Raw genomic sequence first — 70,724 nt, 5'->3', positions numbered from 1 at the left:
TGTGGTGCGGGCTCGGGTTTGGCTTTTTCGTTTGGTTTCTTGAGGGTTAGGGTACCCGCTTTCACATGATTCTCCGATAGCGCACCGGCTAGAGTAATGGCATCCTCAAGATTCACGGGTTTGCTACTCATGACTGAGTCCCGGATTTGCATAGGTAAACCCCCAATGTATTTGTCAAGCTCACGCTCAGCGGGGTAACCAAATGAGGGACGAGAATGCTCAACTCGTGGAAACGGAGTGAGTAAGCGGCGTTATCACCACTATCTTGCTTGAGGTTCCAAAACTCCTCCTCAAGCTTTTGAAGTTCGTGTTTGGGACAAAACTTCTTCATCATGAGTGCCTTGAGGTCGGACCATGGAAGAGCCATAGCCGTTTCCGACCCTTGGAGATGCATGACACTACCCCACCATGTTAGAGCGGTCTTTCTAAACATGCTTGAAGCGAAATTTGTCTTTTTCGCTTCAGGGCACTCGCTATATCTAAACACATTCTCCATAGACTCGAACCATTGCAACAAGGTAGTCGCACAGTTCGTACCCCAGAATTCGGTTGGGTTGGCACTAGTAAATTGCTTATATGGGTAGGATACGGGTTTGAGTTCAACGGGTGCAACAACGGGTGGAGGAGGTTGGGTAGCTTGGATTTGAGTTACAAGTTCGGGAATCACAACGGCCATTTGCTTGACGATAAAAGCAGCCATACGTCGGTTGGTGTTCTTGCGCGGTCTTAGTGGAGACATGCTAAAAGATTATAAAGAAATGGAAAAAGTTTTAGGTAAAAAGAAATAAATATGAGAGTGTATAAAATAAGAATAATGTGAAGTTAAATTTTCTTTTTGATTGTGAATCCTAGAGTTTGTGAGGAGTAGATGTTAGTGTTAGATAAAATATAAATCTTTGTATATAAACAAAAAACCGGAAACAATCGTAAATGATTTTGAGATTTTGAGGGGTTAAAGCTTAAAAATTTGAGATTTTGAGGTTTATAGAGTCGGAAAATCGTACATGAACCACCATGATTTGATATTCCAACTCAAAATTTTTTTTTATAAAACCCTTATGTGCTCATTTCACAAATTTCATGGAATTGTATGATTTTTATGTATTATATCCAACTGTGGGATTCTCACCAGCTATGTTCATAGCTGACTTTATTTTATACATATGTTACAGGTGTAAAGATACGAGGATGAAAGTTAGAAGACACATAGCATGCCTATAGGATATTCAAAGAACAACTTGTCATTTGTTTATTTATTTGTTACAACTTGTATTATTTGATGAACTTGTGTTACATGAAAATTTAAATGAAATAATGTTATTATGGTCACCTAATAGTGTCACGTGTGTTTGAGCAATCTGTACGTCACACTCGGGCGTTTCCGCTTTAGCCGGGGTGTTACACCTCTCATTGATTTAACCCAAATTCATGGGTATGGGTCTTGCCAAAACCATATAGCTCTTAAACGGGTTATAACATCTCATTAAATTAAAAATTAATCTTACCAATTATTTGATATGAAAATCCTATAAAATAGGAATATACTAAAATTTAATATTTAATTTAAAAAGAAAAAAATATTATTTATAATTAATAAACAATTTTATGGTAAAAAACATAAGCGGGTCATGGGTCACAAAATCTAGATAGCTTTTAAACGAATTCACGAGTAAATGTCTCACCAAACCCAGATAGCTCTTAAACGGGTTATAACATCTCATTATATTAAAAAAATAATCTCATCAAATATCGGATTATAACATATCATTTACTTGTGAAACCATTTTATCATCAAACCTCATGTATATTAATTATTAACTATTCTTACAATAACTAAAATTAAAATCCAAATATACATATATAAATATTAAAAACGAATAATGTAAAACAACTTTCGTAATACAGGGGATAAAATCTAGTAACCTATATTTATAAACCTAATAATGTTTAACAACCTATACAAATCGTTAATAGAGTCAAACTAGAAAAAAATAAATAATAAATAACTCCTGTTCTTACACAAGATTTACACTAACAAATTAATATTATGCGTATGCCACGTATAAAAAAGAAAAGATAATTATATTTGTAAAGCGGCCTACATTAATTAATATTAAACTTCTATATGTTTCAGGGCTAAAAGTTGTGAGAGATGTATGCATGCAGTTTTTGCGTCATAAAAAGTAGTCCGAAGAACAAAATTTAAAGAATCAAGATACAGTTGCGTTATGTCTCTTCACATTCATTCCTATGTACATGTGTTGTTCAAGTTTTAATACGTAAGGTACAAGTTTCTAAAGCGTGTTTGGGAGTTCGAGATTTGGTGGAACATGATAGAGAGTAGTATGTACTATACAACAAACAGTATCTGCCACCACTGTGTTGTTGTACTGCTGGTTGCATAAAAGCTCCAGAACAACAAGTGGCTTTAGATTTTAGATTTTCTTAATAAATTTTAAATTTATTTATCCTATTTTATTCTTCTTCCTTGTTAAAAAGAAAATAGATTCTCAATAAAGTTAAAGAGTTGCAAATGTCATTTTATAGGAGTTATATATCAACTTAGAATTCGATCCCAAGGTACAACTTCGAATCCGTTCCAATCGGGTTTTATCACTTTGCTTGGGGTACCTAACACTATCTGCGACCGCAGACATGTGAGAACACATTTTTGCCATTAGGTTACCTATAGTAGCTGGATTTTATTCGTTGATCATTCGAAGTTTAGAACTATTGATCATAAAAAGCAATGATAGGATGTATTACCAAAAACCCACTAATCCCATCACATTTTCTTGTATTTTGATTGACAGATTATCAATGAGAAAGCTCGATAAACAAATAGCCAACGAAAATAGGATTTTATGAAATTATGATATTAAACAACTCGTTTACAGGTATTGCATTTATATCTAGTAGTTTTTAACTTACAAAAATTAAAAGCAAATTATAGGGTATGTTATTGAAAATTTATTTATATGATTCTACACTATTTTGTTTTTAAGTTTTTAACTCTTTGAATAAATATATATATATATATATATATATATATATATATATATATATATATATATATGTGTGTGTGTGTATTAAATTAACACTTAAGAAACTCTAATGTACTATACACCAATATTTATGCGGTTTTTATGGGTTTTTTTATATGAAACTGATTACAGAACTTGTTAGTATACTTATATTAAGTAGCATAAATGATTTTTACATGAATGCTCTCTCCAGTGGCGGATCTAGGATTTTTTTCCGGGTGGTGCACTACTTTTAGACGTTTCTATTTCATGGAGTCGGGTATAAAAAAATCCGGGTCGGTTTAAGGTTCGGGTCGGTTCGATGGTTCGAGAAAGTTCATTACATAATAAAAATACGATAAAATAATAAAAGAGACACCGTCATTAGAAATTAAAAACTAACAAATTAAAACCAACAATCTAACAAACTAAAACTAAATTTAACAAATAACTTAACAATCAAGAGCAATTAACATTTTACAAGAAGTCAAGAACAATTAACATTTAACAATGGATTGTGAATGTAAACTTACCTTCAAAGTGGGAGGATTAGAGGATTCGAGTAAGAGTAGGCAGTGGCAAGAGGACGGGGACGGCTGAGTGGCTGACAGAGTGAGGTTGCCGACGTTCCACGATGGTCGGAGTGACGAGGACGAGTGGCTGACGGAGTGAGGCTGCCGGCAGTCAGGGGCTGAAGAGGGTCAGGGGCTGGGGACAAATAAACAACTTAAAGATCAATTAATTTTCAAATGACTTAGTTTTGGTATTCAAAAAGCTTTAAATTTCAATATATATATATATATATTATTATTATTACGAATACGCAATTCATAACAAGAAAGAACAGACTAGTTTCTATGTCATCAATCTAGTTTGATAAGTCAGATCTAGAAGCTTCAAGTTCACGACTTGTAATTTACCTATAACAAATTCCTTAAACTATTAATGAAAAAAAAGTGAATTACCAGTGAGTTATTGTTGGCTGAGAAAACAAAAGGCTTAGGCTTATTGTTATCCTGAATTCGGTCTTTGAATCCCTGGAAGTCAGCTTCGAGGTCATCTGATGGTGGTGGCTTTGAGAAGTAATAGTTTGATAAATTGGAATCACGGAGAAGATCTGCGGCGGTTAAACGACGAGACTGGGGAGGCGCTGTGTGGTGTTTTGTGGACTGGTCACTGGTTGTGTTTATTATAAAACCCTAACTAAGTAAAAAAAATGTTTCAAAAACCAGAATTGAACCTGTGACCTCCGGGTTACAAAACCAATAGGTTTCCAGCTAGACAAAGGCTTCAAATGTTTGTAAGGTGGTTCCTTTCTAATTTATAAGGTGGTTCCTTTATTATTTTCTATATATAAATACACTATTATTTCAAAACTCGGGTGGTTCCGAGGAACCACCCGTTTTCACTATAGATCCGCCCCTGGCTCTCTCTTCCATTGAGGGTAAAACCATTAAACCAAACAATAATGGACTTCTTACAAAAATCATCTCCATTTGATTTGATGTAACTTGTACTTTACACATTAAAAGTTATACTTGAAGATCAACCCGACAAGACCCAAGAAAACAAAGAATTTATCAAAAGACTTGCTCAATAACAATTAGACTGAAAGATTTACACCATTATTATTCTTAAATTTATCAAAAAGAAGTAATAGATACCATAGAGATCCAATGCAATTAATTAACAGAAACCCGAAGAACACGACACAAGATTCGTTCATCTAACCCGGCCTAGTCCTCTTTTGCACACCTTTGCCATCTGATCTCGAATCCCCTTCGGATGAATTCACATCGATTGATCTCGAAAAATTCAACGAAAGATCCGAGTAAAGATCCGCAACTTTCTTTATATTGTTGTTGAGTTCTCTTATCAAACCCACATTTTTACTCAGATTATCTGGGATCTTTGATTCATGATTTTGATTAATCTCATGGATCAACATCCTATTTTTATCCAAAATAGTTTGTACTTGAACAAAACTCTTGTGAAATGTTTGTAACACCTTCCCATCTAATTGAGCCCCTCCATTATTAGGCTGAGGGGTGTGGAGCGTGAGAAAGGGCGCAAGAGGACAGCCGCTCGCGCCCCGGGGCGCGAGCACCACACCACCGAGGCGCGAGAGGGGCGCGAGAGGGGCGCGAGCGCGGAAAAAGAGGCAGGCGCCAGGGGTGTAGCGCTCGTGAACGGCATGGGAATGCGTAAATAGAGCCGTTGGGCTCTTTGTTTATTAAAAAAAAAAAATTCCGGCAGCCTGTAAAAAATTCCGGCAGCCGAATTTTTTTGTTTATTAAAAAAAAAAAAAGAAATTGGATTCATTGGGTAATGGGTTTTGACCGGATTCGTTTTTGAAGACCCAGTTGTCGCGTTGGTAGCGTTCGATTGAGTGTTTCTCGGTGAAGGGAGAGTGTGAAGATGATGTGAAATTGATGGAATTTGGGGTTTTTGAAATGGGTAACTGGATATGGAGATGGGTGGAGTTTAGATGTGAGAGCCATTGGGTTGAATTGATTTGAGAAGAAAGAAGACACATTGATGATTTACGAGTTTTTATAATAATTCGTTTTTTTAATACATTTATAAAAAAATAAAAAAAAAAACCGCTCGCGCCCCCTCTCGCGCCCCTCCACACCATGTCCCGGGGCGCGAGCACCACTACCAACACCCATCTTATCAAGTTTCTCTCTCTGCCACACGTCACAATATTATTGGCTGGCGCCCCCACTTGCGCCCCCTCTCGCGCCCCCCACACCCCTCAGCCTTAGCCTCCATTATTAAAACTTGTAAATCAACTTCAATCTGCCAAAAAAAAATGTATATATAAATTTATTGAATTTAATATGTAGTTCGGTTATATTAAGAATAAGACCAAACAACAGACATGATAAGATTTTAGTGAAAATTAATATAAAAAAAGGTAAGAGCAAGAGAGACAAGTTCTGATTCTGAAACAAGAAAATCATGACACCCATTTGAAGTTCTTTATATTTTGTTTGTTTCAAGCAATTAATAACATTATTATAGAGAAATTGGGTTTAAAAATTAAATTAATTATTGAACTTTTGATTAAATAAATAACTTTGAAGTTATTATTTGTGATATGATGAGATGTAAAAAGGAGATCTCATTTCCATAAAGGGGAAAAGCTTTTTACTCATAAATGAACACTACCCACCAAATAAAGATCTTTGATTATTCAAAAAAGAATTAAGAATATCTTTCAAGATTATTAATTAATCAAAGATATATGTATAACATAAACATAAAAATGGAGGCACATCAATCAAATCTTACATATAGTAAGTGAAACTTTGTGAAAAAAGATAATCCATTTTCAGAAATTTATAAAGGTGGATTTGCTTTAAATTCTGGTGAAGTTGAAAAGATTCATAAAGAACTAAATTTATGATTTATTCACAATTGTGGATCTTGAAAAGAATTTGGTGTGTACAAAAATCTTTATAAATTTTGATAAAAAATAAAATAAAATAAAATAAAATTACATTAAATCCAAATCTACAAGAACACTGTGTACTCATGACATAATACTTAAAAAGAAAAGAATTATGAATAAACAAATTGATAAGACATAGGATCAAGAAGATGAAGAAAGATTGAAAACAATCAAAGAAGCATATGCATATATATTTTTAAATTTTGTTCATAATTGTGATAATAATTATTTATTAATAAATAAAATACGTACCTTGAAAGTCTGGGAGCATTATTTTCGGGGAGATTGAAGAGAACACACACATATATCATATGTACATGTGTGTCTATATATATATAGAGAGAGAGAGAGAGAGAAAGTGTGTGAGTTATGAAATTTAGAGAGAGAAAATGGAGATTTGAAAGCACCCGTTCTTCCCTCCAACCTACCCTCTGTCTAGAATCTGAATCTCTCTCCAATGAGAGCTTATGTATACGAGAAAGTATTTGTTGTGCTAAATGCTATGCTGGATAATGTATTTTAATTCACTAAAATGTTATAGATATCATTATTTTTCCAATAATACTAAATTGTTTCTTATTAAAATAAGATCACACTTGTCAATATCAAAACACGACTAAAAAAATGCTTACATTTACTCAATATATCATTTTATTATTAAAGAAAAAATAAGCATGCGTGAGTTTTATAATTAAACACCTGTGAACCCATACTGCTAAATTGCTACGTCAGATTCCAAACATTCTTAAAAAATATTCGTTTCTCCAACAAAATAACCATATAGTGTTTTAAGGCGCATTTTTGTTATCTTCCAATTGAAATAATATACCATTTGAAATTATTCATACAAGATAAACCAAGTCAAGTCTTTTATTATATACAAGTGTTTGATTGATGATGTGGCATGTACCACTAGATGTTATTAAGGTACATTACATGCTCCACTAGGTCGTAGATTCTGTGTCATTTGTAAAATTTCTGTTTATTTTTCACCAAGGTTATTTGTATAAATAAATAATGCATATATTTGATGTATTTGGTGTAATTAACGAAACACGTAGGGCTAAAAATGTCAAGTTGCACACTTAATTTTTGTAAACAGACCAAAACAGATAAAAAGGTTGTTGAGGACCACCGGTTTATAAACAAGGAAAAAGGTTGTAAGTTTGTAACAACCTCAGTTATAAAATACTATGTTACAATATTTTAAAACAAATAATAGTAGTTAATATACAAAGGGGGTTAAACATATAAGCATTTTATACACAAACTAATAATAGTAGAGTAACACATTAAAAACGGGTAACCCCTGGCAGTGTGTCTTACTTCGATTCGAAGATTCCGTAGTTGTTAAATGTGAATCGGTATGCCTTAAGATAAAATATATTTGTAACATCCTAAAATTTTTAATGTTGAATAAAGAAAGTTACGTTTAGTGATTTCGCGTTATTAATTAATTAATATCGAGTAAGGAGCGGATCATGGACTTAGATTAATTGAGATGAGTTAAATGAGAATGGGCCTTAGGTCCATGGGCTTTAAGGGATATAAATATCCCCTAAACCCTAAACCATCATTCATTTCCATCTTATTCTCTAACACACTCCAAAACACACACACCACACACCGCCATACGGCCGGCGGCCGAGGGAGAGGAACGAACAAGATCCGAGAGAGAGTGAACGATTAGTTGTGATTAAACAAGTTAAACGAGATCCAAACGAGCACAAAAAGGTATGTTCTTGACCTTTAAAGTTTAAAGATCCAAGCTTTATAGTATATACGGGGTATATATACGACCGAAAACGGTTAGGGAACGTAGTGGGTGATGTCGAACCATAACAAGGGTGTTAAAATCGCCAAAATGCTTGATGAAAACCAAACCCGTGGCTGAACTGGGCAACTTCGCCTTCAAAACGATAACTTCGCCTTCAAAGCTTAACTTCGCCTTCAAGGCTTAACTTCGCTTACGGCCAAGTTCGCCTAACTGGTAACTTCGCCTAAAGCTAAGTTCGCTTAAGGTTTAACTTCGCCTAAAGCTAAGTTCGCCTAAGGTTTAACTTCGCCTAAAGCTAAGTTCGCCTAAGGTTTAACTTCGCCTAAAGCTAAGTTCGCCTAAGGTTTAACTTCGCCTAAAGCTAAGTTCGCCTAAGGTTTAACTTCGCCTAAAGCTAAGTTCGCCTAAGGTTTAACTTCGCCTAAAGCTAAGTTCGCCTAAGGTTTAACTTCGCCTAAAGTTAAGTTCGCTTAGAAAATAAATTAAAAACCAAATGGAAAATGTGTTAAGACAGTTAATGTAAATAAAATTTTTCCAAGCTGACCTGGCAGCTCGACCCCAGCCAGGGGCTCTGCCCCTTGGACCCTGCTAGGGGCTGCCGCCCCTAGACCCCGCTGCCAGGGGCGCTGCCCCCGGACCCCCGTTCGTTGTGGGTACTAGTTAAAACTAGAAAGATGATATGAGTAGTGATAGTTAATTGATACGTATACTTGTTATACAGTCAGCCGTGCACAACTGAAGAAATGGATTACGATTAACGGTGAACGTAACCGCATTCAGGTGAGTTTCTAGCCCCACTTCTGTGTTATGTTTTCGGGGCTGTGTGCATACTCGATATGTTTGTTAATACACTTATCCTAAGTGATAAGTGTATGCCTTATATGAATGATGTGAAATGTATGAATGATTGCTTGTCAGTACGTGAACGATCTTCGGATATTGCACGTACTGTCAGGTTGTAGTGTTACGTATAAGGTAAGTATAATGTATTTGCTCATATGTATGAATGCGATAAAGTTAATAAACAAAGGAAAGGCATGGTTAACGAAGAGGGACCAGACCCTAATAACATCTATGATGTTAGGGACCAGACCCTTATAATATCTGTGATGTTAGGGACCAGACCCTTATAATATCTGTGAGGTTATAGAGCGAAAGGCTCTTTAAAACGTATGATTATGTATGTAAAGAAAGTATGAAGGTAATAATGAAAGTATATGCACTTATGTGTGTATGAAAGAAAGTTAAGAGGTTAAGTATGAAATGTAAGAAGGTATTGTATGATTATGTGATTAACTAGAACTCACTCAGCGTAGCTGACTTTTAGTATGCACGCAGGTGAGTAGGATGAGGCAGCTCGCTTGAGAAGACACGTGGCACCGAATAAGAGGCTGGCATCGGAAGACTCAAGACGTTTAAGTTTAATGTTTCGTTTATTTTGAAAGACAAAATGATGTTTTAAGACAATACGTGTTTTGTTATGAAATGTTTTATGAAAGCTTTTATATTCCGCGAATGTTTTAATTAACTCTGATATTTAGAACTGCGTTTATGAGTAAATCCAACACGAAAGTAGGGCTACCGGTAACGGGGCCTTACAATATTCATCTTAAAGCATATTACCACAAGGTAAGTTCATAGGCTAGGACTTACTTCGATTCGAAGATTCCGTAGTTGTTAAATGTGAATCAGTATGCCTTAAGATAAAATATATTCATCTTAAAGCATATTAATATACGGTAAGTTCATAGGCTAGGCTAGTCACGGTAGAATTTATCGGGGCTTGGCGTTATTCAATGCCCTATATAGGTCTTTATTGCTCAAGTTCATTTTGAATATAATCCATCTTCTGTTTCAAGTCCCAATCCATACAAGGACTTACCAATAAATAATTTGAGTTATGAGCAGTGGCGGACCCAGGATTTTTTGCCAATGGGGTCCCATATTTTCGGTGTTCAAATTTTTCGGGTCGGTCGTTGTTCAGGTCGGGTCGAGGCGAAGAACATAATAAAAAACAATATCATAATAAAACTTTCTTTTCAATCATCACTACCTGAACGGGTCAAAATGGGTCGGGTTGACACATAAACACTTTGTTTTCCATTTCTTAAACATTTTTGAGATAGAACCTAGATCCACCCTTTCATAAGCATGTGTTGAAAACCATTAACTTAAACTAGTGAAAAATAAAACTGATATTTTAAAGTGTGTGAATGTTTCTAAAGAAAACCATGCATAAAGTTGAAAACAATGATATGTATTTTAGAGGTGTTTGAATGTTTCCAAAGTTATCATTGCAACATTAGCAATCAAATGATTGATTAACACTAAAAATTAACACAAAAAACCAAAAACTAGGCCTTGTAAGACTTGAACCCATGACCTTTCAAAGATAAAACAAGGGACTTTCCACCAGACCACATCAACATTAATAATATGGGTTCCAAGTATTAAATCTTATGGGGTCCTCAAAAAATTTAATATACCGCTTCTAATAAATTTTTAAAAAACATTGGTGTCCCGGGACCCCGATCCACACTATGTGGGTCCGCCCCTGGTTATGAGGGTGTTTGGCTGGGTTATGAGTAAGAAGAAAATGATTATGAGGGTGTTTGACTGGGTTAAATGAAAAGGGTTGGGTGGGGTCTGTTTATAAAACATGACTGGAGGTGAGTGGTGATCAAGAATATAATAATAATAATAATGGAAGATCAAAATGATTATGAGGGTGTTTGACTGGGTTAAATGAAAAGGGGTGGGTGGGGTCTGTTTATAAAACATGACTGGAGGTGAGTGGTGATCAAGAATATAATAATAATAATAATGGAAGATCATAATAAATAATAATGATATTCTAGCTATATAACTATAAAAATAATAATAATGAAAGAGTTGTATGGATGTGAGAACATAAACGAAAACTGAACCCGAGACCCGACTTGTCTAACAATCCGTGATCCGCCTCAAATAAAGGAATATGAGACGAAGATGAGCCAAACGCGCGAACCCAAACTCGCTTAAGGAAACGTTAACTTGTAAAGACGTTAAGAATGTGAAGTAATACAAATCAGGTGAATATAATATAAATATACACTAATAATAAATAAGGTTAAGTAAATCAAATAAAATACGATCGGTATGAGAAGGTTACATGTCGGTTCGGTTAACTTAAATGTTAACCCCGTTAACTCAAGAAAATAAACAATAAACAAATATAGAAAATTAATACGTGTGCATTGTTAAACAGTTAGCCGCGCACAACTCTGGAAGGGAATTACTATTAACGGTGAACGTAACATGATCCAGGTGAGTTCTGACCCCTTTTTGTGTTATGTTTTCGGGGCTATGTGCATACTACGATGTGTTTAGATTTATACACTTAACTTAAATGGTAAGTGTATATTAGATATATGTTTGTGTATGAATGTGAATATTATAGATTGTTTAACTAGTATGCACGTAATGTTATATTAGTTATGATTGAAGGAATTAGAAAGGAAAATGTAACGAAGTTAGAATGGTATGGTATGATAGAGGGCACCGGGCCCTAATAATAACCGAGGTATGTAGGGCACTGGACCCTTATAATATCCAAGGTAAGTAGGGATTGGACTCTAAGGAGATCCAAGGTATGAAGAACACCGGATCCTTATAAATTCCGAGGTATGTAGGGAACTGGACCCTTATAATATCCAAGGTATGTAGGATACCGGATCCTTATTAACTCCGAGGTATGTAGGGTCTGGACCCTTATAATATCCAAGGTAAGTGAGAACCGGATCTTTATAGTATTCGAGGTATGTGTTCTGTAAGAAATATGAATGTATGAAAGTATGTATGTATGAATGTATGTTTTGAATGATAGATGAACAGGTAAGTATTAATACGTATCTTCGGACGCGTATTGGTAGGTAAGTGAATGTAATGGATGTTAATTAACTAAAACTCACTTAACTTAGCTGACTTTTAGTACGCACGCATGCAAGTAGAATGAAGCAAGTTGCTTGATGAGGACACGTGGCAATAAGAGGAAGACTGGCATCGTTATGAAGAAGACACCCGTGTCGTTTACGTTTTATGTTTAAGACTTATATTATGTTATTTTAAGACAAGATGTTTATGATATGTATGGATGAATGACTTTTAATTCCGCGAAATGTTTTAATTAACTCTGATTTTACGAATTATGTGAATGAGTAAATTCAACCAGCGAGAAAGTAGGGCACCTAGGTCGGGGGCCTTACAATTTTGAGGCCTTTTTCTCTTCTTTTCTTTATGCGTATAAGGCTAGAGAGTATACAAGAATTATAGAATTTTGATGATATGCAAATAATGGATATGAAGCAATCCTCTTTAGCTTGTGACCCATCAATGAGTTACTATTCTAAAAGAACTATACTTCAAAATCTTATAATACATAGCTTATATTTAAAATGAAGGCCCTATAAAAATGAAGGCCTAAAGCTATAGTCTCGCCCTGTCCATCACACATCACATTGAGTACTATCCAAAGTTGAGTATAACATGTTTACATTACTATAGGACCTAGTCACACAACACTAAACACTACTTTGATTAACATTAAGTTATAACCATATATATCTTTGTTTCAAACAACCCAAATGAAGACTGTGAACTTTCAATTCCTATAACATTTGGCTTTATGCATTAACATAACCAGCCTTTTGTGATAATTTTAGTTTTTTGAACGGTTCAGGTTTTACATCTAACTTTTTGTTTCAAAGATCCGTAAGTTCAAACCATGAAATTAAATGGAACACGATTGTATAAAACAAGAATATAATCCCAAATTAATTGTTATAGATAAAATAAAAAAGCACTTTCGTAAAACAATCACATGTTTAAATTAAATTCAAAATCCCCGTTTATCACCAATTGCACAAATAATATTTAAATAGTAGAATCAAGTTTGCTATTTAAAAGAGGGCTGCAACATAATTTATTCTCCATTTAGCTGCTACTTTATTATAATATGTTAATTTGATTAATGAGATTACGCAATAAGTTGGAATTAACGTGTCAGCAACACTTACCTGCATGACATACAAGTTTTGGTACTTTAAAAGAACAACCATCACTTCACAACAAAGCTTTCCAGTTGTGACTTTATATTAAAGTTTATTTTTTCTAGAATATTAATCCAACATAGCAAATCTTTAGTGGTGGGCTGAATTGGGCTTACAGTAAATAGAACCAATGGGCTTTTCATTACTTCAGCAGCCCAATGTGACATGATCCATGAAATCCTAACCGTTGAATGATTTTAGGGTTTCATCTCAAGCACTTACAAAAGGCGGACAGAACCACAGAAGTCATCAAACAAATGTATTCAACAAACCTTAAAGACGGTAAGCTAGTTTATTTTTATTTTATGTTTTGAACATGTCATCAACACAGCAAATTGGTGTTTTCTCACCAAATTTGTGTCTGAAGGTGACTACATTAAAATATATCTTGCTATGCCATTTCTTCTACTAAAGGAATTAGTGGTAAGTAGGTATGGTTTGGATTGACATATTGAATCACTAAATGGTTTATTAATGCAAATAGTGGCAAGACATGTTTTGTGTTTGTTTTATAATTTTCAAGTTTGTCATCTATAAAGCAAATAGGCTCATACCTGTGCTAACTTTGTGTCGGAAGATGACTAAATTAATAAAGGTTTCAAGTCAATTTACAAATGAAATGCAAGTGTTCATTTGCATGCTTGGAACCTAGACATTTGCATAAAAAACTTTTATTTTCGTAACACCAGTTTTTAGCTTGTTTGCTACACTTGAAACTGGCCATCTATTTGAGGTTTATGCTCAAAGATTTAAACTGCCTTCTAAAGGATTTTGCTTCTGGTGAAAAAGTTAATTTTTTTTTAATATTAATGCCAAAAAGGCAAAAACTAAATGTTGTGACTTATGAACACAATCACTTTATTGCAATCGTTTTGATTTTAATTAAAAATAGCAAAGATGTTTTACAAAAAAAAATTGGAACTGTACCTATAAACTGGAAATTTAGTTACTCATGGACCTTAAAACTGTAACATGATGTTACATTATGGACACTATAATAATTAATAACCTTTGAATGTGATTTTATAGAAATCTTTGAATGTGATTTTATAAAAACAGTATCGGAATAGCTCAGTCTCCAAGAAAATCAGTATCATGTTTTAACAAAACATTTAAAATTAATATGACTTAAATATCGGTCGTTGTATCAATTTGTCAAACCCCAATGTAGTTATCACATTGTGTTCATAAATATATATGATTCGTTCAACAAGCTTAGAACTAACTCTCAAGGGAATGAACATCAAAAAAATTTCCAAGCTCGTAAAGCGCACGCATCGTCGAATTGTGCCATAGGTGCATGATACGCAGCCTCTTTTTTAACATTTCATAATCATAACTTCATAACTAATAATGTAAGTCACATATTCAACATAAAATGTATAAGTGGAAAATCATGTCAACAATTATAAGCTTTTCTTGAAATAGCAGATGTGATATATACTTTAATTACATCCTTCTTAGATTATCCAATCTGGCCTGTAAGTCACTGTCGATTCCGCCATCATCAGTGGCAGCTGCTTCAGCTTGTGGCACCTTGGTCTTTCCAGCTGGGGCTGCTACTGCCCCGGAAGGTGCATTCATCAACTGCAATTTCATAATGTTCCATAAAGACCAACATATTTGTTTACTTAGCTTCTAAACAGCAAACTGTACGAATTCACCCACTGTACGAATTCGCCGTTTTTTTGTTTTTCAAATTCTACCTTAACTTCATTTAGACGCAAAATAACCAATCCAATTTGTAAACGATTTTAGGAACTAAGACATTATAAAATTGTAACAAAAAATAACTTGTTCAACTGCTAGCAGATTCTACGGGTGACATTGTTTGCTGATTTATTTAAAATGCTGGTGAACCATTAAAATACTTTAAATATATTTTTTAGTAGAAAGATCATATAAAATAAGTACATAAATTTAAAATTTCATTTAAGTACCCTTTTTTTGTCAATCAAATAAAAAAACGTAGATTGCTTAATTGGGTAATTAGGGGGTGTTTGGGATTCCTTATTTTACCTCCTTATAACTTTTCATTAAAGCAATCCCAAACACCTTATTACTTTTCAAAAAGTATAAGTTGGTGAAAATAAGCAATCCCAAACACCCCCTTAATTGTAAGTGAAGCTTTATGCACCGAATTTGAAGTTGATTGTCGAAATCGGAAAAAGAGTTCAACTTCATTTTATTAATTTTAATATAAACCTTAAAAATAACTATTCAAAGTTGTAACTAAATATTTTTTTAAAAATCATTTTTCTCTACATGTAGGATCAACAATTTTACAAGTAAAATCAGTTAAAAGAAGGCCAGTCGTTAAACTTGGTTGTCAACATCCGGAAACTCTGTAAAATTCGTCTATGTTTTTGAAAAAGATTTTTAAACTTGTAAATAAGCTTATTTCCTTTAGCTGTCAACATCCGGAAACAATGTATAATTCGTTTGTTTTTTATTTTTTATTTTGAGAAAGATATTTAAACTTGTAAATAAATTTACTTCCTATATTACACATAGGAATTATTCCATATGTTAAAGCCGGTTTGTGAGATCAGTAAAACGTGTAATGTCTATTTCTATTTAGTGTACGCGTTGCCATTTAAATAAATCAAAAGTTTAAGAACTACCTCTTGATTGATGTCAATGCCAATCTCATCTAACACCTGGCTCACCAGCTCTTCAGTTTCATCCTCTTCCTCATCTCCTTCCAAAGCATCATCAATGGCATCACCCATCACCTCACTCACCATTTCCATTTTCTCATTTTGCATCTCAAATTCTTGCATTATTTTCTGCAACGACAGCAGGTTCATCTGTTTGTTCATCTGGCCCATAGCCTTTGTCACACCTTTCATTGCTTCACCCATTGCTTGCGTTGACTTCAGCGTCTGTCAACATTCGGTTCAAACAGAGTCACATATCAACCATAATAACTGTCTTCTACTTGTTTGTTCAAATATCTTTTCTATATAACCGAAAGTGTACCTGAATTCGAAGTGATACACCCTGCAGTTGAGATTTAAGCTTGTAAAATTTCTCAATCTGGTGTCGTGTTCTGATAAGGTCCTTTGCCATCACCTTAACAGCTCCCTGGAAAATATGATGCGAATATAGATGAATAAACTGAAAATAAAAGTGAATATTGCAAATTTATGTGCAAGTAATGGAATAAATCAGCTTACCATTTGACCTTGTTTGGCACTTTTCTTGATTTCTACGATTAATTTCTTTTCTTGTGTCTGCAAACCTTGTCTCTCTCTTTCTATTTCTCTAATGGATTTATCTATCATTCTCTTGTTCTCCCGCAAGAGTTCTGCAAACGCCAAGCGTATATCAAGTCAGAAACTAAACACTAACATTCATTAAATGCATATGTGCAGACCAAAAGCTTCTACTGGTTAACAAAAAGTTGATTAATGAGCATTGAGAGTAAAAATAAACAATACATGTCTAAATAAGTAAATAGGATGAAAATTTCATGATTTGCAAGTTTGATCCTAATTCCTGAAATCCTAAGCAGCTGGGCCAACCTTCAATTTTTCCATTGGAAATAACTCAATAAGAGTGCAAAGAGTCACGAGCACGCTTTCTAAAGCTCGAGCTTGGCTCGTGATTCGTTTTTCAAGCTCGAATTGTTTATTACTTATTAAATAACAATTAAATTATACACACTGTAAAATTACTTTAATATATTTTAAGAAAACCATGAACGAGCCTAAGCTCGAATCGAGCTCGTATGCAATATCTTAAACGAGCCAAAGTTAAGCTCGAGTTCGGCTGTGTAGTGTGAAACTAATACATAAAACTCCAAAAGAGTTTTAAAACTTTACAAAAAAAAAAAAACACAAGGCTCTTTAAAGCTCGACGAGCCTAAACAATCTTCCCATATGATACAAGGCTCAAAAAGCAAAGCAAAGCAAAGCTCGGCTCAAGCTCGCTAATACTTAAAAGTCCCTATAAGTTCAAACTTACATATACACGAGGTTTGAGCCGGAGGTGATAATGTTTCAGGCTTGGGGTGGATCGATCCGATCTCGAGTCTAATTGGAAACAATTCCAGGTTCTAATGCTTAAGCTAATACACATGTTTGCTTTTAAATTCAAACAATTAACCAAAATTCTTCTAGAAAAAGCCCTACAAAACTGCTACGAACATGTTAAATAAAGCGATAATCCGTATACGATTAGCAAAATTTCAACAGCAGATCAATTCAATAATAATAATAATATGCATTGATGATTGAGAGTACGAACCTGCGGGAGTTTTCTTCTTGCCGAATATAAAACTCATTGTGATATTATTGAATCATAGCAATTATTATTAACAAACACTCTTACTGATCTCAAAATCCTCCTGTATGATTGTAGATATTAGTTTGAAGCTTTTTGATCGATGATTATTATTATCATTATTATTATTATTATTATTATTATTATTATTATTATTATTATTATTATTATTATTATTATTATTCTGTATGCAAGTGGTACGCGTTATCGTGACGAATAACACGTACAAGCAAGCAAGAAAGAATACTAGTCTGTTTTCTTTTAAGATCTACGGCTGACAATTGTTTACCAAAATCTTCTTGTATGGGATTATTATGACGACTTTTTGATAAACCAGGCTACACGGTTTTATTGGGCCGGGCCGCTTAATTAATGAATGGACCATTTTTCTTTAACCAAATCCATTACCATTTAAACAAGTATAATATTTAGGGTCGTCCAAACCGCTTGTCATTCGTTTAGAAATTGCTCGGTCGTCTTTATATCTCACTAGAAGTTTGTTTTCATGATACTAGAAGTTTGTGACGATTGTTTTTATAATTGAAACTTGGTTACTATTCTATAGTGTTTTCCATTTTTATAATACTAGAAGTTTGTTTACATGTTCATTATATCTCATTTCAAGCTTCTTTTTTCTAAAAATTTACAACCTATTACACGTTTATCTAAAAGGGACATTTACATATTTCCCCTTCCTAAACTTTGAAATTACATATTTCCCCAAACCATGCTTAAATAGCATTGTACATTTTGCATTAAACACTTGTATTTTGGAAAAATATGTAATTTCAAAGGGGTAGGAAGGGAAAATATGTAAAAATCCCTATCTAAAACTACTAATTTGTATACAATATATATTATTTATAGCATTCAAACTTGTTTCTTATTAAAACTTTTAGAGTGAAAAGAAATAAATAATGTTCGAAATCATTCGATGTTCGATCAAAAAATGTTCGATTCAATTTTGGCTAGTTTCGATTTTCACTCGGTTCAATTTCCAGCTGTTCGGTTCGGTTGTAAACAAGCCAAGCAACGAGCAAGTCTTTGCTCGATTTGGCTCGGCTCGTGAACAACCCTAATAATAATGTAATAACACTTTAACATATAGGATCACAAAACCTGGTAGAAACTGGTTTCGGGTATGCTCATCAAAAGTCAAAACCGGATTTGGTAGGAACCGGTTCTAGGTATTTGACCGGGTTGTGACTGGGTTTTGGGTAGGGTTGGGTCAGGTCTTGACCGGGTAAAGCGTAAATATGGAACCTTTTGCGACGGGTCTGAGTCGGTTCCAGTTCCCGATACAGGTCCGAGGAGAAACCCAATACCAGGTCGTATCCACAAGTCGAATCCGAAGTCGGATATTTTGTGCACCTCTAGTTTAACAGGTATATAAGTTCCATCAATTACTTATTAACAACTAAATAAGATTAATCACAGCTTGTAATACACAAAGGCATGTGATTTTCAAGAGATTATGATAAAAAAAAACAATGAAAACGGTATTCGAATTTAAGACCTTAGCTAGAGAGGAATCAAAAGGTTACCACTACACCACTCTATTAATACTTGAAACTATATATATAAATAAAAGTTTATTTACCAGGACAAATGAAGAAACACAAATGGTACAAAAGTTTATTCTATTACTACTTAAAACTATATATATACATAAAAGTTTTATTTACCAAGACAAATAAAGAAACACAAATGGCGAGTTTTTACGAACTACCTACTAATTAAATTGAAGTAAATTCTCATTTTGACTTGCATTTGGAGAGATGATGAATAGTCCTATCTAGCTACTAGCTATTGCAATTACATTTCGTGTCATTTTATCCAACAGCTTATATCGCTTATAGGTCACGTGTCAAAATCAATAGATACACCAAAAATTACCATTTAAGGTAGAATTTTCTACATGAACTAATAGCATACATCATAGGTAACATATGTCACTTTGTACGACATTTTATAAGCCATTTGATCTATTATTTCAGAATCATTTCCAACATATAATTAAATTGCAATTATTAGTTGTTGATTAAAAAATCAATATAGTTATAATTATGTTTTTGCAATTGCAAGTTAAAAATATAGAGCTAAAACATGCATAGCTGGTTTTTTTGTGGTGACATGAGGGTACAATACAAGTATTAATTATCCTGGACAATGGGCTTTGGGCAGGTACCATGCATGAATTTATATTGTAGGGTCAACTTTCATTTATTTTGTTATTTTCTCTAGGCATGGTATCATCTCATTCAAACTAGTTCTAGTAAAGTTGATTAACACACAATGTGCAAAAGATACTAAGCCACCAATATGAACAAATGTAAATAATTACGCAACTTATACAATGATTACACACAATACATCTAAAAAAGAGTCGTTTTTTCCAATTCTAGTAGCACCATACTTACATGAAAGGAAATGCCTAATTTTATGATGTATTTTTTTGTTAAAAGTACTTTATCAAAAGACTTGTCAACGTTTAAAAAATGACAGGGAAAAAAGGTCAACAATTGTAAAATATCAAACCCCTCAAAAACCTCATTAACACAACAAACATACCAAGTAAGAAAAATACTACAAAGACACTATGTTAAATGTTTAGTGTTGATTTAAAACTAGATGCCTAAATGAATTATTTCAATTTTCAACACAAAGCAACTTTACTTCATATTTACCGTATGAATATATAGACATAGTAAATCAACACAAACCTACCCATAAAAATATGAATTCAATCAAAAGGCGCGTATGATTTGCCATATAAAACACAAAAGTAACTTTGTACTTTATAGGATGGTGGATTCGATTTGACAAGTAAAAGAAACATGATTTTAAAATGGAAAAAGAAACAAGATAAAAAGAAAAGCAAGAAGTGGTTGATTAGTGATACACAATGAGTGCAAAACTTGTAAAATCTACTTTAGAATTTCGATTAGGTGCCAAAGTAGTGTTTTGCATGTGCGCCATCATGCTTTATTTTGACTTGTGCCAGATTCTTCATTCGACCCTTGTCCTTAATTCCAAAGAAAATGGACATTTTGTTCCATATAATCACAAAAGTTACTTTTAAATAAAGTTTGATACTTTTTCCATTTCTTAATATCCTTCCCACCCACCGATGCCTACCAAAACCACTTTTCACAAAATTGAGATGGTTTACAACATAACTAGTAAAATATAGACACACAAGAAACACACGACTTATGAGCTATGTTTTGCTAAAACTATAGGACTATGATTTCCAACATAACTAGTAAAATTGTATCAAATCAACTAATGCTAAATCAAATATAACGTATTTTTGTTTAAACTTAAGTGCACAAACAACTCATGTGTATTGATTGTAATAACAAATTTGCTTCTAAGTTTGCGTGTTCGTATTATGTGGTTTTCATTTTGTAACATGTTCGGATTCTAGTCTAGCAAAAACAAAACAAAATGAACATAATTTTTAAAATTAGTAGCTTACCTCCATATTCATTTAGCACGTTACCTTTTATTAGGGGAATCATGTTCTTGATGAAATTAGCAACAAACTCTTAACACCTAAACAGATGTTATTATGTTAATCAATCACACAACAATGATTATTAATTAGTTTTGAAATAGAAGGATGAACAAACTACAAAGTGACTAATTAGATCCTAATTTTTCTTAAATCTGTGGTTTCAAACACAGGCAATTCTTGTCCACCAATAATCTCCAATTCAAACAGATCATCTTCATCTTCATCATTGTCTTCAATATTAACCATAAAGTTTCTGTAATCCTTAGTTGAGTTCTTCTTGGGTAATGGCATGGAGTTCGAATCACGTTCATCGATGGATTTTCGATCGAGAAAAACAGTATCGATTACTGGATAAAACCTAGCCGACCTTTTTACACAACCACTATGCTGTTTTTTGCTCATACAAGACGTAGGAAACGAAGTGCAGGACATCGTCGTGTCCTGTTGATTGGGTCGTGGTTTAGTCAACGATTTGAAACTCTGCATGGACTCTTCTATTTTCGCTTTCTTCGAAGAAGCGAAGAGCGAGTAGATGAATGTAGAAAGCCGATTACCTGGTGAGATCGGCTGCTTCACCCTTTTCAAATCGCGATACATCTTCATAGCTCTTAGCTTTGTCAAGTTCAAAAACTTTCCCTCCAGTTTTGTCGAACTCGCCTTTTGAGTATTATTGAGAAATGTCGTCTCTTCTGTTTTTGGAATTATCTTGAAGGAGTTCTGGCAGTTCGGTAAGGATCTGCTAGTGGACGGCGTCTCTTTTCCAGAAGACGCCGTCCCACTACTAGAATCCGAACTGAACTTACTAGAACTCCTTTGGTTACTCTTGTCCCTGTCCCGAGTCTCCAGCCATTGGAGCCTCGGAACATGCTCTTCTTCGCTTATCAAATGCGTTTGTGAAATATAAGGTTTGTTTTTCCACTTCCATTCATGATGATGAACTTGTTGGTGTGAATTATCTTCGTGTGATAGTGCTGGTCCATTGTCGACTTCGTCAATGGAGCGGAGAATGGAGTCCAAGAGGGAAGACGAGAAGGACGGGGTTTTCCTCCGATGCGGCGGGTATCTCTCCATCATATTTATCTACTAATTCGTTTGTTTGATGAATTGAAGTGATGGTATTGTACTATTGTTTGGATTCGTTGCAATAAATAGCAGAAACTTAGTTCACGTGAAACAACACACATATGGGAAGAAGATATGCAGATTTTAATAAAAGAAGAGAGAGATATATACTGGGAAAAGAAGCGTGGGTGTGTGATTTCTGAGCAACTATCAAAAGTCGAAAATGTTAATTGACAAATTGATGTCACTATACAAAGATTTGATTCTCTTGGTTTCTACTCTAGTAAATATTTAACTTTTAGCCATGTTAATGCCTAATGGGTCACTTGTTTTTTAATTAATACATCATTACACTGGAATTAGCTTGATTAGTATGGCTCACTTGTTCTCTAATTATTTGATAATCACTTTACTTTTGTTACAATCATCAAAAGATTCAAAATGTTTAAATTCTAAAATAAATAACATTCTAGAAGCAATTTATGCATAACCAAGATAATATAACTGTTTTATAAGTTGACAAAGTCATAGTTTTTCTTTTTAAGTTTATATATAGGCCCTCTTTGAGAATGCGTCCGCCCTCATAGGCCTTGTGCGAGTAAAAATATAGGCCCGTGTTATATATAATTTTAAAAAAATTATGGGCCTTTTTGGGTTAGTGGCCTTGTACGACTGCACACATCGCACATGCTTAAAGACGCCTCGATCAAGTTTCTACCTAAACATAAAAGCATTCTTCTTGTTTGATAAGCACAAGTTTTTTATTTTATATATATTTTGAGAAAAAAATATGTTTTTTAATCTTATAAAATCGTCGTTTTAGTAAGTAATATAAAATAAACTTTTTAGAGAATAGTCAAAGCCGGCCCAACAGTGTAAGCAAGTAAAGCTAGGGCTTTAGGCCCCGAAATTTTTGAGGCCTCGTTTTAGAAATAAAAACTAATTTATATCATTATATGTAACGCATATTATGTTTATTTCAATATCGTTGGCATATGGCTTTGTTGAAGCGTATTGGTAAGAATTGTTGCCTGGAAGCGTGAGTACTCAAGTTCGAATCTCCGGATGTCTGCATCTTCTTCTTTTCTATTTTTCTATTTGGAGCTAATATTTAGGTAAAAAAATTGCGTAATTTAATTACTCTTCCTTCCTACGGATATAACTCCCAATACTAATCTAGGAATACTTACCAATTAATTATTTTCTCTCATGCCATATTCATTCAGTTCATTTTTTTTCTGTTTATATCCGGCGTAATTTCTTTCTAGCGTTTGTATTGTAAAGGGATATTTTTTTGTTAGTTACATAACTGTATACTAAGATATTCTGTATCAAAGTTACGGATAAAACTTAAGATAAAATCTTTATTAGCAAATTACATATATTTTGTAGCAGTTTGCATTGTGTTGTATAGCTAACGGACCAAACTTTGTTAATGAATGAGACAACAGAATAATTTCCAAATTGTAAATCACAAAGACAATGCAAATGGGCCCCTAATTTTTATTCCGCTTTAGGCCACCTAAATGATTGGGCCGCCACTAAGAATAGTATAAGGTTTGGGCACCACCTATATTTATTTGATGTGCTGTTTAATTCACCTTCTAATAATCATACCATTTTAATCACGAAACTTAAAATAATCTTAATTTGCATACCATTTTAATCAGTAAACTTGAGATACTATCTTTGCAGTTTGCAGCTTTAATCCTTTGATCATTTGGATTTTGAAAACGTTTATTGCTATTTTATGGCATCATACATTACATGTTATTAAAGTCAAATGCATACCACTTTACACTTCATTTAAGTTAATATCCAATTTTGTAAAAATATGTCTAACTAATAACTATGGTAATATTGCTTATCTTTTTAAGAAAAACGACAATGTAATATTTCATTCCATTTTAAGCAACAGACTACAAATGGAAACGTGCTTTTAAAATTTAAACTCTTGAAATTAGGCATTTAAATGAACCGAACGTTCGGTGAACTACTGTGAACCTTTCGGCGGGAAGTTCGTTTATACTCGTTTATTTAATAAACGAACGAACATGAACACATGTTCCATTCATGAACGTTCGTTTATGTCTGTTTATTAATGTTCATTTATGTATTAATATTAATAGAAAATAATTAAAGCTTAAAGGTTTTATATTTGTTAATTTGTGTTCATTTAAGTTCGTTTATATTTGTGTTCATTTACGTTTGTTCATGCATGTTCATTTATTTTTGTTCAGTTATGTTAGTTTAGATTTTAAACAAACAAACACAAATGTCCATTAAATAAATGAACATGAGCATAAATATTTGTTCGATTAAGTGTCCGTGTTTTTTTAAAGTTAAATAAATGAACACGAACATGCCCTTGTTCGTGTTCATTCGATTCGTTTACAGGCTTTCATTATTCACATTGATGAATACATCAGTATTAATCTCTAGGCTCTGCCGATTTTATTTGTGTTCGTGAACCGTTCGTGAACACATTAATTTCCTTAATGAACGAACACGAACATAAAATCACGGTCGGTAAGTGTACGTGAACCGTTCGTGAACACATTATTTACTTAACGAACGAACATGAACAAGGCCTTGTTCGTGTTCGTTCGGTTTGTTCACAGCCGTACTTGAAATCATATTGAAAGAAACAAGAGGTAAAGTGTTATGTTGTGTAAAAAGGTGAGCTGCCAAATTTTGAATTGAACAAACTTGTACTGGTTAGCAAAAAAGGACAGAAAATAATATCTTCTTTTACTGTTTAGTGGTCAACATTGTATGCAACTAAATCATTTTTTTGTTATTGATTTGAAGACTTCGGTCACAAATTTACACACCAATGAAATAGCTTCCTTCAAACTGTGGTAATCCGATTCTGGTGTGACACGAGATTACACATTATCAATAATTGGTATTAGAACTTTCACAAATGCTTGAGAGACGGTTGATTAAGGTATGAATTCTTGGCTATACACGAATATAGCATATAGACATGCAAGTTAGTTTTGAGTTAAACGTGCAAACACAGTTAGAGAAATTGGATGCTCAAGGATATTCTACAAGGCCATTCGTTATCTACGGGAGACTAGAGTGGATGCTCAATTTATTTAAGATCAAAGTGAAACAATAGTAAACATAATAAGTTAGGAGTGTAAAGTAAATGCTTGTTCGAGAGTGTTATTATCAATAGCTCCAACGAACCCAGAGGTTCATAGGGATGAAGCGTCAAAGCCACCTAGTGATTGGCGGCAACAGCGGAGCGGGGGGGGGGGGGGGGTTGTCCAGGGGGCATCGTTTCTTTGGCGGGTTTTGGAATAAAACCACGCGGGGTCTTCATTGGTAGAGCCGCAAAGCCATTGGAAGTAGCTTCAGATTTGCATGATTGATGAAAAGTTAAGTAATAAGCTGCTACCGGCCAACATTGGTAACTGAGATCAATAGCAAATTTGGCCCATCGATGACAAATCGAATAAGCAGCAAATGAGATAAGCAATCGGTCACTAGTGGGAACCGATTCACTAACAACTTGGGCGATCAAAACTACATGAGTTACTAGTTACAAGTGCAACTCTTTTATAGGGTTGGCAATGGGTCGGGTTCAGGTATTCCCAAACCCATACCCGGTTATAAAATTCCGTCCCAAACCCGTCGGGTTTTAATCGGGTAATTACCCGTCGGGTTTCGGGTTTTCCCATCGGGTTTCGGGTTTCCTATCGGGTTTGACAAACTACTCGTAGGGTATACCCGGCTCAAATCCCGTCGGGTTTCTACCGGGGTTTTGACAAAATATAACTAATCGATTACAAAGATGGTTACCATAAAGGTAAAATATCTCAAATAATTGACATAAACAAGTTTCGACAAATAATATATTTGGAATATAGTGTATATATAATATAATAAGCTATATCGGGTACATCGGGTACATAATCGGGTAAATGGGTTTATGTTATCGGGTAATCGGGTCGGGTAATCGGGTATATTAGAAATCCCAAACCCGTCCCAAACCTGCGAAAAATTTCAAAACTATTCCCAAACCCGTCCCAAACCCTAACGGGTCGGGTATTACCCGTCCCATTTATGTCGGGTTTCGGGTTTTCCCGTCGGGTTCGGGTTTCATTTCCATCCCTACTCTTTATCTAAAGATATTGACGCCCTTGACGGGTTAAATGTGTTGTAAACGAGTTACACAAGTTGAATAACTTGTATTTTCATTTCTTTTAAATTTTAATCCTAATCTCAAACTGCAAATCCACAACCCGACCCGACCCAACCCAACTCAAACAAATCCAACATATTTATTAAATGGGTTGACCCGTATGTGGATCCATTTAAACCGAGCTAAACCGTTAGGTGACTTCCTGGTGTGCCATTAGGTGCATCACTGGTCAAACTTAAAACACCTCTCCAGCTAACAAAACTGACTTCATCAAAGGAAGCCTACTGATTTGGCATCTCTTGACAATTATTAACTAAAATATCCAATTTGACCCCACATTTTTTAATGCAAACGTCTCAAACTTGCAACTTGCACGAAATTTTCTTATTTTCTTTGCTGAAATTTCAAGTAATAATATTCCTTTTGACAACCCAATATCATATAATTTATGTAATTATATCATCACCAGATTTAGATAAGTTTTTATATATACATTATACAGCATGTTTTAATTGATCATTTGAAACTGTTCATGGCTGCGCCTAATCCCCTTAGTTCTATGCACCAACTTGTGTCATTTCCTTAACTTTGTATCTCTATTGTTTTTAGTATTCTGTTTAGAACAAGAGAGATTTTAAGGAAAACAAAAATTGTTTTCTTTAAAATCATAGTTCATGGAGAAGGAGTTGGATGGTGATGATGTTATAGTAGAGATTTCGGGTGGCGAAGAAAAAGCAAATTCTAGTGACCCGAATGGGGAGACGAAGGTTGAAGCGGTCGAGAAACAAGAATCTGAATCTGGATCATACTCCTTTAAAAAGTATCTTGACCCACCACCACTTGTTGCTCCCATTCCACCGGTGGTACAAACGAATCAAGATGCGGGTCTTAGACCAAGGAAAAAAGTGCCATCATTTACAGGCTCTGGCCCTTCGACTATAGAGATATCAAATATTACTCCTGTTGAAGCTGTGAAAGCCGATGCAGATACTAACAGAATATCATTGGCGCAATCTCCATACCCGAAGGCAAAGTCAAGGATCATTGAACCAGTGGCTCCTATCAACCGAAAGGTGGAAAGCGATAAAGTGGATATGGATCCTGCAGAAAAGATAACAAACACCCCTAAAGTCTCCACTCCAATAACACCTAGAACACCATTGTTGATGTCACAAGGAGAAGAGGATGATGATGATGTATATTATACAAGAGCTATTGAAGCGAATCGAACAGGAAAACGGTCTAAGAAAGTCAAGGTTTTGTTTGCTATTGAGTTCAGTTTATTTGTTTGCATTATGGTGGTTTTGATTCTGAGCTTGACTGTCAATAAGTTTAAGAAGGACATATGGAGTTTAGGATTATGGAGATGGTGTGTTTTGGTATTGGCAATGTTCTGTGGTCGTTTGTTATCGGAGTGGTTTACAAACACAGTAGTTTTCTTGATTGAAAAAGAATTCTTACTTAAAAAGAAAGTTTTGTATTTTGTTTATAGCCTGCAAAAGAGTGTTCGGGTTTTTATCTGGATAGGTTTAATTTTACTAACGTGGGGACTACTGATCAACCACGGGGTTGACAGATCAAGAGACACAACTAAGGTTTTGAATTATATCACAAGGGGGATTGCCTCTACACTTGTTGGTGCTGCTGCATGGATCCTTAAAACTCTGTTTGTAAAAATCTTAGCTTCTTCATTTCATGTTAAGATATTCTTTGATAGAATCCAAGAAAATATATTCCATCAGTATGTTCTTCAGACACTTTCAGGGCCTCCATTAATGGAGGATTCTGAAAGCATACCGAGCAGGCAGTTGAGTTTCAAAAGTTCAAAAAATGGAAAGGGGGAACAAAAGAAAGAAAAGGTTGTTGATGTGCAAAAGCTGCAGAAAATGAAGCGTGGAAAGGTGTCGGCTTGGACAATGAGAGGATTAATGAAAATTATAAATAAGTCGGGTTTATCTACGCTTTCTAACGCACTTGATGAAAGTGAAGATGCTGCCGAGGGGGACGAACAAAAGGACGGAACGATTACTTGTGAATGGGAAGCTCAAAATGCGGGTTATGTTATATTTAGTAATGTAGCTAAACACGGTCACAAGTAAGCTTAAGTATTAATCATGTTTCTTGATCTTTCGGTTCATATTCTTTGGGCTATTCCCTAAGGATTACAAGACACTTTTCAAAATGATATAATGCAACAACTCAATACCAAATTGGGCCATTTTGAAAAGTGCATTGCTATTTGTCCTCATTCCTGATGCATCTTGTGATTTAATAACTATCATATAATCTAGGTACATTGAAGAGAATGATCTTTTGCGTTTTATGAGCAAAGATGATCTGAAGAAAGTGCTTCCACTGTTCGAAGGCGCAGTGGAAACCGGAAAGATTAAGAAGAAGGCATTTAGTAATTGGGTGGTAATTATCGAATAACTGTCAAATGTTTTGCTATTCATATAAAATATCAATCCTTAATGCTTTTGACTAAGAAAATGTTCTATTACTTGAAATTTTCATCTTGGTTTCCAGGTCAGTGTGTACAAGGAGCGTAAATTTCTGGCACTATCACTAAACGACACAAAAACAGCCATAGAAGAGCTAAACAAGCTTGTTTCAGGGCTTACATTATTCGTGCTCATAATCGTTTGGTTACTACTCATGGGGATTGCTACAACAGAAGTATTGCTTTTCATCTCATCTCAGTTATTACTTGGTGTTTTCATGTTTGGGACCTCTGCTAAGACTGCATTTGAAGCCATCATATTCGTGTTTGTGATGCACCCGTTTGATGTTGGTGATCGTTGTGTCGTTGATGGTGTTCAGGTAATTCATGGGACCCAAATACTCAGTTTCCTAAATTATGATCTTTATGCAAAGTTGTTCTACTTATTTAAATGAACATAAACCTATAGGTTGTTGTAGAAGAAGTAAACATATTAACAACCGTCTTCTTGAGATATGACAACGAGAAGATCTACTACCCGAATGCAATCTTGGCTACAAAAGCCATTAGCAACTTTAACAGAAGCCCTGAAATGGCGGATTCTGTGGAGTTTGATTTGGATGTTTCTACTTCAGTGGAAAAAATCTTAGCTCTAAAAGCTAAAATTAAAGCGTATGTCAATTATACTTCTCTATCTCTCTTATTACAGCAACTCATATAATGTTGTTCATCTTTTACTTCAATAGACTTAAAACTGTTGTGGCAACTCAGGACTAGATATGTGATGTCTGTAGCTTCAATTAAGGGTAGAGTGTCTTATTCTGTGTAGGAAACAAGCAATGAAGGTAGATGTTTTGGGGCTTGACAACAAGGGCAGGATTTCAGATTTAACTTATCGATTGGAGACCTAATTCATGGTTTGTCCAGTTAAGGGTGCAACCAAGACGAGCCGAGCCCGAGCTCGACTCGTTTTTGACTTACAAGAGCTCGAGCTTGAGCTTGTTTCATTTCGAGCTCTTTTTCTAACGCTCAAGCTTAGGAGTCGTTTTTTCAAGCTCGAGTTCGGCTCGTTTATTATTTATTAATTAATATACATTTTTAATTATTTTATATACTTCGAGAAAACCTTAAACGAGGCTAAACTCGGCTCAAGCTCGTGTGCTATACTTTACACGAGCCTAAGCTCCGCTCGAGCTCGTGCGGTACCTTAAACAAGCCTAAGCTCGGCTCAATCTCATGTGCAATACTTTAAACGAGCCAAAGTCGGCTCGAGCTCAATTGTTCAGTGTGAAATTAATGCATAGAAGTCAACAAGAGTTAAAACATAAAAAATTAAAAATGAACAAGGCTGTTAAGGCTCAACGAGCCTAAACAATCATCCCTACACGAGCTCAGGCTCGATAACTAAACAAGCTTTATTTAAGGCTCAGCTCATTTTAAGCTTTTTTATCGATCTGATCTCAAGTAACTCATGAGCAACTCGTCGTGCTCATTGAATACTGTATATTACAATTATTATTATTACTAAACAAACTGTTCTTCAAATTCATAAAACCAAAACTAGTTCAAATTCAACAATAACTCTCTCGTGCGATCAGATTACGATATCGAAATTACGTTATAATTTATAGTTAACGTGGATGTTAATTTGTGATTCAATTTCTTCTCAGGTACATAGATAGCAAACCTCAATTATGGCGTCCGAATCACAGCGTTAGGGTTAGAGAGATCGAAGACGTGAATAAGATGAAAATGTCACTCTACGTTACTCACACAATCAATTTTCAGAACTACGATGAGAAAAGCGATAGAAGATCGAACCTGGTGATGGAGCTGAAGAACGTATTCGAAGAGCTCGGAATCAAGTATCATCTTCTTCCTCAAGAGATTCTGGTTAGATATGCAGACTCTGCATCGCCACCGGCCACCACCGTCACGCGGTTGTCGTGATCGTTACATTGCTTCTGGATCTGTTGATTTCAATTGTAACGGCCATAACATTTCCTTTTATTTCTTTGAGAAAATTAACAAATTTTGTACTTTTTAATTACTCAAATTATTAAATGGGTCATTTTCAAAAATCTATTTATCCTTTATTTGCATAGTTTTAATCCTTTATTCTAACGACCGTTAAGTTTTTCAGTTAAATTTTTCATGTTGTAGGCACTTGAGGGTATTTTCGTCATTTTACCCTTGAGGGGCTATTTGTGTAATTAACATTACTATTTGTTTTATTAATATTAATTTTATTTATTAGTATTTATTATTCATTTAAAAGCTCATATTAAATGTAGAAATCCATATTCCAATCTCAGATCAACACTTCAACTTGCATCATCTGATCAACCTAGTTACATATCTCACATTCACACCTAAATCACCATACCAGTTCCAGTCACACCTAGTTCGCCATCACCCTTTAACGTAGATCACCATTTCTGTTCAACCTCACCAACACCAGCTACTTGTGGCACCGTTTGTTGCCATTAACTAACAGTTACACATCTAACTTTGGGTATTTAGGTAAATTCGTACCTGATTTAGGGTTTTTTTGCAAAATCATTCGGCGACATCATATATTTCCCGACGACCATCAGATGGTGGGGGAAAGCGTTAGATGAAATGGTGGGCGGTTATGAATGCGGTGGTTGGTGCCTGATTATCGGGTCTCTCTGCACACAACCCTGGATCTGAAATTGTCTAATTTGGATTTGATGCATACTCGAGTTTGGTTGTCTGGTTATCAGATTTTGATTCTAAAACAGAGAAGGGAGAGGGAGCGGTGATGCAATTGGTGTTCACGCGAGTGGGAGAGAATAAAGAGGCTACGTTTTGTCCTGACCACAGTGTTGGTGTGTCGACCGTAAAAGTGAACATTATGGTGGCGATTGGAAACTGGTGATGATGAATGTGGAGGGTTTTTGTCAAGATGGTTGAATGTGGTGGGTCTCATTTACCAAAGGTTGCATAAATAGTCCTTATAAACGGTTTAATATATATTACAATCAGACTCTTAATTTTAATAACATTATAAAATAGCCCCTCAAGGGTAAAAGGACGAAAATACCCTCTAGTGCCTAGCAAATGAGATGAGTTAACTGAAAAACTTAACAGTTGTTAGTATAAAGGACTAAAATAGAGGCGAATATGCAAATAAAGGATAAAGAGAAAACTCATTTTCGAAAATGATCCATTCCATAATTTGAGTAATTCAAAAGGACATAATTTGTAATTTACTCTATTTCTTTGGATATATACAACTAGTTTGAGTTATGTATTACCGGGTTTATTTATATTTTTTGGTTTAATCGTTTTGCTATTTTATATTTTGTAACGATTTGTTTTATTTTTTAACGTAGTTTTGTTTTGATTTAATACGTGTATATTAGTTTGTTACGTTTATTACATTTTTTAACGTTTAGGCATGGATAAACAAACAATGTCGTGGATTCAAGCAAAAAAACCTATGAGGCCGGTTCAAGCAAATGAGGGGGTGATTCGAACATACGAAATGGTGGTTAATTGCATAGTTTGAAATTAAAATTACAGCTCTAACATTGTTGTTTTGCTAAAACAAAACAACTTATAAAGACAAACTAAGTAAAATCATTTAACGCATTAATAACACGTAACATATTTAATAAAATACATAGACTAGTAAGAATAGTTTTTATTTGTATTTTAAAAGCAATCAAAACGGAAGGTTGTAAATTTAGACCTACTAAGAAAAAGAAAAGAGTGACATAAATTCATCCTAGTTGAGATAGGGGTGAAATCTGACACAAATAAAATTAACAAACTAAACAAATAACTAGAGTATTTACAGTTTTAAACTAGAGTAATTATGTTATTAAAAATAATATAATGAAATAATAATTACCTCAATTTAAAAATTATAATGTTAATATAATTACTCTAATTATTCACTTATTTGGACACTTCTTACGACGATAAAAGTAATTTGTATTTAATCAAAACCCAGCCGAGGTTTTAAAAGTAATGTACTTATTTTTCATTTTAACCAAAATAGATAGTATAGGTAGATTTTGAATTTTAAAATTTTATACTTTATAGTTTATACATAAAACTTTAAAACTTTTTCATTACAACTGAAATCAACAGATCCGGAAGCAAAGGAAACCCTAAAGCACACTCGCGATTCGATCACGACAACCGCGTGACGGTGGTGGCCGGTGGCGATGCAGAGTCTGCATATCTAACCAGAATCTCTTGAGGAAGAAGATGATACTTGATTCCGAGCTCTTCGAATACGTTCTTCAGCTCCATCACCAGGTTCGATCTTCTATCGCTTTTCTCATCGTAGTTCTGAAAATTGATTGTGTGAGTAACGTAGAGTGACATTTTCATCTTATTCACGTCTTCGATCTCTCTAACCCTAACGCTGTGATTCGGACGCCATAATTGAGGTTTGCTATCTATGTACCTGAGAAGAAATTGAATCACAAATTAACATCCACGTTAACTATAAATTATAACGTAATTTCGATATCGTAATCTGATCGCACGAGAGAGTTATTGTTGAATTTGAACTAGTTTTGGTTTTATGAATTTGAAGAACAGTTTGTTTACGGAGCACAACGAGCCGAGCTGGTCGCGAGCTACTTGAGATTGGATCGATAAAAAGCTCAAATTGAGCTGAGCCTTAAATAAGCTTGTGTAGTTACCCGAGCTTAACTCTTTTGGTCTTCTATTATTGATTTCACAATGCACAACCGAGCTCGAGCCAAGCTTTGGCCGTTTTAAAGGTATTGTGCATGAGCTTGAGCCGAGCTTAGGCGTGCTTAAGGTTTTCTCAAAATATATAAAAACAATTAAATATGTATATAAATTTATTAACAAATAATAAATGAGCCGAGCCCGAGCCTAACTTGAGCCTGAAAAAAAGACTTGTGTGTCTAACTTGAGCTTTAGAAGAAGAGCTCGAGCTTGAGCTTTTGTAATCAACACGAGAGTAGCTTGAGCCTTCGGGCTCAGCTTGGTTGCACCAGCCACGAGTCTAACTGCACAAGCCACGAGTTAGGCCACAAGTTAGGTCTCCAATTGATAAGTTAAATCTGAAATCCTGCCCTGGTTGTCAATCCCTAAAACATCCACCTTCATTGCTTGTTTCCTACACAGAATAAGACACTCTACCCTTAATTGAAACTACAGACATCACATATCTAGTCCTGAGTTGCTACAACAGTTCTAAGTCTGCTGAAGTAGAAGATGTAGGGAATTCAATGAATTGCCATAATAAGAGAGAGAGAGAGAGAAGTGTAATTGGCGTACGCTTTAATTTTAGCTTTTAGGGCTAAGATGTTCTCTACTGAAGTAGAAACGTCCAAGTCAAACTTCACAGAATCAGTCATTTCAGGGCTTCTGTTGAAATTGCTAATGGCTTTTGTAGCCAAGGTTGAGTTTGGGTAGTAGATCTTCTCGTTGTCATATCTCAGAAACACGGTTGTCAATATGTTTACTTCTTCTACGACAACCTATAGGTATAGGTTCATTTATATAAGTGAAGTCCAACTGTTCATAAAAGATAAGAGCAAAATTTAGGAAACACCTTAGGTATTTAGGTCCACTGAGTTACCTGAACACCATCAACAACACAACGGTCACCAACATCAAACGGGTGCATCACAAACACAAATATGATGGCTTCAAATGCTGTGTTAGCAGAGGCCCCAAACATGAAAACACCAAGTAATAAGTGAGACGAGATGAAAAGCAATACTCTTGTAGTAGCAAACCCCATGAGTAGTAACCAAAGGATTACGAGCGTTAATAACGTAAGCCCAGAAACAAGCTTGTTTAGCTCTTCTATGGCTGTTTTTGTGTCATTGAGAGAAAGTGCCAGAAATTTGCGCTCCTTGTAGACATTAACCTAGAAACCAAGGTGAACATTTCAAGAGAATAGAACATTTTCTTGATCTAAAACAATAAGGGTTCATATTTGAAATGCATGGGAAACAAATTGACAGTTATTTGGTAATTACCACCCAGTTACTAAATGCCTTCTTCTTAATCCTTCCAGTTTCCACTGCACCTTCGAACAATGGTAACGCTTTCTTCACATTATCGTTGCTCATAAAACACAAAAGATCATTCTCTTCAACGTACCTTGTTTGTATGACAATTTTAAATCCCAAGACGCATAAAAAAATAAGGGCAAATAACAACTTCCTTTTCTAAATGGTCCAATTTGATAACTATAGTATCCCCTTCCCTCCACTTTCTATTTGATTTTGATATGTTACACTATATTTATCATACTAGCCTATTTCAAAATCATTATTACCACATTATGACATAAAAAGTATAATCATCAAGTAGACCATTTTGAAAAGTTTGTTGCTATTCTATGGAATCAAAAGATCAAGAAACATGATTAAGACGAATCTTACTTGTGTCCATGTTTAGCTACATTACTAAATATAACATAACCCGTTTTTTGAGCTTCCCATTCACTAGTAATTGTTCCATCCTTTTGTTCGCCCCCCTCAACAACATCCTCACTTTAATCAAGTGCATTAGAAAGTATCGAAAAACCCAACTTATTTATCACTTTTATTAATCCTGTCATTGTCCAAGCAGACACTTTTCCCCGCTTCGTTTTCTGCAGCTTTTCCACATCAACAACCTCTTTTTTTTCTTGTTCCCCCTTTTCACCTTTAGAACTCTTGAAACTCAACTGTTTGCTCGGTATGCTTCCAGAATCCCCCATTAATGGAGGCCCTGAAAGTGTTTGAAGAACATACTGATGGAAAATATTTTCTTGTATTCTGTCAAAGAATACCTTGACATGAAATGAAGAAGCTAAGATTTTTACAAACAGAGTTTTAAGGATCCATGCAGCAGCACCAACAAGTGTAGAGGCAATCCCCCTTGTGATATAGTTTAAAACTTTAGTTGTGTCTCTTGATCTGCCAACCCCGCGGCTGATCAGCAGGCCCCACGTTAGTAAAATTAGACCTATCCAGATAAAAACTTGAACACCCTTTTGCAGGCTATAAACAAAATACAAAACTTTCTTTTTAAGCAAGAATTCCTTTTCAATCAAGAAAACTACTGTGTTTGTAAACCACTGTGAAAACAAACGACCGCAGAACATTACCAATATCAGAACACACCATTTCCAGTCCTAAGCTCCATATTTCTTTCTTAAACTTATTCACAGTATTGCTCAGAATTAAAACCACCATTATGCAAACAAATAAACTGAACTCAATAGTAAACAAAACCTTGACTTTCTTAGAACGTTTTTCTGTCCGATTCTCTTCAATAATTCTTGTATAATATACATCATCATCATCATCATCATCATCATCATCATCATCCTCTCCTTGTGACACGAAGAATGGTGTTGTAGGTGTTATTGGAGGGGTGATTTTGGGTGTGTTTATCTTTTCTACAGGATCCTGTTCCACTTTCTCGTTTTCCACCTTCCAGTTGACTGGAGCCACTGGTTCAATGATTCTTGATTTTGCCTTCGGGTATGGAGATTGGGCCATTGATCTTTTGTTATAATCTTCATCTGCTTTCAAGCCCACAACTGGATTAATATTTGATATCTCTATAGTCGAAGGGCCCAAGGCTGTAAAAGACGGCACTTTTTTCCTTGATCTGAGACCCGCGTCTTGATTTGATGGAACCACTGGAATGGGAGTAACAAGTGGTGGTGGGTCAAGATTCATATTCTTTTTTGAAAAGTAAGATCCAGATTCAGATTCTTGTTTCTCAACCCCCTTAACCTTCATTACCCCATTTGGGTCACTTGAATTTGAATTTTTTCCACCGCATGAAATCTCTACTATGACATCATCACCATCCAACTCCTCCATGAACTATAGATTTGAAGCAAATATATATTTTTATATTCTTTCTTGTTATTTTATATGAGCTATGAACAAACACAATACTAAAATAATAGAGATACGGACAAAGTTAAAGGAAATGACACAAGATTGCGTTGCATTTAAGGTGATTAGGCGCAGCCATGAACATAATCAACCAATCAATTAAAACATACTGTATATCTAAAAGCTTATCTAAATCTGAGGATGATATAAATGAAATTCTTAATAATGATATATGGTTATCAAAAAAGAATGTTTTTTTTTTTTGAAAATTTAGCAAAGAAAATAAGAAAAAGACACTGCAAGTTGCAATATTAGAAAGGCTTGGATTGTGGGGTCAGTTTGGATATTTAATTGATATTTTGTCAAGAGAGAACAAATCAATGGAGCTAAGTATTGGCACACCACGGAATGACCTTACACAAGGTAAACGGTTTAGAGCTCGGTTTAGACGGGTCTAGGCGAAAACAGGTTCAACCCATTAAATAAATATGTTGTGTGTGGGTTGGGCTTTGGATCTATAGTTTGAAATCAGGAATAAAAAACTGGAAAACAGAAATTATAAGTTTAACCTGTGTCGTTTAAAACATGTTTAACCCATCAAGTGGGTCAACATTTTTAGATAAAAGAGTTACACTAGCGTGTGCGATAGGATCATAGGGCCATTACTTAACTTTAGATGTGTTGGCAAAGTTATTCCTCTTTCACAATACCCTTAGTTCAGTCTCAACTTTTGATGAATATAATTCAGCAACATCTTTCCCAGATGATACTATTCTCCCATAATTATGAGATTTAATATCATCAAAACCAGTTTCCCCCCTGCTGTTTGAGTGCCATTCTTTTTTATTTAGTCTAGTATACCCGATTAATGACATAGTTGAATCCCATGTACCTGATTAGCATGATTTATAAAACAGAAGGGAGTAATTTTATTATTTTTTTCGTTAAGAAAAAAGGGGGGGGGGTAATTTTCTTAGATATAGTTATGTGTAAATAAGTGGTATTGTGAAATTAGCATACCTCATTATTCTGAAAAGAGACTCCAATCATAAGCGGCCATATACATGTTTTTTTTCTTCATATCCAATGTGGGCCAAATTGGCGATTGAAACTCAAGACTGCCCATATAAAATAGCCAGCTGCAAAGTGATAAGTTGCAATAAGTCCAGATACGGACCTGACCCGTACACCAGGACGGTCCATGCATATAAGCCATCGTAGTCTTTGAATGTCTTTATCTCGGGCTACAATCATGACTAAAATTTTTGGTCATGTGGTCTTGTACTAATATTTAAAAGCAGGAGGTTTTGTCTAAAAACAAACATTGTTATGAGAGCACCTTTAACAGGCGTATACGAGCTTGGGTGTAGGAGAGATGGATGAGAAAAGGATGGGACAACTCATTGCGTCTCGGGACCACCATATGTGAGGACACTTGCATTTGTGGGAGCATAGGAGAGCCAGGAAGTGAGGAGAGAAAAAATGGTGTCTGTGGCCATCCTTTTGGCAGTCTAGGCAGCCCCACGATGGATTCATCTGTGAACAAACCTAATGGATTAACATAGTTTTATCTCTTCTTTGAACGATTTTTAAAATTTTGTATCTATATATCTTAATGTTCATTTTTACGACACTGTTTACAAATGCATAACCTTTTTTTAATCAGGCCATTGTACTTTCTATGGGACAGAATTGAAAATTTCACTTTTTTGGCTTCTTCTATTGATATTAAAATTATTTGCTTAGTGTGTATCCTTTTTTACGCAAATTCTAAGTTTGCAAACGTTGCATTTTTTTTTCCCGTAATTCATGGTTGACCTTATCACAACTCAACAAAGGACAACGTTGTATTACAATATACTTGTGGACCCTTATGTTTTACATTACGTGCAAAACGCCACCATTCCTTTGTAGAATACTAGAATCTCAACCAACTTCATTAAAGTTCATTTTTATCAAATAATAACACTAAATAAGTAATGGCTTCTCAAAAAGAGCTCCTAATCTCAACAAACTTCACCTATTATTTTGATATATATTTTTTAAGTTACACAATCTTGACTCTTAAGACTCATGTCAAAAAAAGTTACTTTTAACAAAAATATTTTAAACTTAGAGATAACAGTGAAAATCGGGCTGTAGAAGATACTCAAAACCTTCGAGATAGAACAGATCACGTATTTGGTCGGGTAGTCGGCTAGGAGATTAGTTTTGAAATTTTCCATTAAATATCACTAGCATGTCCACCTTGACTTCACTTATATAAATGTTTGACTATAAAACTTGAAACATTTGCTTATTAGTTAACAACTTACACTAACCATATCTTTTCACGAAACATTTGTGTAATGGTTACCAATAGATACTTGATTTTGGGACGGGCATAACAAATATAAATTTCTATAAACTAATAGGTATACTTGAAACTGTACAAGTAAACTCAACATTTTCATGACCTAAATCCTAATTCAAAACCAAGGCTTTGATAATAATAATACTATTGATTTCTACTAAAACTGAAACTTGGACATGATGCATATCTTTATCACCTGGTAGGATCTCTTCGATTTCAACAATTCTTTCTTCTTTTAACGATCGAACAAAAACTTACTGGTCAAACTAGCACAAATCGTCTGGCCGCCCAATGGTTTAGAATCGACAAAATACAAATAATTTAAGGGAAAATCCCCAAACTAGCCATTTTCACCCACTTTTTCCAGTTTTAGCCCAAGACCAAAACAAATTCCAAAAATAGCCAAATAATCCGACGAAAACCGTTTATGATCCAATGGAATAATGAGCCTATCAGGACACTCCACGAAGCATCCTATTACCTCGGATCCGCCGATTTTCCGTTTTATCCAACGGATTAATGAAACAAACCGACATATTAATAAACAGTCGGATCTGACGGTTCAAGTCATGCTTCCGTTGGATCTGACTGTTTAATTTGTCCGACAAAACCTAGATTTTTCAATTCAGAGGTTTTTTATTTGGAATTCTAGAGTAAAATCGAACACTATGATTGTCTTCTCTAAAAAAAACTAAACGGTTTGCACTATTGATTTGCTTGATTTTGTGAAGAAATTAGAAAGATGGAGACGGAGTTGGTTATGGAGATTTAGGATTTGAGAAATAGAAAATGAAGATTTCCGTCAGACTCACTCCGCCAGATCCATTAATACGTTGACATATTACACGATACATGATTTTAGAAGTCCAAAAATTCCTTCGGACTGTGTTAAAATTCCGTCGGATTAGTTTGGGAAATTTCCCTCATAATTTAATAATATAAAAAAGAGTATAGTTTGTGAATGATTGAAATATGGGGACCATAAACGCAAAAAGTATTTTCCATCAGCTTAACTTGGGCCCAGATCCAACATACATACATCCCCTCAACCTTCCTCCATCAAATCAATATCACGGAATATTCTCCAACCTCCGTTAGCCGGAATCTTCCTTCACTCACACTCTCTGTTTACATAACATACATATACATATACTCACTCGTCTCCATATTTATATTCGTTTCTCTTAGCTACTTCTCGGTTTACTATTCCAACACCTTAACTATTATAAACATTCGCTTAATATATTATTATTATTATTATTATTATTATTATTATTATTATTATTATTATATATAGCTCTCTCTCTCTCTCTATATATATATATATATATATTTATATATTTATATATTCATTCACACACATATTATATTCTTCGTAAATAAATATGCCGGCGGGCAGGAGGAGAAAAAGCGGTGGAGGCGGTATTTCCAATAAATCAACGACTTCCGGCGAGCAATCCGCGTCTAGAGTCGAAGATAATAAGTTCGAACAACGGAAGACAGAGAAGGAGAATGATGCAAAGGATTTGAATATCAGGTACAAATAACTATTAAGCGTAAAAATAATTTATTACTCTACACTTTTAAACTAGGCGAGCGAATTACGCTACAGTTTTGAACTAGCCGAGCTCGGCTCGTATAGTTGTTGAGCCCGAGCTCTGGACTTGTATGGAAGCTCGTTTAGGCTGTATTTTTAGGTTTTATCTCTTTTGGACTTTTATGTATTATTTTTACACCGTATAGTTGGGCTCCACCCAACCTTTGGCTCATTTAAGGTACTATAGGAGCTCGTGGTAACCTTAGGCTCATAAGGTTTTTCTCAAAATATATAATAATTATTAAAAAATGTATATAAATTGATTAATAAAAATAAATGAGCTGAGACCCGAGCTAAGCCTGGGTTTGAAAAGACAATTCATAAGTTGAGCTTGAGATTAGAAAAAAGAACTCAAAACGAGCCGAGCTTCGTTTACACCCCTAAACTAGAGTAACTACACTACAAAACAAAAAAAAAAAGAAAAACTGAGTAATAATGATTACTTAAGTTCAAAAACTGGAGTGATAATAGTTACTCTAGTGTTCGCATAATTACTCTGGTTATTCACTTATATGCATGCTTCTCATGTTAACGTTAAGAGTTATTTGTATTTGATTCTAACACTTTGAATAATATCAACAGGTTGAAGAGAGAGAGGAGTAAACGGTCATGTGTAGATACTTGCTGTTGGTTGATCGGATTAATATGTTCGGTTTGGTGGTTTTTGCTGTTCTTATACAGTGTGATGCCAACGTCCTTCCCACAGTACGTCACGGAGGCAATAACCGGGCCAACACCTGACCCACCGGGTGTAAAGTTGCATAAAGAAGGGCTAAAGGCGAAGCATCCAGTTGTTTTTGTACCTGGGATTGTGACAGGTGGACTTGAGTTGTGGGAAGGACACCCATGTATGGATGGCCTGTTTAGGAAGCGGCTTTGGGGTGGCACGTTTGGTGAAGTATATAAGAGGTAATACTGTAAACGATATAAGCTTTCGTTTTAACCTACAAGACCTTGAGCCTGGCCCGTTTACTGTTTATCTGTTATTTTATATACGAATTTAATTATTTTTTTTTATATATTTTGAGAAAACCATAAACGAGCCTAAGCTCGGCTTGTTTTGAGCTTTTTATCGATATGATCTCGAGTCGCTCGTGAGCAACTTGGCTCGTCTGCACCCTAGTAATTGTATAACTTTTCCTTTCAACTTATATATATATATATATATTGTATACAATTTTCACTTTGTTATCATTGCATTTAATTCATCTTTTAGCATTCACAAAATCAAAAATTTGGCTTTGATCATCTAATGGCAATAGATTTACTTATAAATCTTGATTTGACATGTTATCTGTTACAGAATGTACCAAACTTTAGAAAATGCCAAAAATTATTTTTGCAAAATTTCAACATAGAGGAATAGATCAAAATACTATCTGGTGCAGCAGGTTTTATTGAAGTAGATTATGTGAATCAATTATTTGATTTCATATAGTATCTTTCAATACACACATCCAAACGCTCTTAATGGAAAATATAAATTTCATAGTGTGGACCACTAGGAACTTGTTTCAGTACTGTCTTGGGCAGTTTGGTTTTGGAAAGTGAACATGTGCTGAATTGAAAGAAGAGTTGAAAAATCATTAGTTAAAGGGGTTAAAATGTCAAATTAGGCATGCTTGTGCTTCAATGCTTTGAAAAATCAACGGTGTCCTTTAGTCTAAACTTTTGTATCTACAAGCCTTCCATGTTAAATGTTTTTTTTACACTTTCCAACCTAAAGTTGGAACCAAAAAAGTTGCTTGTGTAGTTCATTAATTTTTTTTTAAATTAAAAGGCATTAAATTGAAAGGACTGGAGAATCAATTTTTAATAACTGATAAGAGTCAAAGTAAGCATTTTTATGCTTCAACTTCCAGTTAATTATTGAAACATGGAAATCAAACCCATTTTCTTGAGATTGTTGACATGAAAATGCATGGCAATGCGTGTATGGGACTGCGTAACTTTTTTAGGCTTTGCTATTGAAGTTACATTTACTAATATTATTTCATATAATATTTACTGTGTACTATCTGCAGGCCCTTGTGTTGGCTTGAGCATATGTCACTGGATAATGAAACCGGGCTGGATCCTCCTGGTGTACGGGTCAGGCCCGTATCTGGACTTGTGGCAGCTGATTACTTTATTGCAGGATATTTTGTATGGGCAGTTTTGATCGCCAATTTGGCCTGCATCGGGTATGAAGAAAAAAACATGTATATGGCTGCTTATGATTGGAGGCTCTCATTCCAGAATACTGAGGTATGTTTATTCATAACACTTTTTCCACATGATTACATATAAAATTATTGCTCCTTTTTCATTTTAATAAATTATGATACTCAAATCAGGTACGAGATCAAGCTTTAAGTAGGATGAAAAGCAATATAGAACTGATGGTAACCACAAGTGGTGAAAAGGCGGTTATAATTCCACATTCTATGGGTGTTTTGTACTTTTTACATTTTATGAAATGGGTCGAAGCACCAGCTCCAATGGGTGGTGGTGGTGGATCAGATTGGTGTGCTAAGCATATAAAAGCTGTGTTGAATATTGGTGGGCCCTTTTTAGGGCTTCCAAAAATTGTTGCAGGCCTTTTTTCTGCTGAAGCTAAGGATATTGCTGTAGCCAGGTGGTATTATTAAACTGTATAAAAATAAATAATTTAAATGCAATATCTGTTACTCATAAATTATAATCCTCCATATTTGTTATTCATACAGGGCTGTTGCACCTGGTGTTCTTGATTTAGATATATTCGGTTTTCAAACATTACAACATATAATGAGGATGACACGCACATGGGATTCAACAATGTCATTAATACCAAAAGGTGGAGACGCCATCTGGGGTACACTAGATTGGGCCCCGGATTCAGACCACGTCTGTGTTGATAAGAGAATAAAAAAGAATGATACTCAAACAGCAGGTTTTGATGATTTGAAATCTCATAATTATGGGAGAATTATATCATTTGGGAAAGATGTTGCTGAATTACATTCATCAAAAGTTGAGAGGGTGGACTTTAAAGGTGCTGTGAAGGGTAATAATTTTGCAAACAGATCATGTCGAGATGTATGGAATGAATATCATGAAATGGGAATTGGAGGTATCAAAGCGGTTGCAGATTACAAAGCTTTTACTGTTGAATCGGTTTTGGAACTTCTGCAGTTTGTGGCTCCAAGGATGATGAAGCGTGGCGATGCTCATTATTCCTATGGAATTGCTGATAATTTAAATGATAAAAAATACGAGCATTATAAGTACTGGTCAAATCCCTTGGAAAGCAGATTACCAAATGCCCCAGAGATGGAGATATTTTCTATGTATGGAGTTGGTTTACCGACTGAAAGATCATATGTTTATAAATCAACTCCAGCTGCAGAGTGTTATATTCCTTTCCAAATTGATGGCACAGCAGAGGGCGGAAACGAGCAAGGTTGCTTAAGATCCGGGGTGTATTCTGTTGACGGGGATGAAACAGTTCCCGTTTTAAGTGCGGGTTTCATGTGTGCAAAAGCTTGGCTGGGAAAAACACGGTTCAATCCTTCGGGGATTAAAACTTATGTTAAGGAATATAACCACGCCCCGCCGGCAACTCTTTTGGAGGGAAGAGGAACACAAAGTGGAAACCATGTTGATATAATGGGGAATTTTGCTTTGATTGAAGATATTATAAGGGTTGCAGCTGGAGCCACTGGAGATGATCTAGGAGGAGATCAAGTCTATTCTGATATTTTTAAATGGTCAGAAAGGATTAAGTTACGACTGTAAATACACTCGGTGAGTCTTGTTTGTTGTTTTATACTGTAGTAGACCAGTAGTGGGCGGGTTGAGTAATGGGTCAAAAGTCAAAATGGGTTGGTTGACACACCAAAACTTGTCTGTTCCTTTTGAGTAAGATTAAACTTTATGTTCTCAATATTTTACCAATCATAGGCTACTACTTTTACCAAGCATTGACCGTTTTAGTAAGAGCATGAAAGTAGCCCCATTGCTATTTTGGCAAATTCAACTATAATAATCAACTTATTTTGTTGAGTAAAGTGATTTTGGGAGATTGTAAGCATCTTAGTACACACTGAGTGACATTTATCGACCTGTTTTTGTATAAATGGGTTTAATTACCACACCTCTTTTACACAAAGGATTGTTTGCTCGAGACAATCATATATTCAATATGTATTATACTCTTTACCTTTATGTTAGATGCCAAGACAAAATATCAAACAATAATCAGATTAAGCAAAGAAGCTTATTGAAGGTGGTAGTTTGAATGGTGATGATAATCGAGTTGGAATGAGGAAACAATCTGTATTAAAAATCAAACTATGCCCTGCTTGTCGACATGTGTAGATAGAATTAGCATGTATATATTTCATTAGCTACATTCTAACACTCAGGTACTTTTAAGTTTTAACCCATATTAGGTGGTAATAGATATATATGCTTTGCCATTTTTCATTGTTAGACTTTTGTGTGTAGGTCCTCATGCAAGGTTTATTTAATTGTTAAGGGTGATGATAATGCATAAGATGTTTAAATAACCAAATCCTAAACACTCCTTAAATGCGTCCGGATTTTTCATGCCTTGTGTCATACATCCACATAAACTCCTTAAATGTGTCCAGATGTTTCGTACTTCGTGTTACACATCCACATTCTCGGTGTTCAAAATGGTAAACATATGTCGGTATACATCAACATCACACTCGTGTTTAAACACACTTACAAACAAAACGATAATAGGAACCAATCATGTACATAATACGGGGATGATTTCTCCTGCACAATCAAGAAACAATGTATGCATCAGCCAACAGTAACATGAAAAGTGAAGATTATATTATATGACAAACTATCTAGTGCACATACCTTAATCTTTTTTGCTAGAACATTGACCTGTCATCCAGCGAATGCACGAGACCAGTTTATTCCAGAATTGCCCTCCGTAAAAAACAACTCTGTAATATAACAAGGCTATAAAGTAGAAATAAGAATCAAGAATATTTTCTTATTGTTTTAAGATTACAGTTTCTGAAAAACAACTAGCATGCCAAAATACCATTGATCTTATGTTAATGATAAATTATGTTTAGAGAGTTTTTGTGCATTAAAAATATGCTTTCTGCAAGACTATTTGTTTGACTTGTTACCTTCTTGAGCTTATTTTTTTTGTTTTACTTGTTTGACCTGTTAGAGATTAAAAATAACTTGAGTCAGCTCATTCGTAAGCTGGATGAGAAAGAGAACGAAGTACGACCCTGCTGCAGATGTACCGCCACCAGGAACAGGAGCAGCAACTTCTCGAGCCTGTTGATGTTTTTGTCTGGTAACAGAAAATAGATTTATCAGAAAGAGACCAAAAGAGTGTTTAGAAGATTTACGTTTTGGGAACAAAATCTTTTCTTACCACTTTGTCAGGAGTCTTTGGCAGCAATAAATCTGAGGGAGTAGTGTCATCGCCATTGCTAGACTCAGAACATGTACTGTTACTTCTCTTGCTTTCAGATTCTTTGGTTTGGGTGACAGAGTTACTGATATCTCCTCTAATGTTTACAACCAACTCAGGTTTTCCAGTGTTCAGTAATCCAGCTTTTGCATCACCATCTGGGACCGCAGAGTTCTGCTCTTCCTGCACAGAGTTCAGCTTTTTAATGGTTGAAAGCAAATTCTTGTCATCACTAATGAAAGATTCCTCGGTTGACTTCAGGTCGACTTTAACTTCTTCTACATTCTCAGGGACATTCACGTTATCAGTCTCACCATTCTCCTCTTCAGCATCTACCTGTACACTCTCAATAAGTAGAAAGTCAAAAACTCAAAATCCATTTCAGTTCATAATGCTAGTTATTATAAGATAAGATGAACTCACCCGAGCAATATCATCAGCAGTTTCTTCAGTTACCTTGGATTCTTCCTCTGTTATAGTCGAGCTCACCGTCTCACCGTTGTCATCACCTTCCTGAACATCCTCACCAACGGATAGTTCAGGTACACCGTTGCCATTACTGTTCTCATTACTGACTTCATCTTCCACACTGATCTTTGATTCCTCATTCGACTTCAGATCCACTGTAACTTCTTCTGTACATTCTGGGTCATTCAGGTTATCACCAGTCTTTGTTTCAGCATCCTCCGGTACACGCTCAACATCCTTACTTTCACACTGTTCATCAAAACATTTTATTTCACTCACAAGCAATCAGATAAATAGTTTAAAACAATCAAGAAACCCCCCCCCCCCCCCAATTCAGCTATTTGCGTTTTAAACTGCAATAAGCAGATAATCAAAATCTATTCAATTCCTGTTGCATAGTTATCATTAGTTAAGATAAAACTCACCAGATTAGTGTCACCGATAGTTTCTTCAACTACCTTGGATTCTTCCTTGGTTATATCAGAGTTTATCGTCTCATCATTATCATCACCTTCATGATCACCCTCACCAGCGGGTACTTCAGCTAGACCGTTACCGTTACTATCACCAAAAATTTGGACATCAGTTACTTCCGCACCCTGCATCAGAAACTGAAATTGTGAAAAACTTTTCCCGCTATGCAAATATTATGTGCAAGTATCGGTAGTATGAAATTCACCTGTAATCTCAGTGCTTTCTCGAGTTCTACAACAACATCAGACATGGTCGGCCTTTCTTCAGGGTTTTTCATCACACACCGACAAGCGATTTTGGCGTAAGTTTCCAAGGATTCGGTTGTTATCTCGTTCCTAATATCAAAATGTACTATCTTGCGTAACATGTTTTGTTCCAGTCTCTTGGGAACCAATTCGGTCACATGCCTTTCCTGATAATCATCAGTATCTACCAATTCCGGTACCCCACATAAAACTTCAAGCAACAGCACCCCGAAAGTATACACGTTAGACGCCTTGGTCAACTTTCCTGTGGCTGCTTGCACGGGATCCATGGATTTTGGACTTATCTCAACATGTCCAGGAAATACTTTTGGCAACCCAAAACCCGAAACTTTCGCATCAAAATTTGATGAATTTGAGTCTGGATTCAACAGTATCTTTGTAAGTTTTAAGTCACCATGAGTCATACCAGGGTTCGAGTCAACAGACCCAATACCACTATGCAAATACTCAACACCACGAGCAGCGCCGAGACAGATTTGGAAGCGTTGGATGGTGGTAAGATGTTTGCTCATATTAGCTGCTAGATTCCCACCCGAGACATACTCATAAATGAGTATTATTTCTTTGTCGTTTTCATCACAGAACCCGACTAGAGCCACAAAATTAGGGTGTTCCCGGAACCTATATATGGTCAAAATCGCGGATAAAAGCTTGGGTTTGATGTTACCAAGGTTGGTGATGTTTAACCGTTTTAACGCCACTTGTTGGTTATTGAATTCTCCTTCAAACATGGTCCCGTAACCATGAACATCTATTTTTTGACCGAATTTAATCTTATCGAATGGGATTCAAAGGTGATCAAGTCCATCTTCAATGTCTGACTTCAAAATGTTAGACTCATCCGCTTCCTGCATTTGATAAGGTAATTTAGTTTTGCACATATTGCAGTTTACTTGACCCGTGAGAAACCGATATTTACCTGGTTTGTTAAGGTACTTGTGTCGCCATTAGATTCTGAAGTTGAAGTAACTTCAATGCTTTTGTCATCTTTGTTTTCCTCAATGATGTTTGATTCCTTTTTGGATTCAAAATCATCTATGGCTTCTTCAGTGGTCTCTGGATCGATCATGGTCGTTTCCTTATGAGCATCCTCTTCGTTTTCAACCGTGATGGTTGATTCCTCTTCGGATTTTAAATCGATTAAAAATTCCCTTTCAGTCACTTGATCATCGTTGCTATTCTCAATTTTAGCATCCTCGATATGGGTTTCACTCGGCACACTCTCCTGCAACAAACCATGGTTCCAATTTTGTCACTCAAGTGCGAAAACTAGTCACTAAAATGATTTAAATAAAATGCAACGTTTGGTTTAATATGTAATAAAAGTGTCTAGCCTGGCTGCCTGTTAACATATCTAAAAAGAAAGTAAAATAATAAAACCCAAGTATTAAAAGCTGAAGTTTGTTCTGAAACACATTTTAGACAATAGAAAATTTGAATACAAAATTTGTAATGCAAGACAAAAACGGGTGGGTTAGATAGTTAAAAACGTGTCAAAAATGCATTTTATCAATAAATATAATGCATTTTACTTATTTCTCCGAACTTTTACTCATTTGATATCTTCATTTATCGTTTACTTTCATGTCTTTTTTCTTTAATTTCTTATCAATATAATCTAACCTTGACTAGCATCTTTCCATATAAAATACTATAAAAGTTCATGTCAAATAAACTCAAATAATTAGTGACGGAACAAAAAATTTTTAGGGGTTCAACCATGTTTTTCTTAAAAAAAATCCAACTTTTATATGTAAAAAATTTAACAAATTCCAGTGACCGGATAGTCAATGTACATTGTTGACCTTCCCCTGATTCTGTTCATGCTTATAACCGGATCTAGAGACAACTACATAACCAATCTAAACCGATTACTTTGAATCGTCGGAACTGGGAAAAAAACTAGCGTACCGGGCTGGTTGTTGGAGCATATTTTCAAGTTTTTAAAACTTTTTTTTTCATTCTAAAATTCATCTACTAATTTTATTTTTTTTTCTTTTTTATGATGCTATCTTATTTTTCAATCTCTTGGACCCGCACAATGTCCAGTTCGATAACCAACACACTGGACAAAAAATAAAGTACAACATATTTATAGAACTACAATTTCGGGAGGAGTTTGGCTTTTGTATGGGTGCCAATAATTAACATATCGACGTGTGTTATTGTATACCACAATCATGCGCTAGAAACCTAATTTATTATTATTTTTTTCTATATCAGAAGACAAAGCAATGATTGAATTATATAACATCTTTACATTTTTATGTATTGAATCTTTATTTCTAAAAGAAAATTTACTTAACTTTTTTACATTTAATTCTTGTCACTATATTGTTTCAAATAATTTCTCTTTTTTTTTATGTTTGACGTACAAATTAAAATGCTTGAATATAATCTTTAAACCTAGAGATTGAAAAGAATATCAAGACTCCAATACGAGTGCTCTTATCATCTTACGTGTTTGTCTTTTAGTTAAGACTATTCATAAAATTGTTTTAGTATACCATATTGTTTATCCGAGACAAAGTTATACTTAATAATACATCAGTTGATAAAGTTGCATTGGTGCTAACAAATACATGATAATTTACATAACAAAAAAACTGAGAATTAACCTCGATTTTATTAGTAATAATTATTTTTAACCGCCAATTTATTAGTAATAAAGTTAGTATTAATGGTTAGAAGCGACTCACCGTATGCTTCTCACCATTGCTAGATTCTGATGTTGTATCAATGACGTTGACCTCCTTGCCGTTGACTTCTCCGGCATCAACTGATTTTCCTCCCACGTTCGCATCTTCTTCACTAACGTCGCCTTTTGAACCGTCCTTCACAACGGTTATGCTTCCGCTGCCACGAAGTTGGACGTCCGTGACCTCCCCTCCCTGCATCAAAACTCAGAACATAGATTAAATAAACATTTTTGAAATATTTGTTAAAAGTATATGTTATGGTTCAAACAAAAGAACTCAATTCAAAATACTAGTATGGTGCAAAGCCCATTTAATCTATATAGATTAAAACTCCGAACATAGACTAAATAAACATTTACAAAATATTGTTAAAATATGTGTCACAGTTCAAACAACAAAACTCAATCCAAAAGACCAGTCTCGTGGGTGAGGGAGCCATTTACCTGTAATCTCAATGCTTTTTCGAGTTCTTCAACTACTTGAGCCATCTGAGGCCGCGTGTCTGGATCTTCCACCACACACTGACACGCAATCTTCGCATAAGTTTCCAAGGCTTCCGATTTGATCTCCTTCCTAATATCCAAGTGCACGACCTTCTGCACTTATTCTGCGCCATCTTCTTCGGTAACATGTCGTTCCTGATAATCATCGGTATCCACCAGCTCCGAAACACCACACAACACCACACCAAACGAATAAACATCAGATTCCATCGTCGGTTTCTCAACCTCGTCATACGACTCCTGAGTCTTCCCAGGCACTATTTTCGACAACCAGAAACTGGAAACCTTCGCTTCGAATTCGCAACTGAATTCAACAAAATTTTTGAAGGCTTTACATTGCCATGAACAATACTGACAGAGTCAACTCCGGTGTGCAAGTAGTGTAGCCCACGAGCAGCACCGAGACAGATCTCGAATCGCTGGATCGTATTAAGCCGTTTCCTCATCTTATCCGCTAGATTTCCAGTAGCTACATACTCGTACACAAGTATTATCTCGTTACTCTTCTCATCACAAAACCCGAGCAGAGCCACAAGGTTCGGATGCGGCCGAAACCGAGAAATCGTTAAAATCTCAGCTAACAATTTCGGCTTAATGTTCGCGAGGTTCGTGATGTTTAACTGCTTCAATGCGACTCTTTGATCGTCATATTCGCCTTCGAACACGGTTCCGTAACCTTGTGTCTCGAGTTTGTTACCGAATTTGATCTTCTCAAATGGAATTCGAAGATGATCAAATCCGTCTCCGGTTTCCGGCATTATTTTAGAGTTCTCCGGTTATCAGAATTACTGTAAGGTTTTGTTGAAGTGTAATGTGATAACCGGAGAAAGCCTTAAATATTTAATAACGGCGGAAACCGGTAGGAGATGAAGGAAATAGGGACCACCATTTATGAAACATGTTGAGGGTGTGGGGTTATATTATATTTTATTATTTTATTTAATGGAATTAAATTGCTGTATTTAAATATTGAAGTTAAGATATGTGTTCAATATAAAAGAAAATAAAACCTTAGAACAAGCTGATACATAAATTAATTAATTATAAAAGATATCATATGTTATTAAACAAATAGCGTTGACGATTACTACAAGATTATCTATTAATTATGTGATGTGTTGCTGGCGGATCCCAATGGCCAATATTGTGTACCTGGCATTTATTTATTAGGGAGAGTTCGTTCGAAATAATTAGTAGAAATTTAAAGAAATTGAAAGTTAATTTTGTGATATGGTATGTTCTGTTCGACAAGGGATGCTAAATGAAATCTTATGTTGAATGGAATTCATAAATCTTTTTAATTTTGGAGGAAAGTTGATAAAAACCGATGAAGGTGAGATATGGGTGGGTCGGGGCGGGTGAGTTGAGAAGTGAGGAGGAGTTCTAATTCAATTAAAACACATTATAGATTTCTAAACATTTAATTTCATTAAATTTTTTGTTGCGGCGCAGCTTTTCCGTTTCCCTGTCACTTCACTGTAAATTGTTTGGATGTTTTTTAAAGAATAACCCAACCAAAAAATTGATTTGGGCAATTTTATTATTTTGAACAAAATGGTTAAAACAAGTAATCAGCAATACTTTTATGTGTTGATATTTCATATATAACTTTTTGCTTGTTCCACAGGTTACAGAAATCACAAGTGTGAAAATGCGGAATGATAACAACCCTAGTAGAATAGGAAATGAGATGTTGATTGATTGAATAATACGTTATAATATTAATGAATAGGATAGACTAAAAAAATAATAATAATCTTCTAAATATACCTTTCAAAAAGGGATTTTACAATATTGGCATTTGAATGTTTTTTCTCTTTGTTATTGTCCAAAAAATACACGTAACTTTTTTTATTAATTTCAGAAAAAAAAAAGGTTACTTCAGTGAACGAATTTTTTTGTAAAGTTGTAGTTAAAATCCATTGTTTCATAACGGTTTGATCAAACAGCCAATAATTTTCAAACGATATGGGTATGTTTGGCAAGGAGCTTTTAAGGGTTTCAAGCTTCAAGTTTTTAAGAAAAAACTCCTACCCAACAAAAAGCCTTGTTTGGTTCAATGGGCTTGAAGCTTTTATATTAGGAGAAAAAGCTCCATCTTGAAACGCTCATAGTAGAAGCGTTTAAAAAAAGCTACAAGCTTCTAGGGTTTATATTACCTAAATAACCTTTTCATCTCCACAACAACAACGAACATCTTCATCCTCAACAACAAGGATAAATCCATCGACAACCATCGACAACAGCAAGCTTCTAGGGTTAAATCCTATCAACAACCACTGTAATCATCCATCGAACTCCATTAATCACAGGTAATTTTTAACATGTTTGCTTTATCTCCTCCCTTGTGCTTTTATCTTTCATGCCCTACTATTTTACCCTATAGATATTAACTCGTGAAGATTAATAGCATATTATAAACATGTGGTTTCTGTTTAGTGCTGCTAACTTTCTTAATTTTGATGCAAATCAATTAGGTTGCTTAACACTTCTATTTCAATACATCTGTTTCTTTGATGAATAGCTTTTCTTATATGATCATATTATCTGTTGATATTAGTCTAGTTAATATGTTAATTAGATGCATCATAAGTTTGTTAAGGTTGTCGGGGTGGGTGCCGGGTGTCGGTCTGCAAATGTATATGGATAACTAGAAAACTAGATATTCCTAGCAAAATAACTAAAAGTAAAAACAGTGCAATGGTTAGTTTAACTAGCCTCTCGTGTTCAGTTATGTTAAATTAAAAATAATGTGCAGTTAACAGTTATGTAAATATATTCTGAACGCAACAATATGCTTTCTAGGGAATAACATTTTCAGACGGTTGAGATGATTTCTAATATAGAGAGGCTACTTCCGGTGAGACCCCCGGCTCGAAAGTAGTTTTGTATCAAGCCTTAGACATAAGGCACATGACACTCAGCCATTGGCACACCGGCCGATTGGTGCATGTACCCTTGTCTTTCAGCTATCAACGCCACTACATGATGCCTGATTAACCTTCCGCCACTTTTAACGTTATTTTCACGAGATTAGTAAAATAACGTCAAAATTAGTGCAATTTCACTTTTGCCCACCTGAGGGTTCACACATATATACGTTATATGCGCGCACCGCAAGTAGGGCTTTGTTATGGTCAACAATGACTTCTAATATTTATATTTTAACAATGTCTTTATTTCTATCATCATCATTTGTTATATTAAATCTATCCTCCATTTTCTTTCATTTCACATCATACTTTATGTTTTCTTTTACTTTTCAAAAGATAAAAATATCATGTGCCCATTTAAAAAATGAAATGAAATATATAACAATGCATTATTGTGTAGAATTATTAATTTGAGAGGATGGGTTGCATCAAGGCGGGGTATATAGGTAGGGTTGGTTATGGTTTGATTATTGTAACCAATCAAATCAATTCACGTATATCATGTGTTATCTAATGTTTTTAAAAAAATAGACGAGGTGTCAGCTTTAGAAAATAATAGCGAAGGAACCAAATCAACTATTAATAATTTAAGAGGGTTTAGATTATTATCTTAAAAAATTAACAGGTTAGATTATTTGAAATTTAGAAGATGTTGACCAACAATTTTATAATATAGACATTGGAAAAAAGGATTTTTTCTTTCTTTCTTTTCTTTGTTTTTGTTTTATATAAATTTTAACCGGTCTAACAAATCAGAGACTTATGTCGCGTGACAAATCCATACAAAAGAGGCATTATATTGGGCGTTATCCTTTGTTAAAGAGTCTTTTTATGTAGCTTGCAATATTTGAACTTAAAATCTCTTACGATTATATAAATATACTTAAAACTCGTTAAAGATGATATTAGTATTTTATTATATTTGCATATATGACTTTAGTAGTTTAGTACTCTTTTAAATACTTTGATTTTTCTTTATGTTTTCGTTTTTTTTTTTCATAAGAAATCAATACATTTATTTTGCTTTGTTTAAATGTGAGTAAAGTAAACACACTGTTTATTAAAATTTTAATTTAATATAGTATTTAAATATTCTAATTTAATATAGTTTGTTTCGGTTGGTCAAGTTGGTTTTACCGGTTAACCAATTTGACGCCCGATTCGTTGTTGGGACCGGTTAAGAAAACCTTGGTCAAATACATAGCAATTTGAAATTGTTGCTTAATGGGCTAACGACTGCTTGTTGCTGGCATTGCCGACTGCTAGTGGCTCCTTTGCTGTTAATGGGCTGCTGAAGTTGGGTCATATGGGCTGCTGATGATATTGTTGATTAGTGTGTTGCTAATGGGTTGATATACTGAGCTGCCAGGTAAAGAGTGTTGCACTGGGCCTTTAATGATTAATTGTTGATGGGCTGTTACTAGCTAGACAGTTAACGGCCCATTAGCAATTAATCATTTAATCATAAACAGGTTTAACAATTAACATGTTATAAACAAAGCGTTTAACACAGGGATCAAACATAAATACGACTCTTTTAACTACTCTATATGTCATAACTATAAAATAGTTTCAAGTTTCATATACAAATAAGAGAAAATTATAAACTCTAACATATTAATTTCAATTATTTAAGAAAATAAAAAAACACATACCACACTTTTTTAATTAACATGTCTTATTCGTACAACTAAAAAGCTTATAAATATATCATTATCCGTATTAAAATTGCAGTGAGTGGTTGTAGGAAAAATGTCCCCTACTGTATTTGTCCGAACGAATCTTTGTAGTATACCCTCCAAGTGAAGTACCATTAATGGACAAAACATCATATATTTCCCTTTTTGACAAAACAATAATAACAAAGAGCTAGAACCTGAATTTCTTCTAAGTGTATTACAAACTCGAGCTTATTATTTTTTCAAGCGCGAGCTTTACTCATTTTTCTTATACTTATATCATGGTTTACTTGTATATTTATAACTAGTTTTATTTAAATTTATATAAAATAATAACTATTATGTGAATGAATATATGTATATTATTGTTTAGCCTCTATGCCAACTTGAGTTCGATAAGTGAAGTTAAGGCTTGGATTTTCTTATTAAACGAGCTTGTCTTTATGCTCAAGTTTGTCTTTATGAGTGGCCTGTAAGGCTATATATGTGTGTTGGTTCAATGTGTGGCCCATTTTTATGTTTGTCCTGAGCCCCATGACTTTGAGGGATTTTCGAAGATGGCCCTAGTGACTAGTGAAACGATTCCTATCTAGTGACACCACTTTATTTAACTCGTCACAAGTAAACTAACCCACGACACAATAACAAGGTAGTTAATTAACGTGTACAACACACTTCGATTAGCTAACAATTTTATCAATACGTGACTAGCTCACTTTATAGAAACACGTGCCTTTTAGAGAGAAAGTCTGGAGTTATAAGTTGCACAAAACAATTTTATTATAACAAAAGTAACATTAATAATTCAATATGGTAAGTTGATGTCTTCAAAATAAAACAAAAATTAAGGTTTACCAGCTTTACATAAAATCAAAAACACAACTTCGCATCCCTTTGTTTATTTTCTTTTGTACAACTTTTGTAACATCTAATCACCTCATTAAGCACTATGAAACCTTGCTAAGATACTTCTTAAGCACATCCATAACAGCTCCATAATCCGCCTTAACCTCCACCGACGGGTTCGCAAACCTACAACTCATTCCTTCAATATCCTTCGAATGATAATCGATTTTCGCTTGCGTAAACTTCAACCCATGCGCGGTACTTACCACCACCGTCCTATCCGTTTTCGCAATCACCCCTTTCTCGCGCAGTTTCTTCAATGCCACCAGTGCCACCACAGTGTGAGGACACACTAACATACCCGTCGCATCCGCAGCCTCCTCAACTATTCCACCCGAGTTCTTCAATGCATACACCGCTCTGTCTATCGAAACCGGATCACCAATTTGAATAGCCGAAGCGAATGTTGTCGTCACTTTTAGGGGAGTAAAGTTGTCCCAACCGGATTTGTAGTAAAGGTAAAGCGGATTCGCATTTGAGGATTGAGCGCAAACGAGCCGTGGAATTCGATCGACTAGTCCTAATTCTTTGCACATTTTAAAACCTTTGTAAAACTCGTAAATGTTACCTAGATTTCCACCTGGAATAATTACCCAGTCAGGTACCTGACATTTGTACCAAAAAGCTTTTCGTCCCATAGTGGACAAAAATAAATATAAAAAATGGTGTAATAATTTTTCGTTCAAAAATAAGAGAAACACTACCTGCCAGTTGAATTGTTGCAAAATCTCAATCGCAGCCGTTTTCTGGCCTTCTAACCGCAAGCTGTTTAACGAATTCGCAAGATAAATCGGTAATTCCGACGTTATTTCCCGAATCAGCTTCATGCAACCATCGAAATCGGTATCCATGCTTATAACAAATGCCCCGTTAGCTATCGGTTGAACTAACTGCGCCATTGAGATTTTGTTTGCGGGTAAAAATACTATCGATGGGATTCCCGCGGCTGCGCAGTATGCAGATAGAGCCGCGGAGGTGTCTCCGGTTGACGCGCAAGCAACACCGACCAACGGTTTGTTCATTTTACGGAGACGGTTAACTTGGCTGACTAAAACAGTCATGCCTAAGTCCTTGAAGCTGCCTGTGTGGCTTATACCGCAGTGTTTCACCCATAAATCGTTCATTCCGAGATTATGTTTCCCGTATAGCTCCGCCCAGAACAGGTTGGAGTTACCAGTCAAATTTGAAAACCTAATTAAACTAGAATAAAAAACCTAATAGACAAAATGTAATTAGTCAAATGTTAAAGGTAGCATTATGTAAACATGCGTTAACTGGTTACGTGCTTGAAATATTGGATCCCGGAATTGATACACACAAAAAAAAAATTTAATCATACGCTTGATTTCTATAAACTTTCATTTAATTTGAAAATTACAATACATTGATATAACCCACACGCTCGGATATATATACTAATTAGACTAGAATAAAATAAAAAATTTCTCAAATTCTAAATAGTAAAAACAAAACTAAATAAGTAAGAACACTAGTACTCCAGTAGTGGAAAACGCCAAAACGCCCCCACCGCCCATGTTCATTGGCTGGTGTCTCTCTTTGGCCCCACCATTTTCTTCATCCAGCGTTGTGTACAAAACGCTGGGAGAGTTTTCGAAGGCCAAAACGCCCAAGGGCGATGTTCCGAGCATTGTGGGGGAGATTTGAGGAGGGGAAACACCCCGCTACGGGTGGTCTATTATGGTCTAATAGATAAATAAATTCATTGTTTCCAAGTTATTGACTCGATGTTTACCAAGTAATTTAATCCTTAAATTGATAAACAAAATACTAACCTATTATTATCATAGGCTCGATGAGTAGGCCTAACAGTATTAACCAGGGCCGGCCATAAGGCGTGGCGGGGTGGTCGACGGCCACAGGCCCGACACCCCGCTAGGCCCGGATTTTTTTTTTAAATTATATGTATTTTTATTAAAACAATATGTGTATTTAGTGTTTAAACTAAATTACATAACCACTAGCTTGGTCTAGTAGCAAATGGTATTACTCTCAACCGAAAGGAAAAGGTTACTGGTTCTAGTCTCATTTGAAACGTTTTTAATTTTATTTTTATACAAAAGCTTTTTACACAACCTAAATTATAACCAAGTGAGCACATATCATATTTAAATTGTTTAAACACAACAAAGACTCCTTTTACTTAACGCCTAAAATCTTTTTTGTTTTCTTGGAGCCGGTCCTGGTATTAACTCGCTATGTTATAAAACATTAGTTACAATTATCAATATAAACAATCACACAATTGCGCATTATTTACACACACTTAAGAGTTTAACTACCTTCGAAACAGCTTATGAAATCGTCGTTGTCGATATCCGGCAACACCCACTCCTTTTTCGACCACACGCCCGATCCATACGGCCATGCGGTCCGTCCAACACGCGAGTCAAACAACGAGCGCCAGTATTTTCCATCGAACTGCTTCAGAGCGTCCATATCATGTTGGACGTCCAACAATCCACCGGACCGACTCCGATAGATGATTTCATCTAGCGAGTAGGATTCGTCGGTGACCGCGTTGAATGGGACGTACTTAGCGGAGAATGGTAGCAAAGGAGGGATGGTTAGGCGGTTGTTCGAGGTGGTGACACTAGTGCAATTGACGGTGGTGGTTGTTGATGACCGGTGGCTATTAAACGGTGGTAGTTGACGGAAGAAGGTGGTGGTCGGAGAACAAGACATATTTTTGTGTTTGAGAGGATGATGAAGTGGTGGTGTGGTGTGGTGTAGGCTTAATTTATTATTTATTATTTCTCTTAAAATCAGATAATAGAATTAGAGTTATAGAATAATTCGATCTTCTATAAAACGAAAAGATATTGGAATAATAATACACATGTAACACAGGGAATTAATAAGGTCCATTTGTTTTGGTGAAGATCGTGCTAGAAATATTCCTTTTTATTATTTAAAAATAAAACGCATAATGTTATTAATATTATTTATTTCCGATATTATTGCACAGATTTGTATCCTATTTACTTATTTTTCTTATAATAATTAATTAATGAATCGGTTTCATATTGTATTTGTGTGTTACAACTTACAACTACGGTTGGTTTGTAAAGTCCTTTTAGTTTGGTTATATGGAAGATTAACAATAATTATAACCGAACTTCATTTATAAAAAAATTGTTTAGTCATAACCATAATTGAATGTTCGGTTAACTATAGTTCGGTTATTGGCCGAACTCAGTTAAGTCTGGTTAATTATTCAGTTATTTATTTATTTGTTCAATTATGAAACTTTGAAGCTGAAATATGCCAATCTGAGTTAGTTATGATGTTTCAAACTATATTATATTCCGTTGCAACAAAAAATTAAAAGTTCGCAATTAAAGATTAAGGTATAAATTTAGGAAAACGTGCACATACAAGGTACGGTTCAGTTAATGATAACACGTTAACAGCAATCATAACTGAATTGTCGGTTAATCTTATTCACTTAACCATAACCGTTGGTTTTGTGTGGTTATGGTTAATTTTTTTATTAATAGTTTGATTTTCGGTTATGGTTTATTTTCGCTCACACTTACAAACCTACTTATAGGAGTGGATTTTTTATGTATACTTTAGTAGGGCCACAGCCCATGAGGAAAAGACAACGTATGACCGTATGAAGCCTACCCAAGCTAAAAATGTTTCAACTTTAAATCATCGGCCCACTCCATATTTAATGTTGATGCTTTCTTATAAAATGTAACTAATGTCGGAAGAGAGTTAAAGCAAATAAAAAAGTTACATTATGATCAAAAGTGAAAAAGGCTCTTATTCCACCATTACATTACATAATAATTATTTTGTAACTCCAAACATAAATTATCTTCAGTAAGATATTTTTTGTTATGATGAAGTTTGAACTTTTTGTAATAATATTATGAAGTGTTCGTTCGTGATTTCCATTACGAAACTGAAGAAACACTAAGTTAACCCTGGGTAGATTATAGATAATCTGGGGTTTAAGTAATGTTTCCCACGAGGATGAGGTCCAGCAGAGAAGGTTGTTCTTCAGGGGACCAGCAAAACAGACACCGTAAGCTCGTCACTGAGAAGGGGGGGGGGGTTCCTCCTTGTGACCACCCTCCGGCGTGAGAATCAGACTAGATTGCTCTGAATATAAGTGTATATTAAGAGATTGCTAGATAAGATTGAGATATCAGATGATGTCCTTACCATTCCAAGGTGTTGGAGTATTTATAGCCGAAGGTAGGTTTCCTAGAAGGTACAGCCTGCTGAATAGTATTCCTGTTCTACCAACAGTGGACTACGCACAGGCCATGCTGGCTGGTGGATAGGCTATGGCCAACAGTAAAGGTCGGCTGTATACTGTTCCTTTACTGCCGGCTACGCACTGTTCCACCAACTGTAGGCTGCGCACGCCCATCGTAAGGGTTGGTTAGTAGGCAGCGGCTAATAGTGACAAACAGTACTAGAGGGTGCTCCTCCTCGTATTGTTGTCGGTGAGCTGTCACCCTGTGATTGGTTCATGGGCTGCTCTGGTCAAATTGTCTGTTCCGCCCATACCTTAGTAGGTATAGTACGAAAGACCTTCCAGAAGCATACGGACTGGCTCATTTAGGCGGGAGTATTCCCGCCTTGCTCATTCCTTCAGGTGACTGTTGAATTAGCGAATGCCTTGTGCGTGTAGCCTTGCTGTTAGTGCGGGTAGCCTTCCCTGATGGCTTGTATCCGCAGCTGCGGGAACAGGCGGGGTACTTCGCTATTGGGAGGCTTTCCCTGCGGGTACAGCTGGCGTACTGCGCGTAAGGTTCTCTGAGCAAGGTGTGTCCTGCTGGAGCAGTTGGTCATTGCGCAGACGTCCCTATTCAAGGTGAGTCTTGCGGGTCCAACTGGGCTCTGCTGGGACCTACCTCTTCAGAAGAAACCCTATTCAAGGTGAGTCGTCCTGACACAGTCAGAAGAAACCGTCGCACGACGTGTCAGAGGTTTGGACTGTTCTTATCCTTCCACCAACTCTTCGAATTTCAAAATTCAAAATTCAAAAAGATTCAAAAGTAAGCGGGGAAATACCCCTTACCTTGGCAACCAAGTAACTGTAAGACAGATGCGGGTACAGTGTTAAGGCAAAACCCTTCACATACTTAGCACCTGCAAGGAATTGAAGCCAAGAATTCCTCGGCAACCAACTAACCGTAAGACGGATGCGGGTACAGTGTTAAGGCAAAACCCTTCACATACTTAGCACCCGCAGGGAATTGACGCCAGGAATACCTTGGAAGTAAAGTAACCGTAAGACAAGTGCGGGTACAGTGTCAAGGCAAAACCCTTCACATACTTAGCACTATGCAGGGAATTCAAACCAAGAAGGATCTTCTGGGCTATGCTGGCGGAAACGGGAATAACATCCCCGCATTACGGGAACGTCGAGAACTATATTGTTTGAAACTCCAAGATGGAATTGGTGGTTTTAGCATAATTGATCACTATGTTGAAAACTACCAAGACCCCATGGAGAATCCACACAAGTGGGACTCAACGCTCCTGACGTGCGAGGAGGTTACAAACCTACCCGCTCCACACCCAAAGATCAAGCAGAAAAGTCGGGAATTTCTGCGTGACATCAGGAAAACCGCGGGATGAATCACCACGGAAAACCTAAAAACTAAACCCTTTTCAAAACCCTTGCTAAGTCCAAAAGTTCACCTCACTTATTAATAATTCATGAGAAGAACATTGGACTGGGGGGACTTGAAGAGGTAGGTCCCAGAAGAGCCCAGTTGGACCCGCAAGACTCACCTTGAATAGGGACGTCTGCGCAATGACCAACTGCTCCAGCAGGACACACCTTGCTTAGAGAACCTTACGCGCAGTACGCCAGCTGTACCCGCAGGGAAAGCCTCCCAATAGCGAAGTACCCCGCCTGTTCCCGCAGCTGCGGATACAAGCCATCAGGGAAGGCTACCCGCACTAACAGCAAGGCTACACGCACAAGGCATTCGCTAATTCAGCAGTCACATGAAGGAATGAGCAAGGCGGGAATACTCCCGCCTAAATGAGCCAGTCCGTATGCTTCTGGAAGGTCTTTCGTACTATACCTACTAAGGTATGGGCGGAACAGACAATTTGACCAGAGCAGCCCATGAACCAATCACAGGGTGACAGCTCACCGACAACAATACGAGGAGGAGCACCCTCTAGTACTGTTTGTCACTATTAGCCGCTGCCTACTAACCAACCCTTACGATGGGACGTGCGCAGCCTACAGTTGGTGGAACAGTGCGTAGTCGGCAGTAAAGGAACAGTATACAGCCGACCTTTACTGTTGGCCATAGCCTATCCACCAGCCAGCATGGCCTGTGCGTAGTCCACAATAGGTAGAACAGGAATACTATTCAGCAGGCTGTACCTTCTAGGAAACCTACCTTCGGCTATAAATACTCCAACACCTTGGAATGGTAAGGACATCATCTGATATCTCAATCTTATCTAGCAATCTCTTAATATACACTTATATTCAGAGCAATCTAGTCTGATTCTCACGCCGGAGGGTGGTCACAAGGAGGAACCCCCCCCCTTCTCAGTGACGAGCTTACGGTGTCTGTTTTTGCAGGTCCCCTGAAGAACAACCTTCTCTGCTGGACCTCATCCTCGTGGGAAACATTACTTAAACCCCAGATTATCTATAATCTACCCAGGGTTAACTTAGTATTTCTTCAGAAACATTGCATGATTGAATGCTTGTGATCATATAAATTGGCAACAAAGTGAACATAAGGTAAGACCACTTTAAAAGCATGGTAGGTTGGAGAAGGCCATAGCATTATAATGCTTTACTTATAAATGACAAAAATAATAACAATAAGTCATTAAATGACTAAGAAGAAAAGAAAAGGGATCTTTCCATTTTCCAACAAGGCATTACCATATTTTTATCACTTTTGTATGTTGTGACTTGTGATTATATATCATATAGAATTCATATAAATGTTTAGATTACATCACTTTTTATGTGATGAGCCACATACATGATACATGAAACAAGTGTAATTGAACTACCGCCTATGTATGTAACACGGTGTAATCGACAATCAAGATGTTCTTCTTTCTCTGGATCTTCTTTTGGGTTTCTTCGATACACAAAAGGGTTGTGATTTAGAAGTTGCTTTGTTAAATAAAGCCATATAGGCCTATGTATGGTTAGATAGGAGAAAGCGGAATTACAGCTTTATTAGTTAATTCCAAAAATTTGAAAAATCAAACCATTAACCCTCATATTAAAACTATTAATTTTAATTTATTTAATAAATTGTCATCATCTCAACCCTAGATCAAACAAGATTAATAGTTCTCTTTTTTTCCCGAAAATTTAACTTCATTCACAACAAACACCACCCGCAAACCACCGTAAACCATGCGAGGCGATAAAAGCATCAATAACTAAAAAAAACAAATTTACACCATTTAAACCACTCTACGGACTTTAAATTCGATCTATTCTTGAGACACAACTAGCCCAAGGCTTTGATACCACCCAAGATGTGGTCAATCTTTATCTCTTTATCTTCGAACCTCTTTTCATTTTCGGCTTTCCAAATTCTCCACATAGCTAAGATTAAGATGCCATGGAAGAGATCTCCTTCTCCCTCCACCCAAACAGGATTAATACTTCTAGCAGGTTTTCTTATAAAGCGCAGATTAAATTATACGAACAACGGAAAGTATGGGATGCTAGATACGACAACCACATAATACTCCAAACAAGAATCCTTTTATAACTTCAGTATATAAACTTTTTGCCAGTCAAAAAAATAAAAACATCACATCTTGATTGAGCTCGTTTTAATCATGTCAATACTATCCATGTCGTTCCCGGATTACAACCAACAATAATGTTTTTATTCTACTCATTTAAGTCAAAAATAAAAAGTATAGCCAAAAGTGCTCTTCAAACCTCATACCTTGTGAAGGGTACCTATAGCATAAAATTACCTTAATACCCTTCAAACCAAACCTCTACAAATCGGTCCAAGTCTTGTATCGCATGTAATATGATACCAAATCATCAAAAGAGGCACAATTTACAATCTCATTACTCAATACTCATATTCTCATCATATATGGGCCTATGGCTAACTTTTGGGTATGGGCTTTAGCCCATTTTCTCTTTACCATAGTTTTTCTTTTGATCCATTCTCCATTCATCTTTAAGCCTAGATATAAAACTCTCAGCCTTGGCGTTCACATCAGAGCTGGGAAAAAAACTGGGCCCGGTTTCTGAAACAGAACTGGACCTAGCTAAATTTCCACCGTTCGTGACCGTCGAAGAGAATTCAACGTCGTCACGGTCTGGTGAACTGCACACGGAGGTGTGACTGCTCCGTATCCTAACAAAATCACCACGAAGCTCGAATTTCATCGCTGACATATTAAATGGTGGTGGCGGAGGTGGCATTGGAATCAACGGGGATTGTGAACCACTCGGCATGAATTCGACCCGGTCATAGTAACTGCTTGTTTTCGTCGGTAGAGGCGGTTTGCGTTTGCTCGTGGAATGGTGGTTTTGAGGCTCCAATTTCGATGGAGCCTCAGGCACTGGCGCCCGAGGCTGAGGCGGACTTTCTTTAGATAGCCGTTTTGATTTGACCGGAACGGTGTGTCTCGGTGGAGTCATTGGTGGTGGTGGTGGAGGTGGAGGTGGTGGTGTTGAGAAAGCAGTGGAGTATTTATTAAAATGCTTAAGTTTTGTTGAATTTCTGGCCTCCGTCTTTATTATTGAAGACGGAGGCTGCAGAGGTGGAGGTTTGGTAAGCGAATTAAACCGCTTACTTTTGCCAACTTTGAATATATTGTTGAAAATTGAACTCGGAAGCAGAGGCGGAGGAGGAGGCGGTGGAACTGTTCCGGTTGCATGGACGGAGTGTATCCGTCTATGTTTACCACCCTTTTTAAACAGATTTTGGAACATCGAAGGAGGCGGAGGCGGTGGAGGAGGAGGAGGTGTTGGTGTTTGTTCCGATCGTTCGAATTCCGTTTGTATGGAATGCACTGAAGGCGGATACGTATCCGAACTACCGGAATTATTATTAATATTGTGGCTTAACTTCCGTTTGTTCTTCCTTTTTCTATGATCATATAATGAAGATATCGCGGACGCTATTTCCTTCGTAGCGTCGCTCACTTTCCGCTCGAGCTTCTTATGTTTGTTGCGTGATCTACGCATCCTCACCTCTGCCACCGGCTGAGGTGGTGGTGGAGGACGCAGCGGCGGAGGTGAAGGATAGGATCTCATTTGATCTAGCGCATCAGAATGTAAAGTTCGACGTACCTCCTCCGCGTTCAATGGTACGTTGACCTTTACATTCTTCCCTACGCTTCTAAATGAAGCTGTAGGGGGTGGAGGCGGCGTTGTTACGGTATCCACAACAATCTCCTTCTCATCGAATATTTCAACCCGATCCGCCTCGGGCTGCCTAGATCGCCGGTGAAGGTCACCAGAAGCCGATGGCGGTCTACGGTTTTCATAATACTGAGAAGCGGGCGACGAATACAAATCGACATTAAAATCATCAAAATAGCGATTCCGGTGATTCTCAGCGTTCTCCCAAACCGATTCGTGCCTCAAATTCGGATACGAGCTGCTATTTCTTCTCAATCCACCCGAAAACCCCTTCTGATCCGAAAACTGGCCCCACTGGGCTGACATGTTAACACTGTTATTATTACTGTTACTATTATTATTGCTACCGCTGCTCTGTGCTGTGTCGTCATTCTGACGAGCCAGCACACCGCAAAGAATTGCAAAAAGTACTAGGAAAATATTAATAGAGTCCCAAGTAGACTTCACAGAACCCGGTTTTAAAATATGTGATGTATGAGCTAAAAATGGTGGGAGGATGAAAAACAGCAAGATCAATGCAAGGATTGGGATGAGGATTATGAGAACCACCGGGTCAACGGGTGGCGTACGGCGGCGATTGGTGGCGGGTGGTGGTTGGAACCAAAAGGTGGGTGGTGAGTCTGGATCTTGCTCCATGGGTATGAGTTGGAGAAGGCTTTTTGTTTAAAGTTTGGTATAAAATAAAAGTTGGAGGGACAAGGGAGATATATATTGGTGGGATAATATTAAATAAACAGAATTTGAAAACATATATATAATCATTCAATATTATATATTTGAAGCAATAACACATGGCAAATTCAAATGGCATTTACTTGTGTCTTGTATCCATCATTTTCAGATAATTTTTAAGTTTGTAACTTTGTTGTAATAATTATGGCAAAATATAATTGTTTAATTAACCTTATAGTACTACGTGCATGGCATGAAACACATTAGTGTAAACGGTATATATATTTTATAACCAATATAATATAACTATTTGTGTCACAAATCTACCTCTTGGCTTGAGTTTAGATTTATATTATCTTATTTTATACTCACATCAAAGTGTTGTTTTTATCATAAGTTTTGGTGCTTGATGATCAAGCAAACCATTAGGACGATGATGTTAGATCATTTCTTTCATCATAAGTTTAGTCTACATATATTAAAAAAACACCCAAGACGACTCCGGTTAGAATCTAGAGAATCACTATACTATGCGTATATATAGGAAAAAATCAAGAGAAAACTCGCGAGAACTCCATCTAACCAACCTTTTTCCGCCTTGTGAAAAACCCGCACAAGACAACCATGCACGCGGACCACACCAATACACCATAGAGGCGTGGTGTCCCTCGTCATGATTAGGATCACGCCGTAGATCAAGACTCCACACCCACTGGTCTTAGCCTGACCAAGTTAACCTCATCCACCTCATCCACGTACATATTGTTACATCATGTCTTGTTGGAACAAAATCATAAAAGCTAATGTCATGTAAATGCTTAGTCTCGTTACATTAAAGTCCGAAATTTACCACCATCTTAGATTTTCTGTTTCCTATTATGTTTAATTCATGATTATTCAGATCTTTAGTCAATTAAAACTTTTATTTCTTTTTTATTTGCCCTTGCTTGGTTTTATATAGGTTTTTTGTAGGTATAATGTTTAGATACAACATAATCACAAGAAATTGTCTTATATAACAAGTTATTATGCATAAAATAATTTAAAAAAAAAACTTAAAGCATCTTGAATACGTACGTTAGGCATTCACAATTCTAATACAAGCCGGTTATAAGATAACAGCATGCCTTTTATCATAGACCATCATGACAAAATGGCATCGAGGCCTCACAAATAGATGCATACTGGTTACGTAGGGCATCATGACTTGCGTCAAAACAATGCAAAAATCAAATTATCTTATATATTAGCAAGGAAAATAGACACCGTGTTCTAGTTAATTGTAAATCTAAAACCCAATATATGTTCATCGGATTGCCGGGATATGAAACTAGCAATAACAATGCAACACTATCAACATGAGGTGAAATAACATTCATATCCAAACCAAATCAACATTCAATGTAACAAATCTAATAAAAGTCTATGAATCAAATAAACATAGAAATAGTCAAAACCTGGTCCTTGTTGTGATCATTTACCGGACCCGTGACCTAGTGGTAGTATATGTGTTACTCAAATAAACCTAAGTTTTATCTTTTGTTATATGTTACTCAAATGACCGAATATTTTTCCACTTTATACGCAACATTATAAGTATTCCCTGATCTTGAGGAGAAAAATGTCATTTACGTGACCAAAAAGGCAAAACCCAAGTTTAAGGCAAGCCTACTTTTTGCTGTGGTCCAAAATGAAGTGGTAGTCAAAAGATGCCTCTAAACCCCGACATACGTAATTGTAAATAGGAAATGTATAACTTCTTTTATTATCATTATTATTAAAAGAAGAATATTTATTATAAGACCATGTGTAATGAATGTTAACCCGCTGCCACACACTACTATTAGGTGCATGAAGAATTTGGGCGGCCAAAGGGCTCCAAATAGTGGAACCAACTACATATTCATTCCGTCGAAATGCCACACTCATATTCTTGTTAAATAAGTAGATTAAAAAATGTTGTTTTTAGTTAAACTATTACGGGTGTTTGAGGAAAAATTAGTAAGTGAATGCACACCTCCTACGTGATAGTGACATAGTGGTACTTTTTAATTACCTCCATTATACATGGTCTAACTCAAACAAACTTTTTCTTATTGATGATGATCTAAACAAAATCCAACTATAAGTGTGTGGTTAAGTTTGATTATTTGTTTATGTTATTACTAGTTTAGAACTTATGTATTACACGAGGTGAAAAATATCAATACACATAAACAATTTAAATATTTATTATATTTTATTGATGGAAAAATGTGTTATATATAGTAATAACTGTAATGAAAAAAATCAAAATATATAAAAGTTAATATGCAATTGGGTCACATTAGGTTATACTATTTGAAAACACAAGTTGAGTAATTATATTTCAAAATTTATTTAACTTAGAAATAATTTAACATAAATTAATGTGCTTTATTAGTTTAAAGTTTTGACGAATAAAATATCAGGTAAAACAGTTTTTAATCTAAGAAAAAGGAAGGAAAAGAGAAACACTTAAAAAACAGATAAAATTAAAAAGATAGGAAAAATGGAGCGTGGTCGTAATCATTGAAACACAATGCTATCTCCTTTTGCATCTTTCCTAATTGACCAACTTTTTAACAAGAAAATACACTTTTACAATAAGAAAACGACAACACCCCTTCACAAAACAATCCAATTCGATGACCATTGATCCCAAATTATATGATTTTATGTTAAAATAGAACATAAATGGATTCTATTCATCGTATCGTGAATTGTTGGCGACACCTTTTGTTTGTTTCATTACAAGACGAAACTTGGATGATATTTATAAGGCCGATATATCGTTAGAATTAATTCTGGTCTCATTAGTTTATTAAGAAATAGTTGAAGATTAGTTAGAAACTTTGTTAGTGTAGTTAGTGCCCTACATGACGTAACTAGTTAATAGGATTTAGAAACATGGTGAGGCGTTGCGTCTTCTGCCGAGTAACGCCCGTGTGTATGAATACCTGTGTACCACCACCAACAACCATTTATAAACAATCGGTTCTACACATATCGATCTTATATGTTCTTAATGAAGTTTAACCATACATTTCGTTATTGTTTAATTGTTTGTTTATACATGTTCAATATATAATGTTATGTTGATTCGATCGTATCAAGTAGGAGTCATCATATATTATGTCAAAGTTCTTTTTTTCTCTTACATTGTTATTTTAATAATTTGGTGTGAGCCACATTGAAGAAACACTAAGTGACCCGGTACAGATTATAGATAATCTGGGGGTTAAGTAATGTTTCCCACAAATGAGGTCTAGCTGAGAAGGCTGTTCTTCAGGAGACCTGCAAAACAAACACCGTAAGCTCGTCACTGAGAAGGGGGGGGTTCCTCCTTGTGACCACCCTCCGGCGTGAGAATCAGACTAGGTTGCTCTGAATATAAGTGTATATTAAGAGATTGCTAGATAACTGGGTAGCAGATGATCTTACCATTCCAAGATGTTGGAGTATTTATAGCCGAAGGTAGGTTTTCTAGAAGGTACAGCCGGCTGAATAGTATTCCTATTCAACCAACAGTGGATTACGCACAGGCCATACTGGTTGGTGGGTAGGTTACGGCCAACAGTAACAAAGTCGGCTGCACTATTCCACCAACTGTAGACTATGCACGTCCCACTGACTGTGGATTGTACGCAGGCCATGCTGGTTGGTGAATAGGTTACGGCCAACAGTAACACTATTCCACCAACTGTAGGCTGCGCATGCTCCACAGTAAGGGTTGGTGAGTAGGCAGCGGCTAATAGTGACAAACAGTACTAGAGGGTGCTCCTCCTCGCACTGTTGTCGGTGAGCTGTCACCCTGTGATTGGCTCATGGGCTGTTCTGGTCAGATCGTCTGTCCTATCCATACCTTGGTAGGTATGGTACAAAAGATCTTTCAGAATCAGACTGGCTCATTTGGGCGGGATTGTTCCCGCCTTGCTCATGCCTTCACGTGACTGCTGAAGTAGCTAGTGTCTTGTGCGTGTAGCCCTGCTGTCTGCGGGTAGCCTTCCCTGATGGCTTGTATCCGCAACTGCGGGAACAGGCGGGGTACTTCACCATTGGGAGGCTTTCCCTGCGTGTACAGCTTGCGTACTGCGCATAAGATTCTATGAGCATGGTGGGTCCTGCGGGAGCAGATGGCCTTTGCGCAGACGTCCCTGTTCAAGGTGAGTCTTGCGGGACCAACTGGTCTCTGCTGGGACCTACCTCTTCAAGTCCCCCCAGTCCAATGTTCTTCTCACGAATGTTTAATAAAGTGAGGTGAACTTTTGGACTTTAAGCAAGGGGTTTTGAAAAGGGTTTAGTTTTAAGGTTCTCCGTGGGGATTCTTCCCTCGGGTTTCCTAATGTCACTTGCAAAAATTCCCGATTTTTTTGCTTGATCTTTGGGTATGATGCGGGTAGGTATGTAACCTTCTCGCAAGTCAGGAGCGTTGAGTCTCACTTGTGTGGATTCTCCATGAGGTTTTAGTGGTTTTGAACATAGTGATCAATTATGTTTAAACCACCAATTCCATCCTGGAGCCTCAAACAATGTAGTTCTCGACGTTCCCGCTATGCGGGGATGTTATTTCCGTTTCCGCAAGCATTGCCCAGAAGATCCTTCTTGGTTTCAATTCCCAGCGGAGCGCTAGGTACGTGAAGGGTTTTGCCTGAACACTGTACCC

The 70,724-nt window shown here is 35.9% G+C and overlaps 9 protein-coding genes and 1 pseudogene across 10 annotated transcripts; 2 read left to right on the top strand and 8 right to left on the bottom strand.

The window, feature by feature from the left end:
* Positions 1-14,786: 14,786 nt before the first annotated feature.
* LOC143541770 (vacuolar protein sorting-associated protein 2 homolog 1-like) lies at positions 14,787-17,638 on the bottom strand. The gene is made up of 5 exons (XM_077034503.1): positions 17,596-17,638; positions 16,524-16,654; positions 16,327-16,431; positions 15,969-16,229; positions 14,787-14,931 (listed from the first exon to the last, which is right to left on the bottom strand). The coding sequence occupies exons 1-5, from the start codon at positions 17,630-17,632 to the stop codon at positions 14,794-14,796; spliced, it is 672 nt and encodes a 223-aa protein (XP_076890618.1). The 5' UTR covers positions 17,633-17,638; the 3' UTR covers positions 14,787-14,793.
* A 3,642-nt stretch (positions 17,639-21,280) lies between these two features.
* LOC143541737 (uncharacterized) lies at positions 21,281-22,222 on the bottom strand. The gene has a single exon (XM_077034479.1). The coding sequence runs from the start codon at positions 22,220-22,222 to the stop codon at positions 21,281-21,283; it is 942 nt and encodes a 313-aa protein (XP_076890594.1).
* A 4,795-nt stretch (positions 22,223-27,017) lies between these two features.
* Positions 27,018-30,759, top strand: LOC143541783 (mechanosensitive ion channel protein 10-like). Of its 2 annotated transcripts, XM_077034514.1 has the most exons (6): positions 27,018-28,464; positions 28,661-28,784; positions 28,896-29,189; positions 29,279-29,481; positions 29,639-29,726; positions 30,480-30,668. In XM_077034514.1, the coding sequence occupies exons 1-5, from the start codon at positions 27,044-27,046 to the stop codon at positions 29,718-29,720; spliced, it is 2,124 nt and encodes a 707-aa protein (XP_076890629.1). In that variant the 5' UTR covers positions 27,018-27,043; the 3' UTR covers positions 29,721-29,726; positions 30,480-30,668. The 2 variants fall into 2 exon arrangements, with proteins under 2 accessions (XP_076890629.1, XP_076890627.1); XM_077034512.1 differs by lacking the exon at positions 29,639-29,726 and having other exon boundaries at positions 30,480-30,759.
* Positions 30,760-32,959: 2,200 nt separating this feature from the next.
* On the bottom strand, positions 32,960-36,556 carry LOC143541769 (mechanosensitive ion channel protein 10-like; annotated as a pseudogene).
* A 3,856-nt stretch (positions 36,557-40,412) lies between these two features.
* LOC143541781 (phospholipid:diacylglycerol acyltransferase 1-like) lies at positions 40,413-45,949 on the top strand. The gene is made up of 6 exons (XM_077034510.1): positions 40,413-40,549; positions 41,177-41,533; positions 42,649-42,871; positions 42,961-43,241; positions 43,333-44,392; positions 45,810-45,949. Exons 1-5 carry the CDS (start codon positions 40,413-40,415, stop codon positions 44,381-44,383), a joined length of 2,049 nt encoding a protein of 682 aa, XP_076890625.1. The 3' UTR covers positions 44,384-44,392; positions 45,810-45,949.
* Positions 45,950-46,442: 493 nt separating this feature from the next.
* On the bottom strand, positions 46,443-50,559 carry LOC143541736 (uncharacterized). The gene is made up of 3 exons (XM_077034478.1): positions 50,412-50,559; positions 46,955-47,128; positions 46,443-46,778 (listed from the first exon to the last, which is right to left on the bottom strand). The coding sequence occupies exons 1-3, from the start codon at positions 50,454-50,456 to the stop codon at positions 46,443-46,445; spliced, it is 555 nt and encodes a 184-aa protein (XP_076890593.1). The 5' UTR covers positions 50,457-50,559.
* On the bottom strand, positions 47,760-50,278 carry LOC143541791 (uncharacterized). The gene is made up of 4 exons (XM_077034523.1): positions 50,270-50,278; positions 49,969-50,160; positions 48,189-48,494; positions 47,760-48,117 (listed from the first exon to the last, which is right to left on the bottom strand). The coding sequence occupies exons 1-4, from the start codon at positions 50,276-50,278 to the stop codon at positions 48,058-48,060; spliced, it is 567 nt and encodes a 188-aa protein (XP_076890638.1). The 3' UTR covers positions 47,760-48,057.
* Positions 50,560-50,570: 11 nt separating the features above from the next.
* Positions 50,571-51,229, bottom strand: LOC143541735 (putative receptor-like protein kinase At5g24010). Its single transcript, XM_077034477.1, has 2 exons — positions 50,828-51,229; positions 50,571-50,756 (listed from the first exon to the last, which is right to left on the bottom strand). The coding sequence occupies exons 1-2, from the start codon at positions 51,227-51,229 to the stop codon at positions 50,571-50,573; spliced, it is 588 nt and encodes a 195-aa protein (XP_076890592.1).
* A 4,724-nt stretch (positions 51,230-55,953) lies between these two features.
* On the bottom strand, positions 55,954-58,692 carry LOC143541782 (threonine synthase, chloroplastic-like). Its single transcript, XM_077034511.1, has 3 exons — positions 58,291-58,692; positions 56,694-57,164; positions 55,954-56,594 (listed from the first exon to the last, which is right to left on the bottom strand). Exons 1-3 carry the CDS (start codon positions 58,690-58,692, stop codon positions 56,031-56,033), a joined length of 1,437 nt encoding a protein of 478 aa, XP_076890626.1. The 3' UTR covers positions 55,954-56,030.
* A 5,428-nt stretch (positions 58,693-64,120) lies between these two features.
* LOC143541734 (uncharacterized) lies at positions 64,121-66,004 on the bottom strand. Its single transcript, XM_077034476.1, has one exon. The coding sequence runs from the start codon at positions 66,002-66,004 to the stop codon at positions 64,121-64,123; it is 1,884 nt and encodes a 627-aa protein (XP_076890591.1).
* Positions 66,005-70,724: the final 4,720 nt, after the last annotated feature.

This window comes from Bidens hawaiensis, unplaced genomic scaffold, assembly GCF_021521415.1.
Source record: "Bidens hawaiensis isolate Kalapana, Puna unplaced genomic scaffold, B.hawaiensis_p1.1 tig00012646_1, whole genome shotgun sequence".
Classification (NCBI taxonomy): Eukaryota; Viridiplantae; Streptophyta; class Magnoliopsida; order Asterales; family Asteraceae; genus Bidens; species Bidens hawaiensis.
Note: the sequence above shows the minus strand (reverse complement) of the source record. Positions and strands in the feature narration are given on the sequence as shown.

Excerpts from the sequence above, each read along its gene's own strand:
- LOC143541770 (XM_077034503.1), bottom strand. The coding sequence starts at position 17,632 with ATGAGTTTTATATTCGGCAAGAAGAAAACTCCCGCAG. Across the intron at positions 16,655-17,595 it reads CAAGAAGAAAACTCCCGCAG|AACTCTTGCGGGAGAACAAG; the intron begins GTTCGTACTCTC and ends TGGCGTTTGCAG. Across the intron at positions 16,230-16,326 it reads GTGTATCACTTCGAATTCAG|ACGCTGAAGTCAACGCAAGC; the intron begins GTACACTTTCGG and ends GAATGTTGACAG.
- LOC143541737 (XM_077034479.1), bottom strand. The coding sequence starts at position 22,222 with ATGGAGAGATACCCGCCGCATCGGAGGAAAACCCCGTCCTTCTCGTCT.
- LOC143541783 (XM_077034512.1), top strand. The coding sequence starts at position 27,044 with ATGGAGAAGGAGTTGGATGGTGATGATGTTATAGTAGAGATTTCGGGT. Across the intron at positions 28,465-28,660 it reads GTAGCTAAACACGGTCACAA|GTACATTGAAGAGAATGATC; the intron begins GTAAGCTTAAGT and ends CATATAATCTAG. Across the intron at positions 29,482-30,479 it reads CTAAAAGCTAAAATTAAAGC|GTACATAGATAGCAAACCTC; the intron begins GTATGTCAATTA and ends ATTTCTTCTCAG.
- LOC143541781 (XM_077034510.1), top strand. The coding sequence starts at position 40,413 with ATGCCGGCGGGCAGGAGGAGAAAAAGCGGTGGAGGCGGTATTTCCAAT. Across the intron at positions 40,550-41,176 it reads GAGAAGGAGAATGATGCAAA|TGATTCTAACACTTTGAATA; the intron begins GGATTTGAATAT and ends GTTATTTGTATT. Across the intron at positions 42,872-42,960 it reads TCTCATTCCAGAATACTGAG|GTACGAGATCAAGCTTTAAG; the intron begins GTATGTTTATTC and ends TACTCAAATCAG.
- LOC143541791 (XM_077034523.1), bottom strand. Across the intron at positions 48,495-49,968 it reads GCAATGGTGAGAAGCATACG|GAGAGTGTGCCGAGTGAAAC; the intron begins GTGAGTCGCTTC and ends GGTTTGTTGCAG. Across the intron at positions 48,118-48,188 it reads CAAGTACCTTAACAAACCAG|GAAGCGGATGAGTCTAACAT; the intron begins GTAAATATCGGT and ends TATCAAATGCAG.
- LOC143541736 (XM_077034478.1), bottom strand. The coding sequence starts at position 50,456 with ATGGCTCAAGTAGTTGAAGAACTCGAAAAAGCATTGAGATTACAG. Across the intron at positions 47,129-50,411 it reads AAAAAGCATTGAGATTACAG|GGTGCGGAAGTAACTGATGT; the intron begins GTAAATGGCTCC and ends TTTCTGATGCAG. Across the intron at positions 46,779-46,954 it reads CTATCGGTGACACTAATCTG|TGTGAAAGTAAGGATGTTGA; the intron begins GTGAGTTTTATC and ends TTTGATGAACAG.
- LOC143541735 (XM_077034477.1), bottom strand. The coding sequence starts at position 51,229 with ATGCCGGAAACCGGAGACGGATTTGATCATCTTCGAATTCCATTTGAG. Across the intron at positions 50,757-50,827 it reads TGCACACCGGAGTTGACTCT|GTTTCCAGTTTCTGGTTGTC; the intron begins GTCAGTATTGTT and ends TTCGAAGCGAAG.
- LOC143541782 (XM_077034511.1), bottom strand. The coding sequence starts at position 58,692 with ATGTCTTGTTCTCCGACCACCACCTTCTTCCGTCAACTACCACCGTTT. Across the intron at positions 57,165-58,290 it reads ATTTCATAAGCTGTTTCGAA|GGTAACTCCAACCTGTTCTG; the intron begins GGTAGTTAAACT and ends TCAAATTTGACT. Across the intron at positions 56,595-56,693 it reads TGCAACAATTCAACTGGCAG|GTACCTGACTGGGTAATTAT; the intron begins GTAGTGTTTCTC and ends TACAAATGTCAG.
- LOC143541734 (XM_077034476.1), bottom strand. The coding sequence starts at position 66,004 with ATGGAGCAAGATCCAGACTCACCACCCACCTTTTGGTTCCAACCACCA.